General features: G+C 46.7%; 3 protein-coding genes across 4 annotated transcripts; 1 reads left to right on the top strand and 2 right to left on the bottom strand.

The window, feature by feature from the left end:
- Positions 1 to 3057: 3057 nt before the first annotated feature.
- Positions 3058 to 34038, bottom strand: SEC31B (SEC31 homolog B, COPII component). Its single transcript, XM_009490640.2, has 26 exons — positions 33960 to 34038; positions 31130 to 31253; positions 30140 to 30335; positions 29252 to 29347; positions 28023 to 28163; positions 27363 to 27505; positions 27012 to 27111; positions 24828 to 24989; positions 22727 to 22879; positions 21745 to 21975; positions 20186 to 20260; positions 19487 to 19570; positions 18418 to 18526; positions 17840 to 18018; positions 17059 to 17185; positions 15332 to 15477; positions 13888 to 14061; positions 13054 to 13242; positions 12151 to 12364; positions 11441 to 11767; positions 10328 to 10366; positions 7364 to 7419; positions 5983 to 6129; positions 5451 to 5567; positions 4000 to 4071; positions 3058 to 3263 (listed from the first exon to the last, which is right to left on the bottom strand). The coding sequence occupies exons 1-26, from the start codon at positions 34036 to 34038 to the stop codon at positions 3084 to 3086; spliced, it is 3660 nt and encodes a 1219-aa protein (XP_009488915.1). The 3' UTR covers positions 3058 to 3083.
- A 5968-nt stretch (positions 34039 to 40006) lies between these two features.
- Positions 40007 to 44730, bottom strand: NDUFB8 (NADH:ubiquinone oxidoreductase subunit B8). Its single transcript, XM_009480745.2, has 4 exons — positions 44604 to 44730; positions 43851 to 43950; positions 42091 to 42246; positions 40007 to 41396 (listed from the first exon to the last, which is right to left on the bottom strand). The coding sequence occupies exons 1-4, from the start codon at positions 44720 to 44722 to the stop codon at positions 41304 to 41306; spliced, it is 468 nt and encodes a 155-aa protein (XP_009479020.1). The 5' UTR covers positions 44723 to 44730; the 3' UTR covers positions 40007 to 41303.
- Positions 44731 to 47312: 2582 nt separating this feature from the next.
- HIF1AN (hypoxia inducible factor 1 subunit alpha inhibitor) lies at positions 47313 to 59127 on the top strand. 2 transcript variants are annotated; one of them, XR_012831433.1, is made up of 9 exons: positions 47313 to 47483; positions 48683 to 48933; positions 50214 to 50362; positions 52102 to 52247; positions 52757 to 52863; positions 53259 to 53322; positions 53561 to 53671; positions 54874 to 55076; positions 59103 to 59127. XR_012831433.1 is itself a non-coding variant. In XM_075717416.1 (8 exons), exons 1-8 carry the CDS (start codon positions 47313 to 47315, stop codon positions 54916 to 54918), a joined length of 1044 nt encoding a protein of 347 aa, XP_075573531.1. In that variant the 3' UTR covers positions 54919 to 55454. The 2 variants fall into 2 exon arrangements, 1 of the variants encoding a protein (XP_075573531.1); XM_075717416.1 differs by lacking the exon at positions 59103 to 59127 and having other exon boundaries at positions 54874 to 55454.
- Positions 59128 to 70022: the final 10895 nt, after the last annotated feature.

A 70022-nucleotide genomic window follows, 5' to 3' on the forward strand; every position in this document is an offset into this window, starting at 1 on the left:
CAGTGCTTGCTGGGGTAAACCTGAAGAAAAACTGAGCAACAGCGGGACAAAAGGGGCAAGCAGGAAGGACTCGCAGCAAAGGCAGGATAAATAGGCAGTCTCTGCATGCATCCATGGGTAGCGGGAGCTGTGCGTGCTGGAGGGAACTCAAGTTGAATGAATCTGAGAAATACATGGAAAATCCGTGCTTATCTCTCTCAGTGGTACAAGTGGCCTGAGTTAAAGAAAGACAGAGGCTGGACTGCACAGGATACTGTAACTGGATCCAGAAAGGCAGAATCTAAGAAATACCAGGCTTGTTAAATTACCTCAGAAAGCTAGGACTTTCCTTATATACTCATTAAGCAAATATATGCCCCTGGGGCTACCTGCTCACTTGTACAGCATCAGAGGGGGTCATAACACAAGTGATGCCTTTGAAAATCAGCATGCATCTCCCTGATGGGGGACAGCTGGGAGGCCAGACTGGTTGCTAACTGCTCCCAGACCAGGCTGCAAAAGTTCTGCAAGACTCCCTTACACTTGGTGGTTGCCTCTGCCAGCAGCAGAACTAACAAAGGCTGGTTTTCCCTGAATGTGTGTGCTGTGTCCCTAACACCCCAGAACTCTCATAAACCCTGGTCTCTTTCCCAGCAATGGCCCTTCAAGTCTTCCCCATCTAAACAATCTTTCTCAGCCCTTACTTCCTCCCAAGTCCTCCAACCTCATGCCACGTAATACAGTCCTGCACATTTCACAGTTTCATGTGTGCTGACTGGCTGGCCTGTACATACATACTAGCTAGCCAGCTGACAGCAAAAAGAAAACAAAAATTTGAGATTACATCAGTATTTTTGCAGAAGCTAGTTTGATTCCCCCCCAACTTTATCTCAGTACTGATGTTTCACTTCAGCCTTCTTACCTCCTTAAAAGCTTAAATGAAATCAGCCAACAGATTCAGAAGTTATTAACTAATGGTAAGAACTGACAATTCAATAGTATAAATCCAATTTCCACACAGGTCAGATCCTCATCCTAGTTTAAGTGGCACAGCTTCAGTGGTGTAACACTGATTTCCAACAGGAGAGGATCTCATTGAGGGCGCTCTGTTTACTTACTGTCGTACTTCCAACTCCTGATGTCAAGTGTAAAATCCCCAGCACTGCTGTGACTCAGCAAGAGAACCTCAGCCATCCTGGGGACCTTCTTGTGTCTGATGCAGATGAACAGTCACAACTGAGGCGGGTGATCTGGAGAAGATCAGTTCTCTGACCCTGCAGCCTTAGGGATTGGGTAAGGCCTGAGGTCTCACCACACCAGGATGGTTGCTGTCCACACCAGCAACACACCACAGGTGACAAGCCTATGAAAAAAAGCTAGCAGCATCACAAAACACAGCTTTTATTTCACTGTTCTGTAATCTCTCAGTGCATCAAACTGCAGCAATAGAAACAACACAGCAGCAACAAGGAGGCACTTTAACCTGGAAAGGGGAGAATGAGACGTCCTCTCCCTCCCTTCTCTGATTCTCCTCCCTCCTAAGTCTCATGGTAGAGCAGGCTGATTTGTGTAAGTCACTGAACCACAGGCCCATGATGGCACTATCACTCAAGCAGCAAGCAGAGGAAGCAGGGGCTGGCTGCAGCCAAATGTTGGGATGAAGCCTTGCTCCCAGCTAAGGCCCAACTATTACACTACCTGGTTAGCATGAAAGAGTGTGAGAGAGAGGAAGGCAAGGAGGGAGGAAAAGAGGGAAAGACACACACACAGATGTGCCCTAAAATCCCATCTGCCTTCCAAGACTTCTTCCCCAGGACAAATATGCTTCATTCATCTATTTTACCCCAGAGGAAATGCCACAGTGATGAAAAGCCTCAGCACAGCCATATCCTCAAGACCTGACAGCATCATCTCCTGCAGCATATTCCCACCACCATAGTGCCAAAGGGCCGTTGAGAACCACCTTTGCACGTATCTGTTACTGTGGGCAGAACAAATGCACCACACTTGGAGCAATGAGCTGTCTCCTCCTGCTCAAGTCTGGGCTGGTCAGAGTAGCTCAAGGGGATTCTTTATGGGACCTGAACAATCCCTGCTGCTCTTAAAGCCCCTAGACTGTCTGAAAGGCCCTACGCAGGAAGCCTTTAGGTAACGCCAGTGGGCAAAAGGCCAACTGTGCTAACAAAGGAAGTGAAAAAGGCCAGGAGCCAGAGAGGGCGGCTTTTAGCCCAAAACCAGGATGCGACCGGCTGTGGGGAAGAGCACACAGAGCAGTCCAACCTGCGAGCATTCCTGAATGGGAGTCCCAGGAGTTGGAAGGGTGAATCAGTCCTGAGCCTGAAACATAAAAGGGCTCAAGCCTGCAGCTTATGGGGGAAAAGATATAAAGGAGGGAGGATAGATAGTAAACACAAGACTTGACTATGAAAAGAGAGCGCTGGGTGACGAAGAGAGAGAACCAAAGCTAGCCCAGAGCAGGCTGGTAGTTAGCTGTAGTTGTAGGAGGATATGAGTGCAGAGGGCTGAGAGGGTGAGTCAAGGATGAGAATGAAGAGAAAGGAGGAACCAGGAGAGATCCCCACTGCAGCCCAACAGAGCAGGAACACCCCAGCTTAGGTCCCAAGGGAGCCCAGCTATCACTCAGGCAGTTTACACTGCAGCAGGGAATAGAGCCTGAGGCTCTTCTGTCTGGGGGCCCTGCAGGTGCCAGCCCTGTTTGTCTCCTTAAAAGAAAAAAAAAAATAAAGCAACCTCAGAACCTCAGCCTGGGAGGGAAGGAGTTTCCCCTTTGTGCCAGGGATACAGGGAAGAGGGGAGGATCTCTGTGCAACCTGGACAGCCTGAAATTGAGATCCCTGGGCTGGGAAGCGGCCTAAGACTAGTAAGAAATAAGAGAGAGAAAGAACAGTCTCCAGGAGTCCCAGGCACCACCAGTGGGCTGTCTGGAGAGTGGACAGGGCCAGGCATGCTGGCCCAGCACAGTTCCAGGCACTGGCACAGACTTATTTCTCCAGAGTCAGAAGGAGAGTCCACAACCTGCAGCACATCAATAGGTGAGGGAGTCCACCAGCTCTCAGTGTGCGCTGTTCCAGCTGCTCCACACTTTACACATTCAGCTTGCCAGCAACCGTCATGAGGACTTTCAGGATGGGCATAAAACCAGACACCTCGCTGAAACTGCTGCTGCTCACTACTTGGGTGTGAACCAGGAGACCCTGTTGGTAGTTCCTAGCCTCAATGCAGCGGGCAATTTCATGGAGACCCATGAGGATGGTTGGAGAGAGCTGTGGGGAAGGAGCAGAAATGAGTCAGCATGCTCAGCACTGTAACACAGGCCCCGGCTCCCTCCATACCCTTCCCTCCTGTTCTTCACCTCATCCTCACCAAGCAGCACCTACACAGTCAAGCACTGGCAGGAAGGATAGCCCGCTTCCTCCAGTTTCCCAGCCTACAACAAACATTAATCTAATACGCAGGCTGGATGACAGCAAAGGCAGGTCCTAAGTAATGACATTTCAGCATTAACTGAATATCTGGTGTACCTGAGGAGGTCAAAGGTCCATCTAGCACAGAATCCTGTCTCTGTTCAGGCCTGATATGGATGCTCGGGAAAGGGTGTATGTTAAAAGGATTCTTCCCTTGATAGCTATCCCTCCAGCAATTGCCATCAGCAGCTTCAGAGTTTTCTAAGCCAGAGGTTACACTAGGTTCACACTTAAAAATTACCCCCAATTGCCCCTTCCCATCTGGAACCCTTCTATATGCCAGTATACTTCCTGGGGGTAAAAGCACCCTGCAAATACCTCCCCAGCTTTTCCTTACACTTTGTCTGGGCCAGGGTTAAGGAAGAAGAGATAAGGCTGGCTGGATTCAAGGTGCATTTTAAAGTTTGTCACTCTCCTAGCTTTCTCAAGAGGATAAGTGCTGGTAACACTGGGACAGACACCAAGGCCCACAACCCAGTGCAAAGGTGGGATTGCGAACTCAGCTGGACCACAGAGAATGGTGACATCTACTTACCGCCTGCTCGCGGAGCTTCTCATACAAACACTCCAGCCGCTGCAATGCATCTTCCAGCTTCCTTCGGGTTTTCTGAAGTGAAACAGGTATTGCTAGCTCTGCCAGAGCTTCAAAGCCACCCCTCCCAGAACCAAGTTGTTCTTCCTCAGTCCCTCTCCTCCTCTGTTCTTCCCACAGCACCTTACATTTCAGCTGCATCTCAGCCTCTGCCAGCCCGCCATGCCCTCACTGTGCACATATACATGCACACTTTCCCCAAGGCAGGAAGCTGGAGTTGCCCCTTCTCCCATCTCCCAGCCTAGGCATTCCTCCCGTCTGCCAGTGCTTGCAGACCATGAGACAGAGTGTCTACTTCCAAAGCTTGAGAAACATCCACTAGTTGACCCATGGGGCATTCAGACAGCCTCACCCTGGCTGACCCAAGCAGCAGCTTCTTCCTGGCCTCCTTGAGGAAAAGAGGGAATACCCTTCCTACTCCAGGTAACCACCAAGGAAAGGGCCCGAGTACTGAAGCTGTGGTGGGACTGACCCCGTTAACCCCACCTTGCATAATCCATTCATAGGTAAATTATACTGTGGATAGAAATGCCTGGCTCTGGGCAATGCTGGGACAGGCCTGGCAGCCTTAGGAACGCAGGTGCATTGCATTGCTGTACCAACCCAGCTAGTCAACCTCCATGTAAGCTGAGTGCTTAAGCCCAAACCAACAGGCCTTTCTGTCCATAGAGGGAACCTTTAGGTTATCTCCCAGAAATTGCTGCGCTGCACTCTCAGAAAACACAGACCAAACATGCCGAAGATGCTGCTACACACAATTTGTCTGACTCTGGGATAGCAGTTTGGGCTCAGTGCTCATCCCCACACCCACTAAGCGGAGGAATTCTGGATGGCTTCATGGTGCGCCCAAGCCCTGGGAAGACTTAGCAACCTAACACAATGCTGCAAACACTGCTTGTCTGCTCCTAGACAGTCTGGTCTGATATATTCACGCAATGTGACATGCATGCCAACAGCGTTCCAGGAACCAGGGTGGAGAAGTTACAGTGGCCCAGACACAAAGATTGTCTTGCTTTCTGTTCCAGCCATGATATCTCAGCCTCTCCCTCTAAATTCTGAGGATAGCTGGTAATACCAGCTCTGCAGGAACTATCTACAGATCAAGCCAGTGAAAAAGGAGGCTGAATTAGCTGCATCATTTCTTCTACTTTCCTCAGAGAAAAGAGCCAGGAGGACAGAACCATTGCTCCAGAGAGGCAATGAGAAGCAGTGGATAAATGCTAAAGAATGCATCTCAGTTCCCAAGAGATGGACAAGCCTACAGCCTAAATGAAGGAGGCAGATGGAGATTAACTTAGGGGGATGAGTCTTCTCTTTTCCCAACCAAAAGAAGAAGCACCAGTCAAACACCTATGAGGGCAAATAAGCCAAAGTTCAGAGAAGGGAGGACTTACTGGATCAGTGGCGACAGCAGAGCAGCGTTGCACCAACCCTTCAAATGTGGTCTTCAGAGCCTGGTGCTCAGGGGGCACCTCCTTCCTCTCAACTCTCTCCACAGGTAGCTGGTGATACTGACAGAGAGAGAAGCAGCTGAATGAATACAACAGGAGCATGAAAGGCTGGAGCAGGTAGATTCCCCTCCTGCAACCACGAACAGAAAGAATTTCACTCCTTCGCAAACTCAGAGAATACCTGGAAGCACAGAGTTAGATTATTGTCTTCAGACTGTGTTATAGCCTCAGGCCTCTGTGGATTCCCAACACTCAGCAGGCTGACAGCCTGCCTAGCCTCCCTCCCTCTCTCCCAGCCATATCCAGGTGTCATTTTCCACCCTGGCAATTCCTCTAACAGGCAAAGATGTCTTCTAAGGGCTAGGGAGCAACATAAGCCCTGCAGCTGCCAAGTAATAAGAATCTAAAAACCTGAGTTGTTTTTCTAGTTGACAAGGAGCTGGTGGCTGGGAAATGCCCCACTTTCCCTGGGTACCTGCAGGCTGCCTTCCTTGGGTGCTCCTGGGGGTGACTGGCCAGATTCTTGCAACCTGGACAGCTGAGGATGGATCCCTTGGGGCTCAGTGGGCAGGCTCATTACTGGAGCTGTGATGGGGGCTGGAGGAGTAAATTTCTCAGGCAACTGTCAGCAAAAAGAAAGAAAAGGAAAAAAAAAAAAATCAAGAAAACCAAGTCCAAGGAAGGGGGGTTGGTTACACTCTCCACAGTCAAATTCAACTTCCTTTCTAACTTGCAGAGTGCCCCGTTCTCAAGATGATGTGTAACACATCCCTATTCTTTCAGCCCCCTGACTCAGAGCGTGGGGCCCTTCCTTTTGCATCCTAGATGAACAGTCAAAGCAACAGCAAGAAAACTCCTCTGGAATTGTTCAATCAAACAGATCCGTTGCCCCTGAAAGCACCGGTCCTCAGAAAGCCGCCTTGGCTCTGCGACGGCACGAGTCCTGAATGTAGAGATTAGCAGCAGTAAAGTGTCCAACAGAGCAAGTGTTGGGGAAAATCCCACGACATGGGGGGAGAATCCTCTCGCAAACACTTCATCGTGCCCCTGCTAAGCCAGAGAGTCAGGATAGATTCACTCCGACAGGGCTAGATCAAAAGGAGATGGCTTTAACAAGAGGCTAATCCTGTTGTAGTGAGCACAGCCTGAACCAGGTTCCCAGCTATGCTGCCAGAAAAAAGGCGAGAAGTCTGTTCCAAGCTAAAGAAGAGGAGTAGGGGGTGGGAATGGTGCCAAAGAAGCTTCTCATCACACCTGCCAGCAGGCAGCAGTGATAAAAATGGGGTACTGAGAGCGCTTGTAAAAGAGCTCAGCTCACAGGTCCTCCAATGCAATCACTACAAGGCAGAGAGCAGCAGGGCCAACATGGCAGGCAGCTCACAGCTACACCTGTCCCAGCTTCTTTCAGCAGAAGTGCCTTATCAGTTGGTATCAGCATCTGAAGAAAATCACTGTGAGTCTCACTGTGCTGAGGGGAAATGCTGCCCCCAACTGTCAGGTGTGAAGTGAGCATGATCTCCCCAGCCACTATCAAAAAAGGTGTGTGGGCAAGGGGACAAGATTAAATCCCTATTTCTAGCAACAAGTGACTGTAGTCAGCCTGGGAAGTACTGACAGAGGATGCAGCATCACAGATGATAACCATGTTACAAAACAGCCACCATGGAGAATGGCATGCAAGTTTGGAAGGCAAAGGGTCAAGACGACTTAGACTTTGGTCCTAGCTATGCATGTAATGCGGAAGTAGACAGACCAACGTGGAATGAGACCTGCTGAGTGTGACTGGGAGGAATGTATCTGTTGCATGGAGCTCCCTGCTAAAAGACAGCCAACACATACTGCAGCTGAAAGCTTACCTGTTTCTTTTGAAGGCCTCCTCTTACAGCAGAGGGATCAGTCCAAGATTCCTGAGCTGTCAGGAGAGAGAACAAGGCACAAATATCAGACTTTGAGAAGGTGACCACAGCAACAATTCATGGTGGATGTATGGTTTGGAACTTCGCTCAGCAAAAGGGCCTATGGCTCCAATTCCCCCATCACTGCACCTTCAGACCATTTCAACTGAGGAATTTCAGGCATAGCTCATGGGCCCTAGAACTGCTCTTGCTTCTCTTTCTCTTTCTTAACTACATTCTTAGCATCCGAGTACGTACACAGGCTTCATGAGGTGATGTCTGACCACACTGAACTGGCACACACCCATTCCCACACAGAAAGCTTTTTCCAACTACCCGAAGCTTTCCACATTCTGCACAGGCTGCAGAAGTCAGTTTCAGAGTCAGGCCTGAACCTTGGTCAGGGCCTGCATGTGTGCGCAGATCAGGGGCCAGGGGGTTCCTGGGGTTCCCCAAACAGCAAATCTAGCGCTGTGGTACCACAGCGAGTACTATGTTCTAGGTGAAAAGAGGGCTTCTCAACAACACTTGCAGGAGTGCCTCACGGTGGCAGTCCACAGCAATGCAGGTTGCTGTGGTAAAGCAGAGGAAAGTTATGGATGGGTTGAAATTCTTCCCTTCCAAAATCATGTTCAGAACCAAAGTTTAGCAAAATTTGCTGGCTTCCCAACTAGAAGGGAATAGACTTAACCAGTAAATGCCTTGAGAGCAGAGAGGTGTCTCAGCAGATGCTTCTGTGGTACCTAGCCTCTAACCTCACTCCAGGTAATTAAAAATTCATCAGACAACATAACATCAAAAGACTTGCAACCACACTTCATTCTGCAAAGGTCAAATTCCAACTACCTTGTCTGCTGCTGTCCTGTAAGGGTACCTGCATCTCTAGACAGAACCCCAGTGCTTCTTTTGTCACCCCTGTATTAATAACTGCAAGCCCATGAGACAGGAATAATCTGTGAGAAAGTAGCATAATTCTACGGGGCAATATCAGAATTGCTGGAGCTCAGTGCCAGACTTAATAAGCCACTGATCCTGAACTGAGCTTTAAAAATCACAGGGGAAAGATGCAAAAGGTGCTTCGTTACTTTAATTACCTTTATTATTAAAATTCTGGCAGTCTCTTTTTGCCTTCCCTTTTCCCATGATTTCAAGACTCACTCTCTGATGAGTTTGGATCAGTAGTTTAATTAAGTTGGCACTTATTTCTAGCTTGGGGATTCTGTGCCCTAGAACTCTGCTGGCCCCCACCGAGCCTGTGGCCTAGGAGTCCTTGGCACTATTCCAACCCAGTGGCACTTTGAATCCTCACAGGAAACAGCTATTTAAATTATAGTCTTTAAGCTAGGCATTTAATCATGAGACATGAGACAACAGAACCCTGCTGCATTTTGCTGGGATGAAATTCTGACTATCTTGCCTATGCTACTTGTGAAATAGGATTTCTCACCAACCCCGAAAGGATTGCCCCATGGCAGTAGTCTCCAGCAACGCCTGTCCTAGAAAAAACAAGACAGTCACAGGATGGAGTCAGGGATTATCCCAACCAGAAAGGAGATCAGCCAACATGTTGCTGTCCTTCACCTGTCCCTGATGCTCCCCAGGAGCGTGGGATTTCTCTCTTCATTGTGCTAGTGAGAATGTGTTCATGAGCTGTTCAGATCATGTTCAGGAATTTCCAAAGCAAGCAAGTTTGGTGAGTCATATTGAGTGATCTTACAGTCCCTTTCCAGGCTAAAGAAAAGTACCCATCAAAACCAGAACAACAGCAGGCAAGAAAGCACTCTCAAGGAAGCCAGTTTGCTTCTGGTCTGGGCATGCCATATACTGCCATTAAAACTGGGAGTAAATGCTGCCAGGAGAAGGAAACTTCCCAGCAGTGAATTCCTGCAGGGCATCTTCAGCCTAAGGAAGTGCTTGAAATCCTTGCTATAGCATCATCTCTCCTTTAACAGGGAAACATTGGGGTCTTTTGTTTCTCTGCTGAAGGGACAACTCCCTTTCTAGAGCCCTACTCCAGCCAGCAAGGCTTGCTTGGTGATGTAAGTGGCTACCAAGTACCAAGTACTTAGACTTCTTAAATAAAGCTGAGACTCCCTAAATAATCTTTCATGCCTGGCAGATGGTCTTTGGTGCAAGCAGCAGTCACTGTGCAGAGACAGCCCACTAAGACATTGAGCCTTACCCCACTGACAGCGTAGACTGGAAGATACCTACTCTCCATCATCAATGAATCCCAAGGACAGAAATCAGTACAAAGCATCAGTCAGAAAGCCTCCACAGTCCAAATTCTCCCCAGCAGATGGGCTGAGGTTGAAAGCCAAATCTAGCCTTGTAACTAAAGCCAAAAGGGCTTTCCAGTTCCCCTTGGAATAAAGCCCCCAAATTCTGCTTGGGAAGCTCTACTCCACCACTGCTCATGCTGGGAGCCACCTCTTCCAAACCACCTGGGGAAAGCACAAGCAGAAGTAAAGCCATGCATAAGGCTAGGAGTGGAACAGGGGGAAAACAAGAGATGAGTTACAATCACTGGCCTGTTCCTTGCCTAGAGAGCCAAGGAAGCCCTGTTCTGTTGGCCCAGCAACCGCCTGAAGGGACAGAGAGACTAAGAATGCTCTAATTCCTCCAGGACTGGAGGAGAGTCGAGAAGGAAGAAGCTGGAGCCCCTGCTTTCTGTACCCAAACTCATCAGTAAGAGCACAGTGCTTTCATTTGACTTCCAACATCCCCAGCTATCACTTACTAGTCCTCAGGACAAGTACGTCCACTACCACAGCTGCATAGCTTCCCAGGCATGCAAGGAAACAACAAATAGCAATGAGCATGCACACATGCACACACAGCAAAACGTGCATACCCCCCCCCACATGTCACTGGAAGCAGCAACATTGCCTCCCCCACAGGTCTGGAGGCTTCTCTGGGTACTACCTGCATGATCCACGTTGGGATCTAGCCAAGGGAAGAAACCTGAAAATCAAGGCAGGGTGTGAGAGTCATCATCACCAACAGCTTTTACTCAGTGAGTAATGTCCCTGGACTACTACCCCCGATAGCTTTTCAGAAGGAGTTTGTCCAGCCTTAGCTTAGAGCCTTTGTGTGTAGTTCCCACAGGCTCCACACAGTGGGATTTGCTATCCTTGGTTAAACATAGCTCAGCAAAGGATTGCAGGTGGAGGCAAACCTCAAAGCCTCAGTTCCTTCACTCAGAATACACATGGCTTGGAGAAGCATCTGCTCAAAAATCTAAGGATTATCGCCTTGTTGTTAGGGATCTCCACAGCCTGGCTAAACCTGTCCTCTGAGACAGCAAACAAATTAACAAGCACCAGATGTGGTGGTGATGTGGGAAATAGAAGGAGGGAATGCCCATCCACTGGGAAGTGGGTCCAACAACACACTCTCTTTCCTCATCATGCTAGCAAGGACTTCACAGTACTTGCAGGCTGGGCTGGATTCAAACTACAGACCCAGAGGGGAAAGGCTCCAGGTCTAGAGCATTGTACAGAGGAATCCAGAAGGCATTCCCAGGCAAGCACTTTATGGCAACATGAAAAAATGGGGAGAACTAGAGCACAGCAGACAGGAATTTTATCCTGAAGCTAAGCAAGGGGTATCCTATGGACAGAGAAGCAGCACTCTGCTCTTCCAGCATTTCAAATGCGCTTCTTGTGTAAGTTAGATAAGCAGGGGTGAGATCAGCAAGCCTTCCACCAGGCATTCACTGGGAACCACCACTCTTTCAGTCAGAGCAGATGCCTCTGGAGTGGATGACTACTTAGGGTGCACTGGGACCTGAAGAGACAGCATCTTGTAACCACAACCTGGGGGACAAAGCAGCTGAACAGGCTGAATGAAACTGTCAACATTGTTGTGTTTCACCACCACAGCAGGGCTCAGCACAATGTGCCTGTAAGGTTAGCCTCAGCACCACATCCAGCCTTTGTGGTGACAGACCAGACCTCAGACGGTCCATGTCCATTATGTACTGCAAACCTCATTCAGGAGTGTCCTGGATACACAAGTCACACAAGCAGTACTTACCTGTGGGAGGAGGAGGAATGCTGGCTGCTGGCAGGGGTTTAGTAGATGGAGCTCCAGGACCTCCCTGAGGGTAACCCATGTTCATTGGGCAGTTGAAAGGTGCTGAAGAGAAACCTAGAGGAGACTGGCTTGCCACAGGGAGAGGACAAGCTGCAGGAAGCTGAGATGATGGGACTGAGGCTGGAGTGAAGAGGGCAGGTCCAGGTGGTGGAACAGCAGGAGATGTCATGGGCATGGACTGTCCTGGCAGAGGAGGCTGGCTGGGGAAGGGAGCAGGACCAACAGGTCTGACTCCCGCTGGTCCAAATGGCTGAGACTGTGACACAGCTACAAATGAGAGAGAGAGAGTATCAGCATCATTTGTTTCATGTGCAAACTACTCCTGATGCTCTCCTTCATGCTAGTAAGTCTGCCCTTCTTCAAGCCATACCCTAGAATATCCTTGCCAGACATATCCCCCATAATCCAGGCTACATCAGTCAAATGCTGACACAAAGTTAGCTGTGGCTTCTCCACCCCTATATATGCTTAATATCAGTGGATGTGCAGGAACCATTGCTAGAACAAGATGTGTCATAAGCGCTGAGAAGCCTCTCAGACAGCTGACTTTGCAAAAGGCCTGTGAGGAAGAAAGTAGAGCAGCCATCTATGCTGAAGGCTTCAGTCTAAGAAAACCTGAAGAATGGACATGACTATCAGACAATACTTACCTGGCCCTGAAATGGTTGCTGGAACCAAGCCCAAGTTGTACTGTGGGTACGGGGGCCCTCTGGAATAGACACTTGTTTGTGGACCCGTGCTGGCCTGCGGAGATGCAACGTGGTGAGGTGTCATAGACATTGCTGGCACCGGCTGAGGCGTGAAGAGGGAAGGCACTGAAGGCTGAGAAGGTGCTGAAGGGGCAAATGATGACTGATAGTTGGGCTGCAATTAAAAAACAAAGAACTTGCAAATGGCTGACAGTCATGCGTATACACACGCAAGCAGATGCACTTTCTACCCCTATCACTTCTCAGGCAAGAGAAGATGCTGCTGCTGTCAGTGCCCTGGATGGATTGGATCAAAGGCCTTTCCCACCACATAACTTGCTCAACAAGCTGAGCACCACACTCTTCAGAGTATTCTCCAGCTCTCAAAAGGATTAGTCCTCAGGAGCCAGTTCCCATACAGTGACTTCCTGGAAGCACAACCAGAGGGAATAATGAAAGAACAATAACGATAGAGGCTGGAAGCAAAATTTCCTGGACAGTCATCTTGTGCAAGAACTGAGATGAAGCCATACTACACTAATTTTACTGAGATATGAGGGTGAGATGGGCATAGGAGATTGAACCACAGCCCCCTTTTCCCTCAGTATGCGAGATCTCAGTGGATCACTACACTTGTAACAGTCTCCTCCAGTGACTGCATGTGGGACAGGGCTTTGCGAAAAGATGCCAGACAGCCTACTTTGGGATTATCACAGAGCTTGTGTTTGCTGCAGTGAAGGACATCACTGATGAGTTCCTCAATGCCTGCAATCTGCATCATCTCATATTACTTCATACGCCTTCCACAATCGAGTAGCCTTCCTCCCTCTCCCCAAGCCATGAACACCTGAGTTTAAAGCCTACCTTCTCTGGATGTCTGGGACCTGTTTTGTGGGCTGCTCCTTCAGGGGCGGAACCACCCTTAGCTGCTGGAGATGTGTGTTTAACACCACCTACGTTGACACGAGTGTAGGGAAAAGGGGGTGGCTGCTGATCACCCACATTCTCTCCCTGAGCATGGAAGAGCCGGTCTCGGAGCTGTTCGATCAGGAGCTGAAACAAACTGTGCTTTAGGAGAAGTGCCCTGAGAGCCTCAGATGGAAGGGTGCTGGGGAGGCATTCAAAGCAGACCCTGACCCAAAGCACTGAGCATCAACCTGCAAAACTAACCATTTCCCCAACAGCCACCAGGAGGGAAAAGAACCAAACACACACAAAAATCCTGTAAGTGACAATCTGGGACATCACCTGCCATATTCCCAGGCAGATGAAGTCTCACCAATCTTTCCCCCAGTCTTTAGAGTATTCCCTCCCCAACCCCTACCCACATTTGGGCACTAGACAGATTTGTTTCAAACTACAAGGTGACCTCCCCATTCCTTTCCTCTGCCAGCTAGTTTCAGGAATAGGTGCAGCTTCCCTGGAGAGCTGCTTCCCAGCATTGTTTTCCAGGAACCATTTTACAGTTCTGTAGCTCCTTTCCTTTTCCTTGAATCAAAGGCACTACAGAGAAAAAACAAATGAAGACAAAAGCTGTGTCCTAGGAAGAAAAAAACCCCAGACCTCTACTCTCAAGTTACCATAATTAAGGTGAAACCTTAAGTCCTGATGCATGTCAAAGGCCAAGCTCTCCCTCATACAAAGTACCATTTTTCCCTATATACTACTCTTTCCCACAATAACCCATTTCTTACTCACCTCTTTAGAGCTGCTGGGTAGGTAATTCATTGCGGCTGCCAAGCATCCTTGTGATGCCAGGAGACCGGCATATTGGGTGATTCGTTCTGCCAAGACAGGGCCTGGTGCTGGTCCTGCTGTGCCTCGGAGCATCTCAATGGACCTGCTCAGCACCATCACCTTCTCTATGAGATCCTGAATAAGCCAGGGGGAAGGAGAAAATAGACCACTCGGCATCTGACTTGCTTTACTGGTCCATCTCATGCTGAGACAATACCAGATGGCTCTCCCTACTTTCAGCTGACATCAGCTCCAATGTGAACAGAAGTTACTCCACTCTGCACCAGATACTACCAGTGATGACTGTGTCCTCAGGTGCACTTCATGGAAAGAAACAGGAACCAGGAAGCAAACCCTGACACTGCTACTTTTATGGTAAGGGAAAAAAGAAAATCAGAAGCCACAAGGACATTCCAACCAACTGATCTTTTTAGTAGGAAGTTGCTACTGTAACTCTAGGAGTTACAAGCCATCAGCTTGGAAGAGGAAGGATTAAAACCATACCAGGAGAAATTCACTAGGAAAAACTACTACTGCTGACAAACAGACCAGAAGGTTTTTAGTTATTCAAAGCGCCTTCAACTCCCAGAAATCGAAGTAACATTTCTATCTATAGAATGAAACATGCACCACTGGCTGATAAGTGATAACTGGGAGAAGGCCAGTTTCAAACATAACCAGGAATGCTAAAGGTGCCTTTTTGTTGCTGTTACTCACTAGTGGGGTTGCAAAACCAGCGAACTCTGTAGCAGAGGGCATTATCTGCAGATATCTGAGTGGAAGACTTGTCTAGTTCATTCTAGCAACTGGTGGACACAACAGGGGTTAGTGACTTAGCCAGGGCTGGTTTAAGTGTAACAGGTAGGTAACAACACTGACGTAGAAGACCTGATTCATCTGCAAGCTGTGACTTCCCATACGTGATCATTCTACTTGCAGTGGGAAAAATACAGTCTTTATCTTATCTTGCCAAAGGCTGTCCTGAAGGTACAGCCATATAACTGGAGCATTACAGTTAGACATGACAAGCACAGTAGCAAATGCACTCCCAGGCAACTACCAGTAAGAAAACAGGTACAGTCTAAACTTCCCTGACTAAAAGGAAGCTCAGAGATGACATCAGTATACAAAGACAGGTGGGCAGGCCGTAACTCATGTCCATGGCTGGATTTAGGTGCAATGGAGTCAGTACTCTCTAAACACACAAACCCTTAATGTTTAAGAGTGCAAGCCTCCTTCAGATTTAAGCCCATAATCCAGGCTAGAAGAAGATACCTTGGTGACTACAAACAGGTCTCCACTATCTGCTGGAAGCCAGATGCTCTGTTTGATGGGATAATGCAAACAGATCAGGGCTACCAGACTGGCCTAAAGAGGAGTCAAACCAACATTATAGCACCTGTACCTGCAGGGCAAGGGGTGACGAAGTCTCATGGTTTTTTACCCAGCATTCCACCAACCTCTCCACATTGCCTGATGAGATATAGCAGAGGCAGGCATCATTGGACAGCGCTGCACCCCCCTCCGACTCTAGGCGGGCACCCAGCATGTCTAGAGAGGAAGAAATACAGCCAACATTTAACACACTCTCTTTTTGAAGAGCTCATTAACCCCAATGCTCATCTCTTAGCCATCCTGCTCCGGCTTGGCATGAAAAGGTGTTGACAGCTTTGGATCTGCACCTAATTAGAATCAGAGAGTCATTTAGGTTGGAAAAGGCCTTTAAGATCATCAAGTCCAACAGTAAACCTAGCACGGTCAAGTCCCACTAAACCATGTCTCTAAGTGCCACATTTACATGCCTTTTAAATACCTCCAGGGACGGTCACTCGACCACTTCCCTGGGCAGCCTATTCCAATGCTTGACAACCCTTTCAGTGAAGAATTTTATCCATATATCCAATCTAAACCTCCCCTGGTGCAACTTGAGGCCATTTCCTCTTGTGCTATCACTTGCTACTTGGGAAAAGAGACTGACACCCACCTCGCTACAACCTCCTTTCAGGTAGTTTCAGAAAGTGATAATATCTCCCCGAGACTCCTTTTCTCCAGGCTAAACAAACCCAGTTCCCTCAGCCACTCTTCGTAAGACTTGTGCTCTAGACTCTTCACCAGCTTCAGTGTATAATTCTTGGATAACACAGAGACATGGGCATCATTAAGGAACCCCCAAACCAACTTGGTTGAAAAAAGAAGTATTTTTTTATATATCTGCCAATTTTTATATGGCTGCCCAGACATATAAAAGAAAGAAATGACAGCTAAATTCAGTGAAAAAATCCAACACTTTTTTTTTTTTTTCTCCAAAAGAGGTGTGGGAATCTCCAGGCAACAGTAGTGCCCAGTACCAGGGATAGCTAGTAATCCGGTAGTTGTCAATGTTTAGCAAATGCTAGGAGATAAAAGTGAACTGGAGCTATCTCACTGTGACCACCACCACAGCCACTTTCCATCCCTACAGTTTGGTCTCTAAAAGATGTCGTTTTCTTGCATTTCAAGTTGTGTCATCTTACCTGTATAAAGTGCTGGCATTTCTCCAACAGCACTTAGCTGTTCCCAGCAGCCAGGAGCTAGTTCCCAGCTAAGCAACATGAGTAACTTCATCAGATTCAGTCACTAGATTGCCCCTTAACTCCGATTCTCAGAACAACTAGTTGCTGAGCATGCTGGACTATTAAAAGGACTGAGGAAACTACTGAAGCCATCGAACATTCATTAACCCCTGTTTCTGAGATTAAAAGGGAGGGGAATGTGCTGAAAGGGTAAACCTCTTTCAGATGGAGTGCAGCCACCTGACCTTTTGCTGTCAAGGAAATACCTTTCTCCTCAGAATAAAATAATAAATATCACCCTCTTAGTGTCTCAGCCTAGTGCCTATCCTGTTTTTTCCATGCTATTGGTAGAGTGACAGGAAATATCAGCATATATTTACACCATGATACTCAGCTACAGTGTGCATCTATCGTTCTCCTAACTCAACAGTCCATACTTATTATTTAGTAAGTTCCAGCTAGCTGTAATGAGTAAGGAGTGCTTTCCTTCCTAAACTGTATCTACTTCTTTCTGTAAGCAGTCCAGAGGTGCCCCATTTCTCTTAAGGGAAATTGTATAAAAACATAATACGCTGCATACCACAGAGCTGGGTATAGTCCTCATGCTTTGAGTATGTCAACAAGATGGCCAGTGCCTCCTTCCAGCTCTGTAGATCACATGTGCAAATGATATCTTGCCAGTTCTGCTGCACAATGGAGGAAAGCAGCTGTAAGGGAAGCAGAAGGCCTGTCAATCACTGAAGACAAAGATAAGCTGACTGCTTAAGCAAGTGCACCCATAGCAATAGCTCACTTCCAGACACACTTCCCACAATGCAGCAACTACCTCACTGTACATTAAAGTCCACCAAGCCAGCATCCCAATGTTAACAGTAATTAGAACCCGATGCCTCTAAAGAAAGTAAAAAAGCCCAACAAAACACTTAAGAGAATATGGAAACAGCCGCACTAGGCAAGACTAAAGATCTAACACATATCTTGTTTCAGAGCAGCTAGTATCAATGAGTGGGAATATAGTGTTAGGATATCCCAACCCCTGTTACACTTCCCCATTTGTAAATTAATAAGCTAGGACCTTCCTAGCTGAGCTGTAAAGGGGCAGTATGCTCCACAGGTTACAAGCATGGGGAAGCTGAGACAGAAACCACTAGATTTAAAAAAAAGAACAGACATTCTAGGCGGGCAACACGAAGTTGTCATAAAACTACAAAGATATTAAAGTTGTTGAGTCAAGAGGAGATGCACAGATTCTGCTGACATTCAACTTCCTGCCAAAGCATTTCCACATATATTCAGACAAACATCTGCCAAGATATCACACGCCTTCCCCTGCTCAGTGGGTACACAAAACTGTCACTTACTAAGGAGAGTTTTGTCTTCCGCTTGGCAAAGTAGCGCTTCTGGGTCTCCTTTAGGAGGTTCTCCCCACCAGCTATAGCTAAGATGATGGCATCAGCAAAGCGCTCTGCTCGCATGCACAGCTCCACTGCACCCTCAAAATTCCCCAACAAAAGGGCTTGGCTGATAAGTCCATCTGTATCTACAGAGGCAAGAAGCAGAGTCAACCCATAGGGGCATCATCCAGATGCATTGATGATGCTTGTTTTAAAGAGCAGGCAGTAAAAAACAGTAACATGGAAGCCCAGCTAAAAGAAAATTTGGAAACCCAAATCAGGTTTTGCATTTTGAAAAAACCACTGACTTGTCTGTAAGTCTTCCATCATCTAGAAGATTCTCCTATATTTTTAATGGGCCTGTTATCTGGGAAGAATATTTCTCTGCACAGTGCTGAGATATGCATGACACTGGGAGGGGTCATGTGTTTTAAAAGTATCCATCTGCTGGAGTGGACCAGATTCTTGCTGGTCTCTCTAATTTTCTGGTTTTCCCTCCTCTCCCCTTTTCCTAAGGGGGGAGGAACGCACTTCATGCAACATACCTTCTGTGACAGGAATCTCCAATGTGCTCATATTCTGTGGGATGAGGTTGTCAAAAAAGGCTGAAGAGGAGGAAACAGCAGCTACATCATCACTGGAATTTATCAAAAGCTGTGCAAATAGTGCAAGAGGTTAATTAATTCATTGAACACACAGATCCTGCCCAAAACATTTTAGTGGATTACAGAGTGGGATGGGGCTGCTCTCCATTTGTTTGAGCATGCCCATATAAATCTGATTTCAACTTGGAAACCCATCATGCCTCTTGTCACTGCTCTATCAACCTGCACAGTTTCACCAGGGCAGCAACAAGAGCAGTGCTGCTATTGACAAAGCTTAGGAGATTGATGGTGTATGACATGCAATGCCAACAGTATTGCTGGCCAGCATTCATTAACCCAACTGCCAGCCTTTGAGCAAGCTGAACAATTTTGGACAGAATAGGGACAAGCCCAACAAGTGATATCTGTAACTAGCAGGTAGGGTCGCAGCCATGCTTGGTGCTCTATTGAAATGCAGGACACAGTTGCTACCCCTAGAATATCTCAGCCAGTGTTTAAGGTTTGCGAAGGAGATTACTAATTTGAGGATAGCAGTTTTAGATACCTTAGAAGAGCAAAATTTACAGCACATGGTGAACCAGGCCTTGGAAGGCATCTGAAGACGGACATCCCAAAATCATGTGAGAATACATTTCAAAGGACAGAGGTGAAAAGGAAGGAAATGCAAAAGAAATACCACAGCAGAAGCTTCACAGAGGAAATCCAGAACTGTAGCATGAAGTTAAGCTGGGGTGAGGCTAATTCTATCACTGAAGAAATCAGCACTGGTGAAGCAAGCCTTCTTACAGTGTTAACAGCCAGGAGTCCGTCTTCATCATTCACTGATTTGTTTTAAAGCCAGAAGGGACAGCTATGATCATTTAGTCTGACCCTGTGAGGGTCAGACAGGCCTGTGAACTGCCCTCTGCAATGGCTGCATTGAGCCCAAAAACTTGTGGTTGGAACTAGACCTTCCTGTTCATTCTGCCCTCCACCGCTCTCCCAGGCTGGCAAGATGTACAGGACATACCTGATCTGGCTGTGCAGCATTTGTCTCATCTGCCTCAGGAAGGGGCTGTTTATCTGGGATCCCATTGCTCAAACATGAGGCAATCTAAAAAAGTAACAGACATGCACAGATTGAAGCCCCTATCAAAGTTAAACACCTGGACAACAAAGCCACCAAGTGACTGGTGGGGCAAGCCCCAGACACAATTGCTCTGGCTCTGTCACCTGTTTGAAAAGTTCCACCACTCCCTATTCCTGGCTGGCTGCCTATCAGAAGTTAATTATCCTTTTCAGAGCATTGTCCATGCTGTTGTAAGAGTTTCCTCCCCTGCAGCTCCATCAGTGCTATGCCAGACTGTCTTCATCTGTCACCTTCTTCCTGGCTGAGGAATCCCCTGAGATGCAGAGAGCTGGATGCCAGAAGAAGCTCTCACAACTGTGCTATTGTTATACACTTCCCAGAGCACCAACAACTGGAAGCAAGATAACTGGGCTCAAGACCCCTTTGGTTTGATCCAGTACAGCTACAGTTATACCCTTACAACTGGCTGCATTTGCTTTCTATTGAGATATACTTAAGGTGCCTCTCAGCTGAAATTTCATACAGTTTGGTCTTTCATGTTCTGTGAGACCACTCACCCATTTCCAGTAGGGACCCTACAACTCTCCTGCAGCAGGTTTAGTCCCGTAAAGGTTTCTGTCTACTGGAAAGACCCCTTACCTTTTTTTGCAGATCCTCTTTACTGTAGCCCAGCAGCCTGAGGAGTTTAGTCCTGGACTCCTGCTCCAAATTCACCTGAGTCCCAAAGAATATTAAAAAGACAAGAAAACATATAAAATCCTAGACATCTACACACTTCCAACAGTTGGCTGCTTCTGGCAGCAGCAAAGTTTAGAGCTCGGTTTATAGATAAGGAACTCAACTATGACCAGTCCACCTAATGACTACTGTGGGAAAATCTATGGAATTTAAGTTATAATCATGATAAAAGGGTGAAATTCAAGTTTGTCACATAGTTACAACTGAGGTACAACTGCATATCAGGGCTACGACTGTATGCATAAATAGTGTACTTGGTCATTAATTCCCTGGATGGTCTAGGAATTGCCAAGCTAATCTCTGCATAGCGATAATGGACTGATTTGAGTCCAGACGAAACTGAGACAAGGTGGTTGCCTGAACTCCTAGCTGGCTTCACAAAAATTAACTAACTAATTGTTACAGAAGCTCCCTGGGTGGGGATTTCAGACTGTCCCTGGGAGTCCCACAGGCTGCACACAGCCTAATTGACAGGTGTTATTTGTATGCTTTAATGCGTGATTAACATCCTGCAAGGAGAATCTGCCTCAGCAAGTCCCAGGCTGTTCCTACTACAGAACTGATCAAACTGTACATGGGTAAGATACTTGTGAACAGTCAGGAGAAACTGTTCTTTCAGATGCAGAAATGGTCATGCAGGACAGGACAGTCTTTTGTACAGAAGCTTGGTTTGTAGTTTAAGAAAAATCAATAGTAATAGATCTTGTATGAGCTGGAGCGGTCTCACAGGACCATGGGCCAGCTGGATTATAACAACTCACTAGAACAACAGTTTGACATATCTCATCCAATGCAGCTGAAGACATTGTTGCAATGATCCTTGCAATGGAGACTAATGCCACTACCTAGACAACACCTGGTCATCCTATTCAAGAGATGTGATTCCCTATGCAAACATAATACTATGGAAAAAATCCCAATATTTCACCCCACACACAGTCTGCCTATGAGTGTCTGTAAACCACTACCAAGGCTAAGCCTTGCCTCTCCAGAAGGGTGGCCACTCCTCATTACCAAGCTCTTTCACATTACCAAATTGTCAACGAAACCATAGTCCTATGTAGGGCTACAGTCAGTTCTCATGCCACCACAGCTCTCTCCCTTATTACTGGGGAGTCTCATTGCCCATTTGGACTTTGCCTTGAGAAATAATAACAGTAGAGCTCCACAGGTAGCAGGTAGATATAGCTTGGCAGTGGGTCGAGATGAGAAAATCCTAGCACCTTGACAGGAAGCCCAAACGAGTCCACAGAAAAGACCATTCCTACTGAAAAATAAGACAACCTCCAAGACCTCAACTGCAAAACCTTTTCTTTAGACAAGTAACTAACTAGCCTATTCAGTTCCATTTTATATCTTAAAGAACAGGAATATAAAGGGCTAGAGAGAACCATAATGAACACATTCCATCTCAGGACTGTAAAAGAACTGACCTCTGTGTTTCACCACAGCCATCCTACCTTCAAGAAGTTCCAAAGGTTCTCATCAAATGGCAGCTTGGCTGTCTGGATCTTGCCCTGGCAGTAATCAAGGAGGTTTCCTGACTGCAAGGCCATCTGCAGTTCTCTGGATCGGAGCAAGAATTCAGTTTCAGTAGTGACTTGACTGATGAATACCTGGTGTGGGTAAGTCTGCTGCATTTGCTGTCCAGGAGCTTTGGCAAGACCAAAGGTAATCAGTTTTCCTCCAAACTGAGAAAGACAGAGGGAGACACAGTAAGCATTCTTATAAATAAAGGTAAAAGCAACTCACTTAGCTCTTCATTTAGCAAGGCAGACTCAAGCTCCAGCTGTGATCACAAGGAACCCAAACAGTTTAATGTGTATGGATGGTAAAGACATTGAGAGAGTTCACATCACAAGCCCTTCAGCTGAAGGCTGATAACCATGACATTTGTGTATGGGCTATCAGGCCTAGCCAATTGCAAATGCCAGAGAGGCACAGAGGAAAAAGTACCATTTGGAACTGTTTGTTCTTTTCTGACATGGAGAGGCAGGCTGCAATGATAAAAAACTATCATGCGGCTGGCAGGCACTACACAGACAGAGAACAAGTCAAGCCACAGGCTAAAAGAACAATTCAGCCTTTCGATTTAGGAGCAAAGAGGCGAAGAAAATTAAATACCTGGATAGGAAGGAGAAAGACAGAGGAGAATGGGAATGCATGTTGCAGCCTACAAGGACAGCTTTTATGAGTCTTCCTTAGCTTTGTTAACTCCTACTTATAACCTCCCATTATCTGCTACAGGACTCTTTCTTGTTGGAAATATATCTCAATGTTGAGCAAAATACCTTCACTCCATGGGACACCACACTGCACCTTAAACAGGCATTAAAACAACTAGCAACAGGAAGATAAAGGTTTCTCTAGCGAAATAAAAAGATTGTGTCACAAGACGACGCATGTATTGCGTTTTAAGCTAAGGACGCCCCATTCACTTACTGCAAATGAAACGCCCACAGGTCTGCGAATCCACTTGGGTGGCTTTTTTAATGGTGGAATCAAGGTAGTCTGAGCTACTTGCTCTGGCACCTGCAGAGGAGGAAGGACCTGTCCTGTACCAAAGGGATCCAGGTTGTTGAACGAGGAAGAGATCTAGAATCAGATGGGGAAAGGAGTAAGATATAATTCAATTCCTCTCTGTACGGAGTAAGCACAAAACACTATTGCTTAGTAATTAGTTACTTTCCTCACTGATGAAGAGAGAGGCTATTACGCACCTCTTCCTGGAATACCACCAAGCCCCTATGTGAGAGAAATGGTATTTCCAAACAGTTTCAGACATTATTTCTCAAGAAAGCTTCATCTTGAGAGATTTTCAAGTAATTTTTCCTTAGCAAGATACAAATTCCCTAACAAACACTGCTTGGCCTAGCACCCAGCTCATAAACAAAGCAGTTACAAAATTACTTGTTTTATGCAAGACAGTGACAACATACGGTCAAAAGTTGTCCAGCTTATTTTTTGTTTTGCTCACAAAGGAATGCCAATTCCCTTTCTGTTGCTGGGGTCTTTCAAATGGGTTAGTTTTAAGGACTGTCTCAAGCTTTTATAGCTTAGATGAGGCTGGTGAAATAGTCTCTCCAGGCTTTCTTGCCTAGACAAGAGAGTGTCAGAAGGGGCCCCTGATCCAGATTTCTGACATTTAGGAAGTCAGTGAGCATACATACAATGCTGTTCACAAGCATTCTTAATTTTTAACATTGTTGGCATAAATTTGTTGTTTGCTAAAGATAACCCTGTTCAAGTTTGACTGGACCATAGGGCATAGCTCCAAAATACAGCTGACCAGCATACCTGAAAGGAAGCCACATAAGGCTGATCAAGCTAAGGTTGCCAAACAAAGAATCACAGGCAAGACCTACATGTTTCGCCTTTCAAGTCTTTCTTCAGGGGAAACCAGTTCCAAAGAAAGACCGTTGCCTGGAGGAACAGCTTATACCCAACAGACCAATCACCCTAAACCTTCAGGAAATAAATACACACTAACAGGGTACCAGTAACATCAACCACTAGGTCTTCAACAGGGTTTCTGTCCTGATACCTTGGAATCCAGAGGAAAGAGACCTCTTGGTCACAAACTCCCCACCTCCATAACTGTCATTATCTCCTCCTATTTGTGTTCTCACTTGTTATTCTATTTATCTAAGAGTTATTCTACCCTACTGTTCTCCAATTTTGAACAGTGGAAGTGTGGCACATGCACATGAAGAATGCACAGAAAGAAAATTCTCCATGGGTTAAATAAATCCTTAATCTGCTACAGCTGTTGCTTGATAAAGTATTTTCTGTCTCTTGCAAATCCTATGAAACTGAACTCAGTCAGCTGTAAATGACTATATAAGTAACACTTAAGCCAGCTCATATGTATTCTCTTAAAACCTGTCTTGTAAGGCATTTGTTGGCTGGGAGAGAGGGAGGGAATTAAAAGACTAGACACCACATTAAAACTAAAATTTCAGACAGTGCTGACATTTAATCTGTTCAGAGTTTGCCCACCTATTCATTGGCTAAGTAATGGGTTTCAGTACCAAAATATTAACATGCTCCAGTTATAGTCAATTGACTTGAGCAAAAATGCTAGCAGTGGCTTATAAGCTACTTTTTAAAATTCTCTTCTGAACTAATAAAGTATTGTATTAGTTATTATCAATGTATTTAATTTTAACCTAATGACAAGACAAGCTTGTTGCTCTAACAGGTGTGCTGCTTTATTTTTAGTCTAGTAGTAATAACCATGAAATATATATAACATCAAAACTACACTTGATCTTGGTTCTCTTTACACACTTTAATGAATTTTACAAGAAACACTGAGACACCTTTGTCAAGAGGCAATATAGTCCCTTTGGGACTTGGTGGATATTAAGTCCCCACACAGGTAGTTTCTGGTTCCCACACCACACAGGTATACGTCCTGGTGGGTGTGACAGACTGCATTACTTAAAAACCATACTGTTATACCTGTGTGCTTCTAACGCTCTCAGAAGTCAGGTGAGTAACTGCCAATCTGTCAAGCCGTAACATGTTCACAGGACTTTACCTTGTCAGCCTGTGTCTTCTGCTGAGCTTCTAAGTTCCCACCCATAACAGAATAAACGTTGATCCACCCATCAAAAGTGGCAGCAGAGAAGACTGAAGGATTCCTAGGACACCACTGGACATCAAAGCACCACTGGCTCCGAATGGGCAACTCATAAACCACCTATCACAGAAAGGGAGAAGGCAGAAGCATAACACAAATAGTCTCCTGCTTTCCCCAAATTACTTGCCCACAGCAAGTGCGTCACACTTTATTTACATATCACCATTGTATATAAGTCTCTTATTTTTGCTTCTTGAAGGATGCATTTGCAACTGAGTTACAGCACATTGAGCCCAAACAGCAGAAAGCCACAGAAAGCCGCTATACAATAGGATTCTAATTGTAGAACAAAATCCAAAAGCAACAAGTCAGTTTTGCTCTGCTTTCTAAGTACTACTGTATCAGAGGACTATAGTATTGTTACACCTGCTGTTAACCAAGGGAGACACACCAGAAAACAACACAAGAAACACAGAAGCCCAAAGGAAAGAAGGTGTCATGAGCAAGAATATGTAAACAGAAAGAATAGTCTGGAATAACAAATTTGACAAGGAAAATAAAAGCCTACAGAAAAAAGTAGAACAACAAAAGTGGACTGTAATAGCTGCAGATGAACTATGAAGGATATTGCAGCCAACAAGTTTCTGGTCTAGCACCCAAAAATCCAAAGTTCAATTCATGGCCCAGTCACAGACTTCCGGCCTGATGATGGGCAAGTCACTAACATAACCTTGACTTTGAACCTCCAGTTTGTAAAATGAGGAGATTTCTTTTATGTCTCACAGGCACAAAGCACAGAGAATCACAGCTTCCTTCTCTGTGGAAATATGATCTGCGTTTTCTGTTCCCAGGTATAAAACCTTGCATTTGCTTATATTAAAATCTAGATTGCTAAATTAAAAAAAAAAACAAAAACCCACAACCAAAAAAACACAGAACCACAAAAAAACCCCCCAAATACCTCCAAAAACCAAAGAAATCAACCCTTCCCCCAAACTTACCAGATCAGACATTCTGTATAACTGTACTCTCCTTACTACTGAAAACCTTTGCAATTTTTGTATCACCTGAAAATTTTCTGTTCATTGGTACCAAGTCAGGAAGAGAGCCCTAACAACAGTTTAGGCATAAATGCCTAACTTGAATTTGGACTCTGCAAATCTACAGCAGCATGTACAAAGATGAGCCAGCGGCACTAAAATTAGGTTTTAATTTTTCCATTAAAACACAGTGAAAAAACTTTTGTAAAAGTTAGACATCATGAACGTTTCAGAGTCTGATTCTCTTCTAACCACTAGACATCTGTACAGAGTGAGCATCAAATCCCATGAAACCACAACAGCAGCATTTCATGCATTTTATGCAAACGGATTATTTTTTTCCATGCCTCCAAGGCAAAGGTGGTCAGCTAAGTGAAATTGTCTCATGAAATGAATCCAGCCTGGGGCTCCCAGCTGGACTTTGTTCAGTGTTTTTAGAGTACTTTCCCCATGCCATCATCACGATCAACTGTGTGAATTTTGTTCAAAGTTAAAAATTCAGTTTTATCCAGAAATTCAGCATTGAATGAGGTGTGCAGAATTTTTTTTTTTTTTTAACAGTCCTATTTTAATTCAGGTGACACCTAAATATTTCAAAGATGGTAATTTTGAGATACATGACTAGATAAGTGCATACATGTGAAACCACCGTACTATGAATAAATTTTACACACATATTTAATTACATTGTTCCCCTCTCAATGACCCTAACAAATGCTGTTCATTCTCCTTCAAGTTCCCCCCACTAAAAAAACCTACTACCGTAGGAGAAGGAAGAAGAAACAAATGGACACAGAGAACACTACATGAGTGAACATAGCAAGAGTAATCATAATTAGCTGAAACTAAGTTTTAGTTAAAGCTTTCTTCCCTCTATGATCTCTGGACACAGACATATCAAGAGAAAATCTCTGCCTGTCTCTGTTGTTTTCAGTCTGGATATGGACAACACTGTCATTCACTCCAGACAAGAAGAGTGCAGAAAACATACTGGAGGAAATTACATTGGCACTTCACAGGGATACAGAGAAGGGACACACACATAGCACAGCACACAGCTCTACAAAGCAGATCATGTGTACTTATAGCTGTGGTTATGTACCTCCCCCGTACTTGGGTTCCAGCACAAGATCCGGTTGTCTTTGGCGCTACTCAACAGCAGTTCAGGGTCAGCCTGGCACCAAGAGACAGAGAGAACTCCCCTGAAATAGATCAGAAAGAAATCAGTCATATTTCATACCCAGTCCACTCTCCCATCCTGTCACCAAGAAAGCAGCATGCACCAGCACTTAAGCTCAGAAATGCTGGTTCTCATCTCTACCCTCAACCAGATTCATCTGTGAAACGAAGCAGGCCTAGCAAAAAACCATAGTTCTCCAAAGTCCAGTCTCCCAGATGTCCGCCTTCTAAAGATGAGATCCTTGAAAAGTCAACACAGCAAGCAGGCCCTCACCTCGTGTGCCCTTCCAGCTGGCTCAAAGGAGAGGTAGCAAAACGTAAGTCCCATATTTGGATCACTGGCAAGCGGTCATCCTCAGAGGAAAGGACTAGCTGGGTTGCAACTTCTGGATGCCAGGCCATTCCCGAGCAATGCATCTAGGGATAAAAATAGCATAGGCTGAAAATTCAGCAAAGCAAGCTAGCAATAGCACAAGTGGCCCAGAGCCACACCATTCTGCACTTAACTCACCCAGAATGCTTGACGTAAAGCAAGTCTAGCAATGTCTTGCCGTGGGAAGCAAGTATTTCTACCTTCTCTACACAGCAAAAAAATCACTAACCATACAGAAGTTGAAGGACTAGTTCAAAGTTTACCTAGGAAGACAGCTAGGATTAAAGCACAGGAGGCTTCTCATAAATAAGCTGTGAACACAGAAACTGAACGCAAGGGTGCCCTAATTTTAGGAACAGCTAGAGGTCTTGTTTCTCCATTTCATGGGGGGCGGGGAGGACAGGGGAAAGAGAGAGGTGCTTTGATGCTACAGCTCCAAGAGAACCAGTCCCAACAGCTCCCACAATAAAAACACTTGATCCCAAGAGCCTGTGCCGCTGCTCTGCAGTCATATGTGGCACGTTGCAAGCTCGTTAGAATCACAGCCTTTCCTCCACTCACTCTGTTGCTGTGGTCACTGACTTTGATGATAGGTTCATTCTTCCTGAGGTCCCAAACCACAGCCTTGCCACTGGGGTGAGCAGAGGACAGGATATGCTGCACCTGCCGATTCCAGGACACCACACTTATGTCTTCATGAGGCTGCCAAGACAGGAAAGGACACATATCCATTATTGCCATGTTGAGGGAACACTAATCACGGGATTCTGTCACTAGCTTAACTAAGGGATTTGATGATACATAGATTTCTCTCTTCAATCACTGATCAACTAACTAGAAATAGCAGCAGCACTGACCAGAAAGACTAGGGAGCATGGAAAGTCCTTTACTCAGACAGTACAGTGGACAGTCAAATTCTATGGGGACATGTCACCTGGAAAAAGACCTTTGCATTTTGGGAGCAGGTACTGGATTCTGCACTGGCCGAATGTGTTATAAATCAGTCCAGAGAGAACTGCAGCTGCAAGAACATAGATGCTTCTACCCTGACTCCTGGGATGAACTCAAATGGAAACATGACCTTGTGCAACATTTCAGGAATGCAGTGAGATAGAAAATGATGAAGCATTCAATGCTAATTGTCATCACTGTATCTACCACAATGCAGGAGATAGGCAAGGAAACAAACTGGAGGCTTATTGGAGGAAAAACTTGGCCTGCTTTTAGGCAAGTTTACTATGATTTTTCCACTTTCAGGAGTTGATTGCTCTGAATAACATAATCAGCATCACATGATCAGAAGCTTCTTCCTCTTCAAACTCAGGCAACATTATCTGGGAGTAATAGCCAAGATGCATTAAATGGCTCACTGGCTCTGCTAGGGATATTACTTTCATGAGATATGAAAAGCTTCAGCTGAAGCCTAAAATAAAATCATTCCTCAGAGAAAGTCCAGTAAACCTCCTTAATCCATCACACATGCCCCAGCTGGATCACAAGATAAACAGGTCAGTTACTTGATTCAAATCCACAATGAGCTTACCCATCCATGCAAAGTGCATCCTTCCAGAGCTTGTCAGCTACCTTTCCTCCCTTTACAACACTCTTTCCACCTCCCCAGAATGAAGCCGATCAGTCACTTCTGATTCATCTTTATCCTGACAGACATCAAGGTCATTCCCCCTTCACAGACTGGCTAGACCAGGATGACTCCACACACTCACATCTTTTTGCCTTGCCTACTGAGATATAAAACTGCAGGGGTATTGCCCAGAGGAAAACTCATTTACCTGTGATTTAGCCCCTGGAGTCATAGGCACACTGAAGTTATTCAAGTCCCAGATGAAAATTTCAGAATCATTGGCTCCAGAAGCCAAGAGGTTACTCTGTAGAAAAAAGCTCAGCTGAGTTTCCTGCTCACAGGGAAAGAGGACGGATTTCTTAAAAATAAATGTAAGCAAAAAAACCCCAAATCTTCCCAAGTCAGATGAGAGCTGCATTTCACAGCCACTGGTAAGCAGAAAGATACTAACCCAATTATAAACCAAGCACATCTCTGGCCTCCACACCTTCAGCTGTGCCATGGTACAGACTTGTTTAAAATTTGTCTAGCAAGCTACATGTGCAGGTGGCTGCTGTTACTCATCATGAAACTCTGCCACAGGCCTGGAAGCCACTGTCTCTGGCCAGCTGAGCCTTTGCCCTGCATCCCAGCACCAAGGACATTTCTTCTGAGAAGATGCAGGCTTCCCACAAGGGTCTGCAGACAGCTTTCAATTTGCCTTTGTGCTACCACAAGAACTCGTGTTCTGTTCACTACTTGCTTATGTTGCAGTCCCTTCAAGTGTGATCAGAGCCCCACTGAATTAGGCACCAACTGAATAAATAAAGAAGTTCTGATTTCAGATGGGTAATGGTCTAACATGTAACAGTATTACAAGACATGTTTTCACAGAGAGCTAAGAGACTTGATCAAGGTCACTGGGGAATTCCGTGGCAAAGCTTTGAAAAGAACCCAAATCTGAGACCCAAACCAGCCTTGTGTCACAACTACCATGCCTCTTTCAAGTTAAAAAACTGTTCCTTCAGTTTATAAATCTCTATACACAAGGGAAAACCACATTTTTTAACATGGAGGTTAACTTTCCTTTGGTTGTAAGTATCTTAATGTTGCATACCTGGAAAGGGTTGAAGTCAAGAGCTCGAACAGGACCTGAATGCTTCTCTGTCTGCCCAATTACAGGCTCGCTCTTTGAAGCCAAGATGCGGTGCACACTGTACATTGTCAGTACACCATTATCGCCTCCACCAATGACCACTCCAGAGGACTCTGGAGACCCATTTCCGAAGTTACCCCAGATCAGCTTATGAAACCTAAAAAAGAATAAAGCTGGTGTAGGCCACAATATTTGGTGGAAGTCAAGACACCCTCTGCATTACCAAAAACCACATCCATGTTCACCTTAAATAACAATTTCCCTTTTAAGAGGACCGTGGCTCTTGCATGCAAAAGAAGAAATGAGCTTCCTTATAAAGACTTTTAAGGGAAACTTAAAACAAAGAGATTGTCTCTCTCTTCTGGTTTTTTTTTTTGGTGTGTGGTTTTTTTTTTGGTTTGGTTTGGTTGTTTAAAACATTTAGGACCTCATATGGGATTTGGTGGGTGAAATCCTCTAACGTACACTATAGAGAAAATTAGATTAGTGGACTATGTGCCTTCCTTTCCAGAGCTGTATCTGAAAAATATGTTTACCCCCTTTAAAATCTGCTAGTTAGAAATCAAAGCTGTGTTTTACACTGGGTGCAAATGTCACCCACACCAGTAAGCCTAAGAAATCACCTTGTCTTAAAGAGCTGGAAGGTAAGTTTCACTCTGCCTCTTGTTTCTTTATTGCAAGTCATTAGCCCCAGCAAATTCACATGATACAGAATGACTCTGCTGACTGACTACCATATAAGTCCTTTTGGATTTCTCCAATAGTCCAACAGCTCTACTTCTATACCCAACATGATTTGTGTCGACAAAAATGTTCAATTCTTGAACAAAGGTCAACTGATCCAAAAGATCACTTTATACCCCAAAACCATGATCTCCACCTCTCCTTTCTTGTACCAGAAAAGCCCTTTTCAGTTCCACTGATTGATACATCAGTATGAGCCTCTGGTACCTGTTTGAGGCTGGAAGTGTTCCTTTCTGCTTCATGTCCAGGGAGGGATCCCTGAAGTCAACCTCAAATATTTCCAAGGTGGCATTTGTACTGAAGGATGCATCCAGTTGCTGGGCAGATGTTCCTAGCAAAAGTACAAGGGCAACACAAGTGGGCACTTTTTTTATAGAAGCACAAGATAGAAAAAGAGCAAGGCACTGGAAACCTATTCTTCATAGTCAACACAACCTTGGTGTTGTGCCTGTTCAAAGAGAGGACATGTCTGAACACCTCAGAAAGAGGAACCAACAATTATGATTATGACAAAGACTTTGAAAGAAATTAGAACTTCTTCAAGAAATTCTGGGCACCAGGGTCACTGTTGTGCAAATAACTTTCTCTCTTGGGATAGATACAATTCATAGACCCTCTCCCAAGCATCCACAGCTTCTGATATTAAGTCCTCATCTAAATTACAAATGCAGTCACATCATGAAACCCAGCTACAATTATGATCCCAAATACTTCTGTATACTGCTCCCCAACCATGACCAGATGTCTTATTCAGACCTTCTAAACCTAGTCTACAGATGAAGTTCTTCAACCTTAGCCAGCTAAACATGCCCCAATGACCCACAGACAGCTAGCAGTCACACAGTGGTGGCTCCCTTCCTTCTCCCTAGCTTACAGAACAAAAGCTAAAAATTGATTTAACATTGCCTAATGGGACACTGCCAGGCAAATAGTCACCCAGTTACCACAGGGATGCTTTGTAACTGCCTATGGCATGGAAAGTGCCCAAGAGACTATTAAAAAGCAGTACAAATTATGAAACTATGCAGTTTCTGATCTAAAGCAGACTGAAGCCAAGACCTTTGGGCCAACCAAAACTCTGGCCTTATTAGAGAAACACAAAATAGACTATCTACCCCAAAAACAGTCATGTTGCTTTTAAGGCAACAGTTGAACTTTTGTCACTTTCTTTTGACAATCTTCCCTGAAAAGAAACCAAAACAATATGGCAGCGCTGCACAGGCCAGGCAGGAGACAGAGCTCACTAGTTCTCATGTTGAGTAGACAACTGCAGTGGGTTAACCCTGGCTGGACACCAGGTGTCCACCAAAGCTGTTCTATCACTCCCCTCCTCAGCTGGACAGGGGAGAGGAAAATATAAGGACAGGCTCGTGTGTTGAGATAAAGACAGGGAGATCACTCAGCAATTACCATCACAGGCCAGACTCAGCTTGGGGAAATTAGTTTAATTTATTACCAATCAAAACCAGAGCAGAATAATGAGAAAATAAAAACTAAATCTTAAAACATCTTCACCCCACTCCTCCCATCTTCCTAGGCTTAACTTTACTCCCGAAATCCCTACCTCCTCCCCGTCCAGTCGTGCCGGGGGACGGGGAATGGGGGTTGTGGTCAGTTCATTGCACGCTGTCTCTGCCGTTCCTTCCTCCTCAGGGGGAGGATTCCTCACACTCTTCCCCTGCTCCAGCGTGGGGTCACTCCCATGGGAGACAGTCCTCCATGAACTTCTCCAACATGAGTCCTTCCCATGGGCTGCAGTCCTTCACTATCTGCTCCAGTGTGTGTCCCTTTCACGGGGTGCAGTCCTTCAGGAACAGACTGCTCCAGCGTGGGTCCCCCACAGGGTCACAAGTCCTGCCAGCAAACCTGCTCCAGTGTGGGCTCCTCTCTCTCTAGGGGTCTACAGGTCCTGCTCCAGCCTGCTCCAGCGTGGGCTTCCCACAGGGTCACAGCCTCCTTCAGGCATCCACCTGCTCTGGCATGGGGTCCTCCACAGGCTGCAGGTGGATATCTGCTCCACCATTTAACCCCCATGAGCTGCAGGGGGACAGCCTGCCTCACCATGGTCTTCACCACAGGCTGCAGGAGAATCTCTGCTCTGGCACCTGGAACACCTCCTCCTGCCCCTCATTCTTCACTGACCTTGGTGTCTGCAGAGTTGTTTCTCTCACATATTCTCAATCCTCTCTCCAACTGCAGTTGCACAGGTTTTCTTTCCTTCCCCTTTCTTAAATATGTTATCCCAGAGGCGCTACCACTGTCACTGATGGGCTCAGCCTTGCCCAGCAGCAGGTCCTTCTTGGAGCCGGCTGGCATTGGCTCTGTTGGACACAGGGGAAGCTTCTAGCAGCTTCTCACAGAAGTCAACCCTGTAGCCCCCCTGCTACCAAAACCGTGTCATGCAAACCCAACACAACAACCCAAGCTGTCAGTTCCACACAGAGACTAAACTCACCTACTGCCAACTCAGTGAACAGGCTGACTTTGTACTTCAGGAAGTAAAATTACTATAACAATAGCGAATAATAAATAATATCAACAAAGTGCAAATTTAAGGTTTTGCAGAAGCATTGAAAATGGAATGTTAACCAAAACAGGCAACTTTAGGAAGAAGAAGTTTCTATTATTTGATTGTCAAGCCACGTGATAATAGCCAAAGACCAACAAAAATAAAAGTGAGCTTAAATAAACATGACTAGAATTAACTTATTTTTTCCCCCCAGACACAGCAAGTATGTAACCTTATTTTGTTTTATTTTTCATAGCAAGCAGGTGCTGGAATTCATACAGACTTAATCAGAAGTTAGATCAAAAAAGCCATGTATTCACCCTTTGAAAAAGTCAAAGTTGGGCACAAAAAAAATCCTCTACTAGTCACTTTAAAAAAAAAAATAAATGTAATGTTTTTGGTATATTGCTTGTAAGTTTTTCAGACATTATTAAGGTGGGTATTGTTCGAAGTTAAAACCAATACAACTCTACATAAAACCTCTCTGTGACTCATACTTTAATATCCACGAATTGTGAAGAACGTTACCTGTTGCTAGATAAATGGGGTGGTTGTTTGCTGGACTCCATGCCTGGACAGCTGTTCGCTCAATTTCCTTTAGCTTCATTTTCTAGGCTCTAGAAGAAATTTCACACAGTGGTTAGAATAGCCAGATAAAGTCAACATGAAAATAATCACATCAGTAGCCAAATATCCCCCTTACCAAGATACCATGAAAACAAATTGCTCTCAATAGAGAGAAGTTACTTGCTACTTCCTGAGGTAGCGAATACAGTTTTACTGGAATTAATTAGGGTATTTCAGAATTCATAAAAAAACCCCACAATCCCAGCTGTCTGACCCCAGATTTTCTTTCATATATAGCTCTCTTTTTCATATACCCCAATTACAGGAGAGTTTCAGAAAAAGGAAGGGGATATAAATTAAACAACATACTCAAGTCTTCAGTCCAGGCTGGTTTAAATCAGCTGCAGAAATTAATTTAAAAAAATGTATTTGCAAAGCACTAGTTGCTCTCTCTGAACAAGCTGATGTCAGTATATACATAGGGAAAAAGGGAGCAGAAGGAATCTCAGGGCAGACTAAATTCCAAGCAGAAAAGTGACGTGGCAACAGAAAACAAAGTGCAATGCTATCATGTGCCAATTCAGTTAATGTACTTTGTTCTTGCTCCTCTGAGAAGTGAAAGGAAAAAATCCTTTGAGTTTCTGCTTGAGTTTGTAAATGGTAGGAGAAGGTGAGAAGAAGCGATCCAGAAGTAACTGCCGGGTTTCAATCTCAATTTCTCTGACAACAATTCTTTTTACTTATTCTGGATAGATCAACTGACACCTGTAAAATGGGAACACAACTTCCCCATGTCACTGGGGAGAGATTAGTTGGGCAATAATGTAGCAGGATAATTGAAAGTCAAACATCAACAGCAGGCAGCCAGGAGGCTGAAAAACAGAATATAAATACAAATTATTGTTCCACATTGGATCCCATTCTGGCTGAGGAGAAAGCACCCAGCACCTCTCCATCCCAGACTATGCCCAGGCCTTCTAGGCATGTCAGCCACATAAATGATGTGTGACATATTATTCACAGGCTAGCGGGGTCACTCTCACAAGCAGTTCCTAAACCTTTCAAGCTTGGCTGCAGTGCAGTCTTTTAACTCTAGCCGAACAGAGTTGCTAACTATGCACTCAGATGATATCACGCTGAATAAAGTAAAACTGTCAGCAGGCAGCACAGCAAAACACTCTGCATCTTGCCAGCTTGCTGTGATTAACCTCTCCTGGTTACTTGACACTCTGTGTTAGTCGGGCCGCTGGTTAAACTACAGCCTGCATCACGTGGCCCTCTGTTCAGACACAAGGCTACAAGTGTCAGTGCTTTGGAGTCTGGCCTTACTCGGGCCAGCGTATGGGTGTTTATTCGCAACCAAGTTCATAAAGGTAGCTTGCTGTGGCCAGCCCACTGTCTGAACAAACCATCAAAAAGAAAACCCCACCCAGTGTTGAAGAAGCCTTCTGTCATCTGTGGCTTATATGAAGCTATGGCCTCCTGAGGCCCACACAAGGGAAAATCTGGTCAGCATTACTTCCTCAGCTTGGACCTCCTGGCTAATAATTCCACACCCTTTTTAGGGTTTCTTCTCCACCACCAATCAGAAGATAAGGACATCCTCTCTCCCCCCCATACACTATCAGGATATGCTGTTTGATTAGGATTTATTTAATGCTTTTTAGCATTAGTCTGCAGCAGTATCTCCCAAAGCTCAAACTGCCTATTGCTATTCTCACATTAACCTTATCCCAACTTAGCTGAGGCCCAGAGAAATCTGAACAGAACTCTTGTACAACAAAAGAAGTGCAACTATTTCCTCATGCAGCCTAGGAACAGAGGTGGAAAGATCATCTCCTCATCAGCATAACAGACCTCTAAAGCTTACTTTTCAATCTTCCAGCACATACATTGCGGGGTACTCGTTAGGGCTCCACCACATTCTCTCTGCCAAGAAGTTCCAGCACCTACTCATCTGTCTCCCTCTGTCTCTTCTTCTGACAGGAACACTGTCCAGGTCTCCTCCCTTCCTTGGCAGCAGGGAATGAAAATACCCCCCAGGAGTCGTCAGGTGAACCCACTAGCAACAGCCCACTGCACAAAGCACCACCTGACTCCACTGATGTGGGGGAGCAGGACAGCTGGTATGTTCCTTACCAGACCCCTTCTTGCCTCTTCCTCCTCCAGTTATAATCCATGAGTTGCAGGAGCTGGCTGTACATACAGGTCTTACTGCTTCTTGGCTTTAAGAGGACAACTCCCCTGTGAACATTATTAGACAATGGCCAAGAGACCTTTTCCCTCTAGTAAATTAACTGGTAAGAAAAAAATGAAGAGCACAACCATCACAAACTTAGCCAGGTGAATGGTACAAGCTCCCAATCCTTACCCTCTGTGCTGGACTGACTGCATGGTTGGCACAATTTGCATTTAACATGCAAACCAAGATAAGCCACAAAAACTGTACAGAACGGTATTGATCAATTGTCCAGCTCTCTGTGTCAACAGAGCATTTTGCCTAAGAAAGTCAACATTACTGTTCTCTTTTCACAAACTTAAGTCAGGACACAACGTGAAGGTAAAGCATCTTGCCCGTGCTAACTCACCTAGACATAGGAAAGCAAACAAGGCACCATTTAGAGTGGCTCAGCATCAATAGAACAACTGTCGAAGTGCTGGATCATAGGTATTGAACAGGTACACAGTACCCCTGGTCCTCAAGGCAAAGCAGCAGTAGTGCCAACAGACTTCAGAAGGCCCACAGGAGGTGCATTAGAAGCCAAAAGATCACAGTATCACACCATCTCTTAAGCACTTCCTATCAGTTCAGCTCCATTGCAGCCGAGGTTCTGCAGGGATGCAGCAGCACCTCCTCCTTAAGCCAGTGTGCTCTGAGTTTGGAAGGGGGAAAAAAAAAAAAAAAAAAAAAGCCTGATTTGAGCCTTACTCTTAGAGAAGTGGTTCTTCTATACACTGTCCATGTCTATATCCAGGACAGGACTAACGATCCTTAAAGCAGGAAAAAAGCCCTTCTTTAGCAACCTCTTGTGGCTGCCTGAGAAACAGTCACAAGTATTGAACTCTTCCACAGGAGAATTTTCAGGGAGAGGTTGCCACCTGCTGCCTTTTCCCAAAATAGCACCTAAGACTTCTGAGAAACCTCATGCTTTTCTCAGGACCTTTAATTAATTAATCATGGCAATTCCTCCTCCTCCTCCTCCTTCTACAGACAGCCAATTACAGATCTAATGTAGTAACGAATCTCAGCCCCAAAGGGAGTCACAGGACAGAAGCAGCATTTCCCCGCAGCCATAGTTTCCTGCACAGTGTCCTTAAAAGGTAACAGTGTCTGCAAAGCAAACCCAACACGTCAGAGCACTCCCCGCCACTGGGAAATGGAGACCAGACAGCTAAACAGTGAAAAGTAAAAGCACATGTTCTCAAATCACAACAGACTATGCAAACAATGCTGACAGAAGCAAAAATTCCTCACCTCTCTTAATTTGAAATGGTTGTGGCTTTAGAGTACATTGTAAAAGACCATGGTTGTTGTATCAGCTAATTAATCCTCAAAGCTGCCATGATAATCATCCCTGGTATCACTCTAGCGAGGCCTTCTCTCTCTTGGAACACCGAAATACTGTCAATCAGAAATCCCCTCCTACTGACTTTCCCAACCCTCCTCCTGCCACTGGGCACCCAACCATTCCTCTTTGAACGGTTCCTGCTGATACTGGACTTCCAGCACAGCACAAAAGGGAGCTGACAGCCTGACACCCCCCTTAGCTAGAGGTGAAACTTGGGCAGAACAGAAAAGACTTGTCCAAGGTCACCCAGGTGACAAGCAGCCACGCTAAGAATTGAAAAAGGCTTCTCAGCCATGACGCAATGGTTAAGACCATAAACCATCCTACAGCTTCCACATGCCAGCACCAATCTAAAAATCTTTGTACTGCCCCTTCCCTTTGCACTGCTCTGACACTCTCCTTCCGCAGCTCCCCAATACCCTATAGCCAGGCTGTTCTCCTCTAAGTGCTTATTATAAACCCTGATTACAGAAGGCACAGAGACACTAATCTCAGCTAATCGTTGATGTTTGCACGGTAGGGTTGTTGCAGGGCAGGGCTCAGCACATTCCTCCATGACAGCCCCCACAGTACGTGAAGAAACTTCTTGTGCTCTGAGCACTTTCAAGAGCTATTGCCAAGTGCCACAGCACTGTAGAGATGGGAGCGCATATGCGCACATCTAGTCAGCTTGCTCCACACAACAGCATTGCACTGTACGACAGTGAAAAAGAGGGAAGGTCTAGGAAGAAAGCGTTGACCTCGGACACCGGGTGTCACAACCAGGCTCTCGGCTACGCCAGAGGCCGCTCCGCAGCCCAGGTCAAACAGCTGAGCTCCCCCCAGGCGCTCCCCGCCTGCCGCTGCCCAGAAGCCGGCCCGCCAGCGGAGGGGAAACAAGCTCCGGGGCTCCCGGGGCAGAGATGTAGGGACAGAGCCACGGCGCCCGGGGACGGAGCCGGCACGGCGACACCGGGGCGGGCAGGGTAGCAAAGCAGGCCTGGGCTGGGGGTGGGGGCGAGGGGCCCGGCCCCGGTGAGCGGCAGGGCAGGGGCGGCTGCCGGGCCCCTGCCCCCGGTGGCGGGGCTGAGGGGCGCGAGGGCCGGGGCAGGAGCAGCCGCTCGCATCAGGCCGAGCGGAGCGGAGGCGGCAGGGAAGAGGAGAGGAGGGGAGGGGAGGAGGGGAGGCGGGCGGCGGCCCTTACCGGCTCGCTGGCCGTCCCCGCCGCGCCGCCGACCCAAGCCCGAACGGCTCCCGCAGCTGAGCCCTCGCGACGGTGGCCGCCGGGAGCCGAAAAGCCCCCGCCCGCGAAGCGCCGCCCGCGCCCGCGACCCCGCCCCCGCGCCGCCCGGGGAGCGCGCGCCGCCCGCCCCACCGCGCCTGCGCCGGCCTCAGGCGGGGCCGGGAGCCCTCAGCGCCGCGCAGGGCGCGAGGCCGACCCCGCGCGGCGTTTGGCCCCCACCGCCCTGCCGGTGTGCCCCGAAAGTGGGGCGGGGGGGGGGGGCTGCTTTGAGTCTCTCCTGACCGGGTTCGGGGTGCCTCTTCCTCGGCCGCGGCACCGCGACCGGCGGCCTCAGCAGAACCGGGGCTCAGCACGGGGCTCCCAAGCCAAGAGGCTCTCGGGCACTTTTTCTGGTTTTAAGGAACTTGAATTTGCTCCACCCACTAGTCCGAAAAGGTTCATGCTGTAGGCCAGGGAACACCATGGCTGGAGCCGGGGTCTGCTGCCTCTGAAGTCACCCTCCTCAGAGCTTTGCCTCAGCTACAGATTTAAGCCTTCCGGAGGGAGCACTCGGAAGGGAACAATGCATGGCTCAGGAAAATATATTCCTAAAAACATTTTAGTTGCCAGAGGAAAAAAAGCGCAGAAGGGCCCAGACCTTCTTCCCTCACCTCTCTCCTGTTTTGAGAAAATTTGCCTACACTGCAAACCACATTTTTAAGGATTTCTGAGCCATATTCTCCACCCAATCCATTATGCCTTCCCCATGAAGAAAAAGATGAAGTTACTGGCTAGCTACAGACTGGGTGCGAAACTCCCCAAAGGAGGATGCAGCAAACAATGCTGGGGCAGGGCCGGCGCGCGGTGTGCTGTACCATCAGCTGTACGGGCCCCAACCTGCCTCCGCGCAACTGCTGCATTATCACTTTACATACACCAAGATAAGGCTCCTATCGCTGCTCTGATCATTTGCATGTTACTTGAAGACTCTTACAACTCTCACAACACTGTATATAGTGCTGTCACATAACTGCCGTGGAATGGCAATTCTTACTCAAGTATCTCTAAGGAGTGTTTTCCCCTGCATAACACTTTGTAACAGAATTCAGTTTCAAGATCCCCACAGCTCAAAAAATACTTTAAAATCCCTTCTGGGGTAAAACGTCATTGTAATTTGAAAGTAAGCATTTCTGTAACTAGAAGAGAAGGTGACAGCTTACAAAAGCCAGGAGGAATGGTGATTGTTCAGCACCTCCAAAGAGGTTAGTTTTATTTATACATACAATTTGTGTGCCCTAGCATTCAATCATGTAATTCCCTTAAACACACACCCTTATAGAAACCCCTACACAGAGATCAAGCTAACTGTCCTTCAGAATCCGGGGTTAAAACTCTTTATAGATTGAAAAATCATGAGTCACTGTCTTCAAATGCCCACTTCTCTTAAAGCACAAAACTATGAGTCATGACAGGGTGTTGAGAGCACAGCATCCAGTTTATAGGAAGCACCCAGAAGAGCCCAAGCCCTTAGCCTTCTGTGATCACCCACTCCTGCAGCCAAACAGCAGGGTCTAAGACATAGCACAGGGCAGCTGAAAGAACTTTCACTGCAAATCAGTACTGAAGGTACTGTCTCCTCCAGTAACAAGGGGAAAAACTTATGGGAAGGGAAGAGTGGAGCTGGAAAAAATCTAGGAGCTTAATAAAATTGTATGTATAGCTTCTCCAAGCAAACTGCTGGTGAAGCCACAGGAGGCCATAGGCCAGTGGTTCGCAGCAAGACAGGCAGACTTCATGGGCCAGACATAACTCCAATCCTGGTGGATGAGCTCAGGCCATACAGGAGCAACTTGGGCACCTGTGCTCTTGGACCAAAGCCCAGGTGCAGCAGAACAGGTCTGGCCAGAGTTGGCCTTGCTCATTAGCCTTTTCGAACAACTGCTGCCCACAGCTCTGCCATCAGCTTCAAGCGATACGCTGCAAGGCTCTGTGCCTCGCTAGTGCTCCCTACTGGTTGTGCAAGCTTCACTTAAGAGGGCAGCTAGACCAGGAAGAGATCAAAGCCAAACCCCGGTAAGGACGGACAGTTACTCACACAGTAGGAGACTCCCAAGCACTGACACTTGCCAGTCTGGTTCTGCCTGTCATTTCACATTAAATGACAACTCATCAACTCCAAGCAGCACCTGCGGTAAGCCACTTGGTGACAGGCAATATCTCCTACATAAACACGCTTAGCTAAGGAATGTTTGTGCACAAGGTACATAAACTAGCAGCAGTCCTAGGACTGCGCTCAGAACTTTGCCCCGCTTCGCCCATTTAGAAAAATGGCAAGGTCATTCAATTTCATTGGCCATTGTTCAGCCTTCTCAAACCAACAGAAGACAATTTAGCACAGTAGGTATCATCGATATATTTCACTGCAGTTAGTGGTTGAATGTTGAAGAACAAGAGTTAACACATGCCACAGTGAACGTTAGAGAAGATGCCATCCCCAGCAGAGCTGACAGGAGAAACACAGCACTTCGACAACCTTCAGATTTCATAGTGCGTCACCACTGGTGGCTCTTTATTGGGGTCTCCTCCTCTCTCCAGATACAGGTCATTGAAGGGATATTGCTTCGGTCCCTACAAGGAGAGATAAAGAGTGGCAAATTCACCACATTCACCAAGCAAATTAAGGGGCAAGGGGAAAATGTCTCATCCCATCCCACCCCCGCCCAAATTAAGGCTTGTCATTTATGACTTAAATTTCTATTTCTTAAGTGCTTCAGCAGGAATATTAGAGTACAAGGAAAGTAAATTCAGAGTTCTTTGTATAAACCCATGCCCTTTCACAGAAACATCAAGGTGGTCTTGCATTTAATCTTAACCAACAGCTCATCTCACAGCATGAGGATAATATATTGCAAAAGCTGTTTGTGTATTCAGATGTATTTTTCAGAATTACATTCCAAATCATCCAGATCACAAGTCATAACTAAAAACACAGGACAAGAGAAGAGATAAAGTATCTCCCTTAGGCAGATGCACACAGGGAAGAATACCTAGACCAAAGAAGGTACACTGTAAGAAGCATAACTTAAAATTAGTTCCCTGCGAACAGGAACTGCTCGCTACGAAACAGAACCTGTGAGCTGAGCCAAGCCAGTCAACAGAACAACTCAGGCTGGATGAGGCCACAGGACATCCCTTGGCCCATCCCCTGCCAGCAGTAGGGTTTTGCATTCACACTCAGCTCCAGCAAAAGCACTCTTCTGGGCATCGGCAGTGATAAGAAACACAGCTACTTTTCCTCCCTTTACCCAAGGGTGTCACTCACCACAGGCCTGTAAGATGGATAGATCTCTCCAAGACCAAACATGATCAGCATGGTGCTCAAAAAGACAAGGAAGTGTTTGCGCATGGTGTGCCAGGGAACTGGAGTAGGGGATGTATCAACACGGTTCCGAATATACATGTCAAAGTCCCAGTGCATCTAAAGAACAAAGGAAAATAGCTGCACATTTACCAGCAGTGGTCCAGCTGCTTTTATCAAGGGACAAGTGCTTTATAGCATTCACAAAACTGCCAGCAGCTGTTTCATCTCCACCACACAAGTGGAGATAAAGCCACAGAGGAGATAAGCAATTCACCTACAGTCACAGCAAGTTGTCACTTACAGTGAAACTCAGGACTCCAAATTCCACCCTATGCTTATACCAGGCAACATGCTAAATTATAGGATAGCAGCAGCTTTTTATTTATATACATAATCGCTCCACCTTAGATTTGTTCCCCAGCACTGTTGAAAAGGCATGGGATAAATTGGTACCCTCATTTATGGAAGTTCAGTCACATACCCAGACAGAAGTAGCGGTGTTATTTCAAAGAAAGAAGCAGCTACCTGCCACTTGGAAGCTGGTTGCTCAAAACAGGTAGAGCACCTGCCGCTGTTACTCCACGACAAGAGCAGGGCTGGTAGCAAGCTAATGCCCTTCCTGATTGAAGCAGAAGGGCATTTAAGCTTCTGCCTTGAAGTATACATAGGGAAGTCCCAGGCATGTTCTGCCTACAGTCTCTGCTTTCATTAATGTGAAAAGAGAACTCATTCATTTGCAGCTCAAGTACTGCCTCTAGCTCCCCAGCTTTCCCCTTTGCACAGTGCCGTTTGCTATCAAGCCCAGAGAGCCAGACTGAGCAAAATTCAGCTGCCTAAACAGAGGCATCTGCTAATACCTGGAATGCACCAGTATATTCCACTTGGACCCCCACTGCCAATCCCATGTGCAAAGGTACCTATACAAGCCTTCCTGTACCAAGCACCACCACAACACAGAACCACCACAGGTTTTTTCATGTGCTTCTACAGTCATTACAACATGCACTTTACTGTGGCACACACATTATGATGCTCTGGCATATTTATACTACAATGTATTACATACACATGCTTATATAATTTCTCCTTTTAGTAAGGAGAGCTCAAGCCAATTACCAAGTTCAGTAATCACGGTTAGATTGCAGTCATTCACAGAAAGACCATGCAGTAACTGAAAAGTTACAAGGAGTTTGAAGAACTTAGATTTCAAAAGTTAACGTAGGTGCTCTATTCATCCATTTCTCTTAAGGATATCTTGAAAATTTTCTTCAGAGGAAACCTCCTTGTTTGTATTCTATCCCAAAACAACCCTGCAGTAATAAAGCTGCAATAGCTACTTCCATTGTACTAAAAGGGCTTTACTCAAATGATGGCTTCTTTGCTAAATGATTCTGAACTAAACTCTCATACTGAGTCAGATCCGGCAAAGAAAATGGACGAGACCTTCCTGTTCCTACAGAGAAGCTTAAGTTTGTAAAGTCTCCCTCCTCATATGTAATAAGACATTAACATTCCTCAGCACTTTCAAAATATTTACCCTAATGGCCGTAGCCTAAGTTTCCCTCCAACTGACTGTCCCTGCTTGCACAGGCAACACATGCCTGCACTCGGGGATGCCATCACACAAAGAATTAAACAGAAAGCACTAACAAGATATGCGTGTTAGTATTTAGTAACAGTAGCATTGTAGTCGTAATGAAAAATGCTACTAGCATTCCTACCGGCTCTCCCCAGTTATGTCTCATGTCCGGCTGGTCCCACTGGTACCAGGGGTCTCTCTCATGAAGAGACTTATCAGGGAGCTTGGGATAGTCACCATACCTGTGAGAAACAGACAAAAACATACAAAAAAACCTGTATTAATTTAGATACATTTTTAAGGAGACACTAGAGGATAGGCCTACGGAAATGGAAGACTTGAACATTACTTTTCTTTTATAGCTCCTATGTATATACACTTTTTAAATGCATACATGCAACTAGCACAACAATCATCACCTTGACACCAGTCACTGTAGTGCAACAAATAGCATTCCTCGAAGTGGTCTTTTTGGGCTACACTAGCTGGAAGAAAATGCAAGCTTATTGAAATACAGAACCTAGTTCTATATTTACATACATACAACAAATGCTAGTTGTCTAGCATTTTGCACATGTCAAAGTATTCCCCAACAATTAAACATCTCCCGAAATCTTTATTCCAGGGATGGCTTTCAGTTCATCCCTCTCAGCCTTGCATTACAACAGCATATGGAATCTCTCGCACAGTATTTTATTCACACAGGCCTCCGACTCATTCCGTTTGTTCCCGTTTTAAAACACCGCTGTGTGCCTTCAAAGCTCCGAGCCGACAGCGCAGCATCTCCAGGCATTCAACAGAGGCTACCAGGCTGCAGCACCTCCCCACAAAGCCGGGAGGAGCTGGCCCCGGCCTGCTCCCCAGCTGCAGGGGCACGGCTCCCCCCCTCGCTCACCCAAAGCCGTCGTCGGGGTAGGGCTCGTAGTCTTCCACCCGCATATTGTACTTCTTTGCGGCAGCTGCCCGCTCCTCCGGTGTCCGGGGGTACGGCCCGGGCATCAGGTCCTGGGACATCTCCGAGGCTGGCGGGAGACCAAGGAGGCAGGGTGGGCGCGGGCCCCGCCGGCAGCCGCAGCCAGGCCGGGGAGGTCGCGCCGCCCTCGCACCCCGGCCCCGGAGGCCCCGGCCCGCCGCCCCAAGGACACCCACCCCGCCGCCGGCCGACGCCCCCCGCTTCCGTCTCCCCGCTCACCCGCCCGCGCCCCCGGGGGCGCCGCCGCGGCGGCCCGCGCCGCCCACAGCCGGGCGGCCGCCCGCTGCCAGAGGACACGGCGCAGCCCGGCCGCCGCCATGGCCGCCATCGCCGCCACCGCGCAGGCGCGGCCGACGGTGGCCGGTAGGGACAGAAGAGCGGGGGGCGAGGCTAGATGGGGCGGGGCTAGCGCGGGGGGCGGGGTTAGCGGGGGGGCGTGGTTAGCGGGGGGCGTGGTTAGCGGGGGGCGGGGCTAGCGGGGGGGGCGGGGCTAGCGCAGCCACCGCCTGAGCTGCAGGGCATTGCTGCAGTGCCCCGTCCGGGGCATTAATTAACCAGCCGCTGTTGCTATAATATTGACATAAGAGCTAATGGACGGAAAGGGCACCGGTGCAATATTTCGCCCTGGCTGCCACCATCTGAAGCGGGGTAATGGGAATTTATGGCGGGTATTACCTTCCAGACACGGGGCAGCCTCCTGCGGAGCAGCCAGGTCGATGCTCGATCCGATCGATGCCGTGGCTGGCGGCGTTATGCAAATTGCCTTCCTTGTATCAGTATCAATATTATTAAAGTTAATACCCGAATGTAATCGTCTTATTTCTGTGGAGCCAGGGAAACGTGAACAGCTGAAACGGCATGTTAACTTAGTGACGCTATCCTTCAAACGTAAGCGATATATTATTGTAGATAAAATCGATATGAGCATTAAAGGATTTTGCAGTTTACTTCATTATGTAAACTCTGTGGTAGTTGAACTCATTTTCCTTCAGTTATTCACATCAGCCGTAATGGGTAATGTCTCTATAACGATCTACATTATAAACCTTTGCAGATCAAAAACCATCATGGACAATTTGTCATTAAAGTCATTCCTTCTAATAACAACATTAATTGTAAACCTACTAATTGAACAAAGATAGCGATGAACTACAAAAATATATCTGAGATACAGCGTGCCTGAGGTGGGGGCATTGTCGCAGGCTAGAACAGGATCCTTTCACTTATCCCAAAGAAAGACCTCATCGTGTCATTTTAGGGACGATGTCTTAATCCAGCCAACTCCCTTACAACCGAGTGTGCAGTGAAGTTAGCATGTCAATCAGTTATTTAATAAAGTTACTAACGCAAAGCCCAACCCTCCAGTGCAGAGGCTGCTGGCGTTTTCTGTGAAGCAGCGTTGGGTACCTGTCCCACCTCTGCAGCATGCGGCACTTTGGGGACAGCAGCATCACGCTGGAAGTGGGGACCTTCGGTCCCCGGCTGCGCCGTTGGTCTGGGCTCGCACCTCGCTGCAGGCTCGGATCCTGGTCGGCTGCTCCTTACATCATCTCTTCACCACTGCGTATTTCTTTTCTGGCTCAATGCTTGAGTCTTCCACAGATGCGGCTCAAGCTTCCTAAGCACCCAAATATGTTTGTCAATATGTTGTAAAAATGTTTCTTAACCTGTACAGGAGTAGTGCTTTAGATTTAAGGGGCGAGGGGGCGCTCATTTTCTTAGAAACTAAGCACATTAATATGTTTTGGAAGGACAAAGAAAAATAGATTGCATTATTCTCATGAAGGCAAAGCTCTATGCAGCTAGAACAGCAAATTCGTCTACTCTTTAGGTGAAAACCACTGAATGCTAGAGACTAACATTTTCTCAAGGGCTTTTTCAAAATTTTTCTCACGTGGCGCTCATTCTTGGGAAAGAGCAATCACCGTGCTTGCTGCTTCCAGATTAAAAGCAAAATGTAGACTTTGTCTCACGTGATGCACATACACCAGGAAAAAAAATCCAACAGCTCTGGCCCTAGGCACGCGGCTCATGAAATCTTGCTAAAACGGTGCCGTCACAGCACGCCCGTTCACGACCGAAAGGCAGAGGTCAGTTCCGCGGGGCCGCGCCGCCGGTTTTCTTGCGGCAAGCGTCAATCAGGCTCCTAGCTCTCGGGCACGGAACGCGGCCGTGCATTTCCCGCCGAGGGCGCGCGGGCAGCCGGCGGCCCGCCCGTTTCGCCGGGGGCGCGGCGGCGGAGCCGCCCCAGCAGCGCAGCGCCCGGCCCCGCCGGCCACCGGCGGCCGGGAGGGGAAGGGCCCGCAGCTGACAGCAGGCAGGGGGGCGCGGGGCCACGGCCCGAGGGCCACGCCGGCCCGCGCCAGGCCCCACCGCCCGCCCTGCTCTGCAGGGGCTTTTCCACGCGTGCGCCCCCAGCTCCCGCCCGCGGCCAAAACGCGGAGGGGAGCGGAGGCCGCCCCAACCCCTCCCCCCCGCGAGGGGGCGCTGCTGGCCGCCGCCGCCGCTCCCTCCTGCCCTCTCCATGGTGCCCCGCTGCCTCCCGCCTTCTCCATTCGCTTCCGGCGTTGTCATGGGCGGGCAACTTCCGCTTCCGACTTTCTAGTTCCGGGTTCTCCGGTGGAGGCGGCGATGGCGGCGGCCTCCTCCTCGGCGGCGGCCGCGGGCTGCCGGGAGGGCCCAGCGGCAGCGGCAGGGCCCGGCTGGAGTGACTCCCAGTTCCGTCGTTACTCGTTCGAGACGCGGCCCATCCCGCGGCTCAGCCACAGCGACCCCCGCGCCGAGGAGCTCATCGAGAACGAGGTGCGGTGGGCAGCGGCGGCCCGCCCCGGCTCGGCCCGCCCCGGGGGCTGCGGCGGGGCCGGGGGGCTTGTGCTTCATGGTGTGGGGGCCGCCAGCCCTGCCCGTCAGGCCGGGCAGAAGGGCCCGCAGAGCGGCTCGCAGGGTGCGGGGCTCTCCCGGGTCCTGGTGCCGCCCCGGGTGCACTCACCTCCCCATCCCGGCTCTGTCCCTCAGGGCTATCGCGCTGTCTGCCACGGAGGGCCCGCCGTGCCCCCTCCCCGCGCGGGCTTGGTTGTTGCCGCCGTTGCTTTCCTCTTAGTTGTAGTGGACACTTCATTCCGGTGCTGCAGTGTTGAGTTGTGAAATTTGCAGGAAACGTCTGTTTCAAGTGCTTTGTTCTTCGGATGGAAATTGTGGAAATGTTGTGTAAAACTATGGGCACCTGTTCGTTATTTTTTAAGTGACAGTGGCCACAGATGTGAAGGTTGCCTTGCAATAGCGGCTCTTGTATTGGTTCTGGACAAGCTCAATCTAGTTTTGGTAAGATTATTAGTTTGGGGGTTTTTGGATTTTTTTTTTTTTTTTTAAAAATCCTGCAAGAAGGGAAGTTGTGCATGCACAGGTTGGAAACACAGCAGCTGTCATTCTTGTTTAGGTTGTTTACTGTTTGTAGGTGAGGAGATGAGTGATGGCCTTTGTCTTGCTTTTGTAGTGGTTCTTTTTTTGGTGTACAAGAGGTGGGGTAATACCAGTTTTTCGATGGGTGAAGGTTATCTGCAGTCCTCTGAGAAAAGAGATGAGTGTTGTCTCTGTTTCTGGATTCAGAGGTATCTTTCTGCCGGCGTTTACTGCTTCATAGCTGAGGCTGGAAGTGACCAGACAGACTCTACTGTGGCTCCTTGCTATGTGGCAGGACCAAATAGGCCTAAAACTGTTCCCAGCTGGTGTTTGTCTAACCTCATGTGTTAGAGATTAGCTTAGTAGATAGTGGAATATGTCACATTGCTACCAGGAGCTTGCTGTAGGAGCAGGCCACTGCTTTCTTAAAACTTCCTATCATGTTTTGTTTGTTTTTCTCCCCAGACCAAGGTATCTGATTAGTCTAAACCCCTTTTCCAATTCCCTGTTTTCAAAGAGAGTTTGTGTGGTTGCAATAATGAACGTGATCGTTCTCAAGTTCAAGAGGTCCTTGAATCAGTAAACTTCCTGTTTCTCTCCAGGAGCCAGTGGTGCTGACAGATACAAATCTGGTTTATCCTGCTCTGAAATGGGACCTGGACTACCTCCAGGAAAACATTGGCAATGGGGACTTCTCAGTGTATAGTGCCAGCACACACAAGTTTCTGTACTATGATGAGAAGAAGATGGCCAATTTTAAGAACTTCAAACCCAAGTCGAGCAGGGAAGAGATGAAGTTTGCTGAGTTTGTGGACAGACTCAAAGAAATACAACAAAAAGGGAGTGCTGAGAGGTAAGTGATATGTGGAGGTTTCTCCATTTCTGCAGGTCTAAGTAGGGGGTAAGTTTCTCTTCAGTGAGTGTTGGCAATTAAAACCACTTAAACTTTTCACTTTTTTTATAGCCCTGCTTTTCCTGTGGGGCTGCTACTTGACAGCAACCTTGTTACCTAATTAAAAAAAGTCATACTATTAGTTAATCAAGCTGTTCACATTGTCTGCAGAGCCCTTTTTTTTTTTTTTTTTAACTTCTCTGTCTGAGGAAGGGTTTGGATAGGGAAAGCCTTAATCTTCACTTTCTTTTGGCAGACTATGATATTGGTAGAGGAGCTTAGTTATCTGATTAAAAGGTACAGGCTAATGCACTCAGACTTTTTTACAGAATACCAAGGCAGCTGGCGCTAACTTTCTTTCAGAAAGATGAGAAAAGATTGCGTTTGTGCAGTGTGTTTGTTGGTGGTGATGGTCTACACCACTAACAGAGCAGTAAGTTACTGAGAGGAGCTTCATGTTTATATGGAGTATAACTGTTAGCAACTGTACTTAAATTGTCAGTTAATTTTATTGGTCACCAGCCCTCTAAAAGGACTTACGGATGTTTAATTGTGTCTTAATTGGAAGCCACTCTGTGTCCATGTCCACTTGATGTCTGTGCCTTTCTCTTCTTTCTCAGTTTTGGGTGTGCTTTTTCCAAGAGAGAAGGCAGTCCTTGAGCTTAAAAATGCATTTTTCTTCCAGCATTGCAGACAGTAGTCTGTAATACTGCGATTGTTAATATAGATGTTTAATTCCTCTGATCCTCTATGTCTAAATGTAAGCGTGGCTTTAAAGTAACTTGATACTGAAACATGGCTGGGTTTCATGAGCCCTTTTTTGCCCTCGTGCACTTCTAGTAGAAGAGGTAACTCTTATTGCAGGTGAGTTAGAATGGTGGCATTTATCTAGGGATTAATTATGAGTGTGTTTGATATTTGATAGTGGCCAGTCTGTTTACAGTTTCCTTCTCCAGCCCTGTGAGGGGGTTGTTCTTGCTCTAAAATTCTCTTTTTCCCTTGTGATTGTTCAAGCAGAACTGCGTTTTGTTCCCTTCTGTACCAGGAAAGCTTTCAGCAAAGTTTGGGGACTTCTTGAAGCTGTTTCCTTCCATCGATGTTTATGGTGTGTGGTGATAGAAAGAATCTCTAGGAGTTATGTCTCTTGGTTTTGAAATCTTTCTGAAGAGATACAGAGATACGTCTTCATGTTCATGACAAATCTTAATACTTGATTTCTGCTCATCTCTGGGAAAATACAGGCTATATCTGCAGCAAACCCTGAATGACACAGTTGGAAGGAAGATTGTGGTGGATTTCCTTGGCTTCAACTGGAACTGGATTAACAAGCAGCAAGGAAAGCGTGGCTGGGGTCAACTGACTTCTAACTTGCTTCTTATTGGCATGGAAGGTAAGCAGTCTCCTCTGACTGGAAGAGATGAGGAGAAGATTTGGTCAGCAGTTCTGTATTTCAGTTCCAGAAGGTCTTTCAAATGGATTTTCCACTAGTTTCTAAGTGTTCCTTCAGAGCAGGCAGTTTAAAGCTTTGTGTTAGGAGGGGACTCTCGTCACAGCCTAACTTGGGTTATAGAGAGGAAGCAGGCAAAGGAGTAGCCTGTGTTTCCCCAGGGATGTACTGTGAATGCCTGGATGTAATCTGCTCATGGAAAGGCTCTGTGTGATGCTGGTAGGGTGGTGTTTTCAGTAATTGCTAATCATATTCTGAGATCTGTTTATTGTTTGAATGCTTCAGGTGCTGTAGACTTAAAATGCTTAGTCTGCAGTTTTAAAATGCAAAAGGGTTTGCAAGTTGAGCAAAGTTAGTCTTCTTAGCATGTCCAATGTCTACCCAGGAGGAAATGTTGATTATTCTGTGAAGCATTTGTTCTTATTTGAGCTGGTACACTGTGGGGAGGAATTCTTTTTCAATTAAGAGCTGAATTTCTTCTTGGAAGGTTAGAGGGCACTGGAGAACTTGAAGACAGATAAATCCTAAAAATATCTGGATAGAGTGGAATTCCAAATTCATGTGGACACTGATTCATAGGCAGGTGCCTTAGAAGATAGAGGTACTACTATGCTGTTGAAAAGGAGAGCATTCTAGTAGAAAGTAATCTCAATAACTGGGCAAGGAATGTACACAGTTTTGTGGATTGGGATGGCCTGTAGTCAATGTGGCTGTCACATCCAGTTATTGTCTAATTATAATTACTTGGCAATTCATGGCTGTTCAGTTATGACAGCAGATGTTTTTTCCCCCTTGCAACAAGCCATACTCAACTTAGTCATTTGCCACTTGTTTTTCTAGCTGACAGAAGAGAACTTCATATAAAAGCACTGCACCGACACTTCCCTACAGGAAGTGAATATGATCACTAAAATCCTATTGTCAACAGGTTATACACAAGAACCAAGGAATTGTCTTGAACCAGTGTGTGCTAGAAAAGGAGTGTCTTTACAGGAACATGTGATTGTATGATCTGTTTAATGAAGTTGTGGGGTTAACTGTTATCTTAATTCTCTTTAGTGAAAATACATATAAAAAGCAAGCTCAAAGAGTAATGTCGGAATTGGCAAACAGCCTGAAAAACATAGTTGTGAGGGGTACAAAATGACCCACTGTATTAAACATTTGATTAAATTTAAGATCTAGTGGTGACAGTCAAGCTTCATAACTGTTAATCAGACTGAAGAGGTGCTATTGGGAGGCCCAATGAGAAAGAGATTTGTTTACTTGTTTTCTTGCAAAGCTACTAGGACTTTTTTCAAAATCAAACTGTTAGACTCCTTTTTCTAGACTAATAATTTTTGAAAGTCCATTCCACAACTTGTCATCTGAACAAAGTTTTATGAAAAAGCTTCCCATCAACATTCACCATCTGCTGTTCATGGAAACAAGCTGGAAATCCTAATCCTGTAGAGCATAAGTTGCTGAATAAGGATTTAGAATGGAAATTAAGTGAGATAGCAACTGCTCAATAAAGGCGGGCTGATAGAGTGATCAGTTTGTAATGTTCCTACGGTCATTTTCCTTGTTTAGTTTTCTGAATATATGGGAGTGTATTTACTGTCTTTAGCAAGGAATATAACTTGCTTCCATCTTTCGTACCTGTATATGAGTTTTGTTTATTGTCTTTTCTTTCCATGTAGGGAATGTGACACCAGCTCATTATGATGAGCAGCAGAACTTCTTTGCTCAGATTAAGGGTTACAAGAGGTGTATCCTGTTCCCTCCTGATCAGTTTGAATGCCTCTACCCTTATCCTGTGCACCATCCATGTGACAGACAGAGCCAGGTGAGCATAGCAGATCTGTTCGCTGCTCCATGCCAAAAAAGGTCATTTGTGAAGATGCTAGGTGGGAAGAAGCTGCACTGGAATTAAAGCTGCATACCACTTGCTGAGCTTTTGCAAAACCTGTGTTCAGATCTGTTAACTGATGAATACATTGAGAATAGGTGGAAGGACTGGTGGTGTTTCTGTTTGTGTCTGGTCCTGACTTGCAAGTGCTAGGGCTATAAACATCTCCTTACCGATAGCACAACTGGGCTGCAGTTGCTGCCTTCTCTGTTCAGTTTCATTGATCACTTGGTCAAGCACGGATTTGCTCAGAGACAAGTTGCAGGACTCCTGTCTAAGTTGGTGGTACTTTCATGGTACTGCGGGACCTCACAATAGAGTGAAGACATGAATGGGAATGTAAAAGCCATATGGGGGAGATCAGGAGTATTTGATGCTGAGAGCCAATAATGAGAACTGTCATTGCAGGAAGTTCTTTTGAGTTTCTTAATGTTTTCTTCCATTAGGTGGACTTTGACAATCCTGACTATGAGAAGTTTCCGAACTTCCGGAGTGTGGTTGGCTATGAGACGGTGGTGGGTCCAGGGGATGTGCTGTACATACCTATGTACTGGTAAGAAGGGTGGTGAGACTGCATAGTGACCAGCGAACAGAGACTTAAAAGCTCTTCTGTTTAAAGTGTTGGGTTGGCTCTTAAGAGAATTTTGTTTTGACTTTTCCAGCAAGTATGATATTTTCTGTGATATCTTGGGCCAATCTGCTTCCACTTCCTATCTGTTGGATGGGAGTGGTAATTCTCCCTGACACTACGTTACTGTGCGAGTACTCCACTAATGTGTGTGTGAGAGAGATCTGTATTTAAATACAGAGAGCTTTCCAGAAGTTCTGAGGTCTTGATGGAGGTATAGGGCAAGGCTTGTCTAGTGCAGTCTGAACTCATCTATCCAAGGTATTTCACTATAAGCTACAGCAATAGTTTCTTTTCTTTTTTGTGTGGTTTCTATGCAGGTGGCACCACATTGAGTCTCTCCTGAATGGGGGGATTACCATCACTGTGAACTTCTGGTACAAGGTGAGTACAAGCATCTTCCCATGCAGCTTGGATAGGTCTATCCCAGAGGATTTTTTCAGGTAGATGTGTATTAGCCTGTGTTGTCGATATGAGAACTTCATTGCAGCACACCTTTTGCTTTAAAGCTGAAAGCTACTTTCTCCCTTTCGAATGTTGCATGAAGAACTGGGTGGCTGGGAGAAGGTGGAATAATCTGCCAATTCAGGAAGCATGCAATGAGCTATTTTTGATATTTCAGGGTGCCCCAACCCCAAAGAGAATTGAATATCCGTTAAAGGCTCATCAGAAAGTGGCGATAATGAGGAACATTGAGAAGATGTTGGGAGAAGCCTTAGGAAATCCACAGGAGGTACAAAAAAAGAGCCATATAGTCACTGCTGTTGAAATTGTTATGGCTTAATGCAAAACTCGAGATGCCAACTATTTGGCTCTGCAGGTGTCACAGTGAGGGTATGAGAAAGCAGGGTTGCTCTGTTGCTGTGAATGGTTCTTCCTGCTGTCTTCAGAAGGTCCTTTGGCTACAAAAAGGCAAGCTCTTTAAATTATAATTCTGGAGAGGACCACTACAAACAGTGGAGTAATTGTTATTGTATGTGGGGGAAGGTGTACTTTGGCTTCGGGCACTACCAGAAAAGTGTTGCTCCCAAACTCTCCTTAGCCTTCTGTGCAGCGACAATATGCCGTATTTTCCAAAAAAATGAAGGTGTTTTACCTGTTGAATCCTAATCTCTTTAAGAGAAATCTTTTCTATTAAGTCATGCTCTTCCCCCTTAATGCATGTCTCGGTCACCTCTGAATTCTTTGCAATTTTAACCAACTGGTATTTAAAAAAGAAACCCACAGATTGAAGTACTAAGAGTATGCTTTTGAAGATCTCCTGCTGATCTGAAAGTGAAAATACTGGATGTGAATAGAAATGTTTTCATGGTCTGTAACCCTTACCACTGTGCAGGAACTCCTCTTTAACACACTTATGTGAGATCATGCCTCTCACCTGAGATTATCTTACTGCCATAGCATGCTGAATTTCCCTCAGTGATCAGGCAGTGCTGAGAAATGGGAGTGGTCTTGACTGAAAACAAAACCTTAGCAAAATCATCAGTCCTAGCCTTCCTTCCAAGTGACCCCAAGGACCAGAAAGGATTCAGTGAGTGAGAATGTTCCTTCTCTGCCCTGCAAAAAGCAATCCCTGATGACTATTGGCTCCTTTTAATAGCATCTACTGAGAAATCACAAATCTAGGGTGGGAAGTGAAAAAGTTTCAAACAAATACCATGGATGCAATGTTTTGGTGACAACTGAAGTTGGGTGTTGGCCGAGAACCCTGTAACTTTGGTAGGGTATTTGAGGGTCTGCTCAAGGGTGCCCCAGTGTTTTATCTAGAAAATACTTTGAAACTGATTCAGTGTACCTTAGGCTCAGTTTCTGCACCGAGATCCTCTGCCCTGGGCCGCTCAGCTCATGAGGTGGTGTGATGCAGAGGGAGCAGGCTCTGCAGCTGCCGTTTCTGTGTAACTGTCCCAGCTAACAATCTGTTTTTGCTTTGAACAGGTGGGTCCCTTGTTGAATATGATGATTAAGGGACGGTATGACTAATGCGTGGCTGTCCGGCTGACTGATGTTGGAGCTGCTTTATTCACAAGCAATGGAAGATACTGAGCGCTAGTATTGCACGCAGCACTTAACAGACTGATGGGTTTCCTGGCCCATCCATGCCCCACTACAATAAAGGGGGCTACTGGAACTGAAAAACCGTTAGTACCCCATTCATCCTCCACTCTCATCTAACCGAACCTCCCAAGAAAGAGTCTGCACTTATTGGAAGCTGGATTCATGCTCACTAACTTGTTTTTTCTCCCTCTGCCCTGTTTGCCACAACAAGGAGCATGGCTTCTGGCATTTGGATATGTTGCTTCAGGATTTTCAGGCATTTGAAGAAGAGCTTGGAGGAGAACCAGGAGTGATCTTGTTTCCTCAGCCTCACCGGGTTTGGGCCCCCTGGCTGGGTTTATGTGTTGGTGCCTGCAGTGGATGTAAGATGGGAAGTGATAGGTTTCATAGTCCTCTGTTGTTAGAGGAGCTGTCCATGCTCAACTCTGGCACCTTTCTGTATAGCGGAAACGAACATGTGAGATGGCCTGTGTGTGATGAGCAACTGGACAAATGATTCAATTTCTTCAGCTTAAGACATCTGTGCTTTGGACTTAGTACAGGGTAGAGATCAGAGTGAATTCATCTAGTGAGTGAGCGCCAAATCCTATGCTCTCCAAATAACATCTGTGTTGTAGGAGTCTAGATAAACCTCCTTTCCAACAGCTTTCTCTGGGGAGCGCAGGCTTCTCTCCCACTCTTCTGAAGCTGCAGTGTGGTTAAAAGGGGATGTAGCATTATGAAGGGAGATGCATAAATGCCAGGGCACTCTCCAAATCCTGAATGATTAAGCCACGTTTTTAAATGAAATTCCCCAGGGGTGCAGAGCTAGACTGTCAGAACGCAGTGTCAGATAGGTACAGAGCCTCCCTTCTTCCCACCAGGGGTGCTGGCTCCTCAGACTAACATGGGAAAGTGCCCTTTTTTACTGAACCTGCAAGAACTCAAGTGTGTGTGGCTGCGCACGGGTGCGCATGTTTGTGTGATGTTGTGTGGCTCCTGTCCATCAGCTAGATCCATGCCAGCGTGTGGTTTCCTTCCTTGTACAGTCACATGAAAGAGGTCAGGGCTTTCTGTTTAAACGTGGTTAAGTTTATCTTGGTCCTTTTTGTGTTCTGGGACTTGACATGGCAAGCTAGGGAGTGCAAGACCAGGGCGTAGGAACCAGACAAGCCTCTCTTAAAGAGTCATTGGCAATCACTCTGAAAAATCATTTTGCTTTACTCCTCCTCCTCTTCCATGCAAAAGCCTTAGGCTCATATGGAGGCTGGCTTTTTATTCCCTGAGGTGTGCTGCACTGCTGTCCCTGGTTTCGGGGGTGGTGCAAAGGTCTTGTATATTTGATATGATTGTAATGGGTCCCAAGAGCTAGAGGTGGGAGAAGCTGTTCCATAGCCCATGTATCTCATCCCAGAGAATAGTGGGGAATTTGTTCTGTTGAGACTTCCCATTGTTTTCCCCCTTGTTCTTCAGGGCTTCTTCTGACATGGGATTCTGATAAGTGTTGAGAACATGCTGCTCAAGAAGCGCTCTGTCTTTGGCCTCGGGCCCCATCTTTTGCTGGGACAGCTCATGCACCACTTGCTGTGAGGTTGTCGTGCACAAAGGTGAAAGGCTGCTCGAACAGGAGGTCCCAGGGGCTAGTTTTCTAGCTGCTTTACAGGTCAGAACAAATGAAGTGTAATTGGCAGCTGCAGGGTCCTTGTTTAAGAAATATGTCTGCGTCACCGAGTAGTCTGACTGCCATGTTACTTGTTGCAGACTCTCTAGACCTGTGGTTAGATCCACATGAAGGTCACTTGGCCGGATACTTACCAATGCTCTGCCTTTGGGCAGGTGGGGAAGAAGGCTAAGCTGCTGACTCTGGCCAAAAGCAAGGCCTTCCCAGGAATGCTGGGCACATGCTCTTGCTTGAAAGATACTCAAATGAAATCCCATCTCTGTGCAAGCTATTCAGCATGTGGTAGTCTCCCGTACTACTTGTTAGGCACCATCAACTCTTGAAGCTCAGGGTGGGAGTTCGTATCCCATGTGGAGAGAGAATGGTACTTACAGAACTTTAGAATCCTTTTTTTTTTCTTTATTTGCCAAAGGTCTAACTTTTAAGTGTCTGAACAGGTTTTGCTGCACTTGACTTCGTGAAAGCTCATTTACAATGCACTGATGGACTGACTCCCCCCGTTCCCTTTTCACCTTGTGCTTTCAATGCCCCTTGCCATGGTATTGGGAAGCTGTGTGTGTTCTCTGCTAGGGGTGTGTGTGCAGGGGGTGGGGTGTGACAAACACACGGTACCTTCTGAAGTGTAGTTCTTAAATACAACAATTGTTGAACAACAGAACTGTGTGGCTTTTATTTTGTGAGTGGCTGTATAGGAGAGCTGCATAAGGAGATGTGTGTATAAAGCTACTTTTCAGTCTTTCTGATAATTCTGCTTGTGTTCTTCACTGGTGAAAGCTGCTGGTCTCCAGAACTGCCTTCCAAACAGCAATGCCAACTGCATTATTGTGTGCCTTCACGACTTTCCCCATACTACTTCGTAAACCTGAAAGGAAAGCTGGGAATAAAATGGTATCCTTGAACCCTCTCAACAACAAGTGTTGGTGGAAACAAATTCCCCTCCCTGCTGACCTGAATGGTGTTACCATGCTCTGGTTCACTGATGGGATGACGGAGCAAACTACACTATCAGGTCTAATGAGTTCTATCACTTGCTTATCCTTTGGGATATCTTGTCCTCCATTTGGTCCTTCATCTGATTCATACTTTGGTCATGAGATTTTTGGGGGAGACTTTCTCTGTGTACCTCTGCTGTATGTTAGCAGCCTTGGGTGGTGGAGTCCTCTCTACCTAATAAAGACACAGGTTATTTTATGGTAATATTAACTCTACAGCAATCTTGTCATCTAACCATCAGTGAAATGTTTGTTAAATCCAAACACATTTCTAATGTGTAGTAAAATGGGGAAGAGTTAATAGAGATTAGGGATGTTAGGGGTGGTGGGGGGAGAGAGAGACAGACAGCTGTCTGGGCCTGGGGTACCACAATTGGCATTCTTTCCTCACGCCCTTGGGGGACAGGGTGAATGTGGAGGGAGTAGGAAAGACAAGTGGATAAAGTCTTCTGTGACCATGGGCGTTCATCCTTCCCTGCTGTGCCTGCTGGGATCATAATTTCTGAACACACACTTGCTTCTGTTCCACTGAACTAGTGGTCTGTTATATCTGATCCTGTAGTCTTTCTGTTGTGCACATGCCTCTTGGGTAACATGCACAGCTGGCACCACAAAGCTCAGAAATGTCTCAGGTTGTGCAGAGAAGCAGAGGAAACTGAGGTATGAGAACTGTGTCATCTGAAAACCAGATCAGACTCCAAGATCTTTCACTTGTACTTTTAGTCTTTTTCTTGTTTGCTTTTGTTACCTTAGGTTCTATAATACCTTTCTTCTGTTTCCCCCATTTCCCCGTTCCTTGAAAAGTGAGATTTTTCTAAGGAGAAGTGACCTTTCTTAATCCTTGTAGATTATGGCCACAAGATTTTTCCAGTAGAAAGAGAAGAGCATGGGTTTTTAGACTGCACTGTTTTACCTTCTTGGTGATCAGGGTCAGGCTCAGCTCAGTGATCACCCAGGAAATTTGGAGTGATAAAGCAGGCCCAAGGTGAAGCCAGTGGATCAGGATCAGGGCCAGGGTTGAGGAGGTTTGAGTTGTAGCTGCGATGCAGGGGCAGTCTAACATGGGGGTGAAGGGGGAGACCCTCGGCATCAAAGCAGCTCTTGAGGGAAAGAGGGGTAGGGCTGGGCCGAAACTGCTGCTTCTTTTCTTTGCAGTAGTTCTTATCAATGAGCAAGCTGACCTTGAACACAGCCAACTGCTCTTTAAAGTCCTAGAATGGTGATGGTACACTCAGGGTCTTGACAATCTCTTGGCAGGCCTCTGTGTTGATGCATGGTCAACCCATGCTGCCGTCCCAGCCCTGAAAGCAGAGCAGCAACTGCAACAGGGAGTACTGCCTTTGCACATGTTTTTTTCAAAGCGCTTTTCTCTAAGCCTCCATTCTGCCACACGTGTGCTGGGAGGTTCCTTGCACTCTTGTTTGGTTTATGCTCTTCACCTTCCCTTCATGTTTCAGAGACAGCACCTCTCCTGTCAATGTCCTGGGAAGTCCTGAAGCCACCGTCTTCCCTGGGCGCTTTTCTGCATTGGTGCTGCCTAGAAGGAAAGAGAAAGAGATGCTGTTACTGTGACAAACACATGCAAAGTAAGTTCTAATTACTGCCTCACAAAGTCAAATATTTGTTGCAAGCAGAGGACTAATTGTGGGGGGAGGGAGCGGAAGTCGAGGCTCTCGGAGTGTAAGTGGAACAGATGCCCGGACGCCTTGGGGAAACGCAGCTTTCCTCTGCAAATCAGAGCTTTAAATTACAAGGCTTTTACCAACGAGAACAGTTGTGGGAAGTCGTCTGCTCTCATTTGCGTAATGGCTTCTGTCACTGGTGATTAGACACAGGATGAAGGAAAAGAAATTTGACAATTAGGAATGAGCGATCATTAATCAGAATCTTTGTTAGAAGGAGGGAAGGGGGGAGAATATCCCGCAAACAATGGAGGCAGCCACTAGAGCCGCAGTGAAGTCCATGAGATGCATAACTCTGCTACTATTGCTCTACAGAGCCCCCTCTGCCTAGGTACAGAGCAGCAGCAAGGGTCTTGGCTTGGTTGGAAGGCTTGCGGAGGAAGGCAGCTAGGCAAAATCCTCCCCGTGCTGTTCAGTGATTCTCAGCTATCTGCTTAGTAAGGGAGAGAGCACATCTTGGAGCCTTCTTGCCCCGTCAACATCTTGCGCTTCCTTCTCAGTGCCTGGCCACAAACTGCCAGCAAAAAACACAGAAACCAGCTTTTTATATTTTTGCGGTCTCCTTTCCCTGCATGCAGCCTTGCAGTTTCTGCTGCAGAGGAGAGCAAGCACGGGCCTTGACTGGCATGCAGAAAGATTAGGACGAGCAACACGAAAGCAGTTCCAGGCTCTTTTCCTGATAATGTCATTTCCTACAAGAGCACGGAGGAACGTGATGGGCTGCATGACAGGTAAATAAAAGAAGGCAGTTGTGACTTCTCTGTGTCTGTCATTTGCTGGCTTAGCTCATCATCCAGCTATGCACAATGCACAATCCAGTATAGGCATTTGTTTGGGTTTTGTGGGTTTTGATTAAATTATCGGTTCACATGAAATCTGTGTTACCTATTTTTCCTACAGCTGTCATTCAAAGTCTTGTCAGGTTAAACATTTTGGTGTAGTTTATACTGCCTCTGATTAGATCAACAGTTACAACTTGTGAGGAGGGATGACAGACCATTTGTGGGGCATATAAGGTTGGTTGGTGCATCTCAAGGCTTAAGCTTACTGGATTCATTGATTTCAGTGACAACTTTGTCTTTGCAAGGCTGGGTCATTCACTTGAGGCGGAGGTCTCCGTCAGGGTGATTATTCTTTCTGTGACTGGAAATCAAAGCAGTTATCTTCAAAGGGAAGAGCTGAAGCCATGTTGCTTCATTCCCAGCTGGCTCCCAGCTCAGACAAATGACAGCAGCTTGGATTTTCAGCCTCTTCCTGTGGCTAGTGGTGTTTACCACAGGAACTCAAAATGAAAGAGAGAACAGTGGATCTCAGGACAGGATCTAACAGGGCTTTTCATCCAGTGCTCATCAGGAGAGAAGTTATGAGAATTATTGGTCACATCGCTTAGGGTGGGGACATGTCAGGTAGTGACTTTTATCCCCTCTTAAACATGTGAGGGGAGGGCTGCTTCTCATTCACAGCAACATTTTAAATGCATGTTTAAATTTGGAGGAATGCACCTCATGCCTTTTGTGGATGGCAAGGCAGCTTGTGGTGATGTAGGGTTGCTGTCAGAATTCACCTCACAAAATTGCTGTGAACCCTGAGAAAGCCCAGAATTTGACACGGCAGGGCATTGCCCTTGCTGTAGGAAAAGTCACTGTGCTGGATGGCAGGAGCCACAGGTATGACTTTCATCTCCGATTTTCAGTTGCATTTTTTCCTGGATAGTCAACATTCACCACTGAATGCCTTGACAGGGAGGACCTTTGGATGTGACTTGAAACCTCTCAGAAAGCCAGGAAGGGAGGAGAGCGTGTGTAGTCCTGTACGTAGGTAATTTGTGTTACGAGAACTGCTGCACACTCTGTGCTCCCTGAGCTGCTGAAGCACTGCGGGCCTCATGCAGCGAGCTGTGTGAGGACTCTAGCTGAGCTGAAAGCAGCTCAAGGAGTGAGGTCGAATCATTTGCTTATATAAAAGGACAGTTCCCCCTGCCCACAGAGAGGGCACGGGGGTTATAACAGCATCCAAAGGGGTAGTTTCTGTGGGAGATCTTAGTACCACAGGTGAGGGACTGATTCTGCCCAAGCTTGGCTGCTCCAAGTTCCTCTACCAGGACCTTTGAGTTTCTCAGAAGCTGCTCCTATCCATCTGTGTTTCACTGGGGTAAAATGCTTCTAGCAGCAAAGAATTACTGGTGCTGGTGGGCATTTAGGTCAAACGCCAGCCGCTATAGGCTATGGAGCTGGAGGGCGTGGGGCGGTAAGGCCTTGCTTGGCATTTGAGGTAATAAGCTTCTGGTCTGTCAGCTCACGCGAACTGCAGAGGTCTGTAGAGCTGGGGAGTCGCAGGGCTGTGTTACTTGGGCTGTCAGGTCTGACACGGCTCTGGCAGGGCAGACCTTAGTGCTCTCTGAGCCTGTGTTCGGGGCTGGTGCAAACCTGGGGAGTGGGCAGGGGTGGGAATCTCCGAGTGGAGTTTGGGGCTCTGAAGGACCCATTCATCTGCCATCAGTTCACTCCAAGCACAGCCTAGGGCCCCTTGCTTCCACCTCCTCCCCAGCACAGAGGCAATCCTGTGTCTCCTGCTTTTGCTGTTTGTTTATAGCTCTCCCCATCCCATCTGTCTTTCTCTCCTCCTTCCTCCCCTTCCTTTTCCCTCCCTCTCCCTCCTCCCCCTCATTCCCTGTAAGCGATTAATCATTTTGACAAGCTCGGCGATGGCCTTTATTTCCTTGAGGCGGCCAAGAAATGTCTGTGAGCACCTTCTCTGACACCCCTCGTGTTCTCTCGCCAATCAGATCAGCCACTTCGCTTGGAGTGACACCACCAGAAACACGGGGAGGGGAGCAGGGGGGGAAACTCCAGCAGAGCCAGCTGGGAAATGGGCAGTGGGGCAGCATCCAGTTGGGGTGCCATGTGGGCCCCCATTAGCTGTGATGAATATGTCATTTCACTATAGCTTGAATGTGTCATACTTCGCTCCCTCCCTCTCCCCAGGCTCCCCTTCAAATCTTGGTTTCAGTGCAAAGGCAGTCAGGAAGAAATCAGGCTGCTCAGAAAAATATCAGCCTCCAACAGAGTGGCTGGAGGGAAAAGCTGTCGGAGAAGAAAGAAGAGCAGGCTGGGATCATCAAGGGAAAAAGAATGGGGATGATTTTGCAGATGGATGTGAAAACCTTCCTGGGAAACTCCTCTTTGTCTTGTGCAGGAAGGAAGTTGCCTCTGAGTCTCTGTCATGGTTCACCTGGACTTGTCATGTTGTCATGAGGGTGCCTTCCATTCACCTGCAGCCGGGGGAGCTCTCAGGCCATGGTACATGGTATTGCAAATGCTCTGCCACCTAACTAGAATGAAAATGGGGTGGATCAGGGTGCATCATGTTCCCAAAAGGATATCTTTATCTGCTCTAATCAAGTTTTACAGCATTCTCTGTCCTCTTGGCATGGAACCAAGGAATGCCAATACTTCTAGAGTTATTATTTTTCCTCTTAGCATGAAAGCAGATATCCTCGACAGTGGGAAGGAGAGGCCCAGGAATAACCATTCTGCCCAGGACCTCTGGGGATGTCTAGAGATCCTCTGTACAGAGCAATGAATTGTAACTAACATTTAAAGAGGAGGAGGAGATATTGAAGGAGAAAAAGAAGTTGAAGATGATGCCCTAGAAGTCAGACGGAATGTGATGTGAAGATCTTGCATAAGGTGGTCAGGAATTGTAAGGCAGGAGATTGGATATAGTGACCCAAGGGATCCTCTCTAGTCTCATGTTCCCATTAAACAAGTAAATAAGCCCTGAGTTGAGCCTAGAAGACAATGAATAGGCTCATCCTGGGTGAAAGGCCCTAGAGTAAGACTGCCCCAACTCTTCAAGAAGGCCAAAGAGCAGGGCAGATGGAATGAGGTGTCTATGCTTTGCAGTCACCACCTCTTGAGATGAGACAAGGCAGCAACACAAAGCCAAATCCCCTAGCTCAATGCAGCTACACCTCTGGGAGGAGTAGCCAGGCAGGTGATAGCTCCCATTTGACTCTGGGAAGCTCACACCCTTTTATGAAACATCACTGTTCTCTGTTCACCACATGAGCTTGAGTTCTTGCCCTACATGAATGGCATGAGAGTCAGTTTTAGCAGCAGGCTGGATGGGTTCAGTACGGATGCTAAGGAAAAACAGCCACCTCATTCCTACACCTCGCTGTTGTTTAAGTTCTCCTTGTGAAAAGGTTGCCCTTCAGGTACAGACCTAAAAGCTGATACAGCCTAAGTCCAAAGGGAGGCCAATGAACTCATCTGGAATAAACCTCTTTGCCCCTTGTGGGCTGAACGCATCAGATCTCTTGAAGGTAGGAAGATTTGAACTGAAGAGGAGTTAACAGGCCCTTCCCAGCAGATGAAAAGGCAGTGTGTGTTCCCTCTGACAGACATGCTGTCCCCATGTCTTGGGAGTGATCTCTGCCAAGGTCACTGCTGAGTTTCTCTAAACTAGCATTTCTCTCAAGGAAATATTGATTTTTGTGCTGGTGGTGCTAAGCACTGTTGTTGAACAAGAGGCTATAAATGCTTAGCAGAACAGTGGTGGTCCTTCTTGGCAGCTAGACTCACTGATCTGGCTTGCTTTCTGCAGGCTCCTGTTTATGTGCCCAGGGTGAGGAACACTGGCTTTGTGCTTCCAGGCTAGTGACCGCTAATGGCTTCAGTGCCTCTTCTCCAATGTGAGATAGTTACCTTTGTTCCCTTGTGTTTGGTCAAGGATGGGAGATGTTCATTAGCAGCAGAAAATGGCCTGTCCCTGGACAGTTTACATCCAGTTATAGGTTTCTTTCTTGAATATAACATAAGAAGGGAACATGGCAGAGGTCTTAAAGTTTATCTCAGTGCTGGGAGTTTTCACAGAGAATGTATGAGATCTTCAGAAATTAAGTCCGACCAATGCAGTTAATGCTGGCTATCCTAGAAAGCCTGTTTTAAATCATGAACCACCCTAGTGAGATCTAGGTCTTTAAGGGTTCCTGCCTGGTTTGTGCACTCAAGGCTTTGAATCACATAGCACTGCAGTGGCAAAATTTGTGTCTTTGCCCTTCCAAGCCATGAGCAGCAAGCAGAACACAATGCTGTCTGTCTTTCCTTCTCTCTTTACAAGGCCAAACCATGGAAAGGGAAGCCTGAGAGTTTGCAGCAGTGGGTTCTCACTGTTGCTTTCATCTGTTAAATTCAACTTTGCTTGCCCAGAGAGGTTGTTGTGTCTTCATCCTTAGAAATATTAACTTGACTGGCAAAGGCTCTGAGCAGCCTTATCTAATTGTACCTGCTTTAAGCAAGAGGTTCAACTAGATGATCTCCTGAGGCCTCTTTCAACCCAGATTATTCTGTGATCCTGTGGGTTTTCCCAGGAGAACTCATCACCTGATGTGCTGTATTTCATCTCACCCCTTAAAATGATTATAGAGCCCAGATAACTCAGAATGTAAGGGAAGTATCAGATTATTTGTCTATATAGAAGCCTTTGTGGCAGGATGTTGTAGCCTACTTTCTTTGGTCTCCAGGGTTATGAAGAGTTTCCTCACTGAACTTGCACCTGTCTGTCAGCAGAGCTGGTCACTAGGGCAAGCTCAGGTAGATGGTAATGGATTGAGAGCTCTTGATCATCATGTGGCAGATGCTTGTCTCTTCCCCAGAGTGAGTGTCCATACCATGCAGCAGAGAGGGTGGTATGTTGCAGGGTGAGGGCAGAGGTGTTTGACTGCAAAACTGAAGCAGCTTTGCCACATCAGCACAGTGTTGAGGTTTGGCTCAGTACTGCAGAGGTCTTACTGCTGCAGCTGAGCTGGTGTCCTCTGCTCGGTGCTGTGCTGAACTGGTGAAATAAATGAGTTTGCATGGGGATGTCAATGTAGCTGTGTCGATGCATCTGTTGCCCATCCTCTCCTAGAAGGCTGTGCCCTGGTTGCATGAGCACCGCTGTGGCCCCAAGCCAGCTGGAGTTAAGGGGAGCCCCGTCCTCAGGCAGGGGCTGACCTTCCTGCCAGGGTGCAACATGCTGTGATGAGGTGGTGAGGTGACTTGCCTAGTTGCGAATGGGAAGGTGTTGCAATCAGGAGCTGTGATCCCCCCCCATGGACAACTATGGGCTAACTACTGGGCTAACTATGCCCAGTTAGCTGGAGGCTGAACAAGAACTCATCTCCATTTTCAGGGATGCAGGATCCAATTTTGGAACAGGTCTGTGCTGCACGCTGTGCTGTTGCTGTCCCTATGGATTTCTGCAGCTTCAGGTTCAGGTGCTAAGCATCCTTGTAGTGGCCTGGGCCATCCCCTGTCTCCTGGAAAATCTGAGAGATCCTTGGTAATTGGCAAGCATCTCCATGTTCTGCAGCTGTTCCAGACTTCCGAGCAGCACCCTTAATGGGAAAGCTGGAGTATCAGGCTAACTTTGCATGTTCCTTTAGGTGACAGAGGTGCTTGTGCCCTTGGGGACTTCAGAATTGGAGGTTGGGTCAGCTGGGTTTAGGAATCTCACATTTTGAGGTGCCCTGGCCAGTGGAGACATTTGTGTCTGGGCTCTGTCTGTCTGGGCTGCTCTGAACGTTATGGATGTGTTGCTGCTGTCTTTGCGGAGTGGATGAAAGTGTTTGTGGTAAAATGTAATCAAGTGGAAAATTGCAGTGCATATAAACACATATGGCACTCAATGACTGGGCATTAGGCACAGTGACTGCAGGCAAAAAAAAATTATCTGTAAACGTTTCGCAGCAAGTTTCGAAATCTTAAAGAACAATAAGATATTAGCAATTTAATGGGGTGATTCAGCGAGGCAGCGATCCTTGGGTTGGGAGAACGAGGATGCATGCAGCTGCAGTGACGGGAGCGGCTGGGATTACTCAGCCAAGCTCAACAAGCCCTGTCTCCCGGCACAAGACAGCTGCCAAAGGTTTCCTTCACATGGCAAGGTGGCTGTGCTTGGACAGGAGAGAGCCAGGAGGTGGCCTGTGAACCTTACCAGTGCCACCTTCCAGCCTCCTCCAAGAGCCTGCCGTTTACAGCAGCATTTGGAAGAGGTTGCGTGTGGTCGATGAGGCAGAACTGATGGGCTAGGTGGATCAGGCCTGGCTCAGGTTGGGAGCCGCAGAGGCACTGCAGGTTAACGGCTGGCTTGGCCTCCCAGAAAGGGAGCGCTGGGTCCTGTTCACCTCCTGTGCCTCCAGGCTCCATCTGCTTATGCTGCCCAGGATAGCACCTTCCCAGCTATTGCATTGCCTGCAGCAGTCCAAATCCTTCCTGGGGGCAACTATTTTGTGCCCTGCTGAGGATCTGTGTCTACTGGAGCTGCACTTGGATCTTTCACAGCTAACACCATGGGACTTCACTGCCTGAGCTGGTTGTCCATCTCCAAACCTCTTGCTTTGATCCCGCTGCTTGCAGGGGACAAAAGTAGTCAGGCCAGTATATGAAAATAATTTTTTGCTCAGTAACAGAATTACTAGAAAGGTGTTTTTCTCCACTTGTCATGTGCTGACTTCTCTTTTTCTGACATGAAGGTTACTCATGAGTGGGAGGAGAAATGCACCCTGCCAGTGTCACCTGGCTATACCTTTCCCAAGAGACACAGGAAAGCAGCTGGAATACTAGGAGGAATGTAGGCTTGGTGGCTCTACTGACTGCCCTGAGGTCCTGGATCTGGTGGCCAAACTTGCTCAGCAGTTGATTAGGGAACAGCTTGTGAAGAAGGAGTGAAGAGGGTACCAAATGGGAAATCCCAAGGGTAGTGGCAGCTTGGTCCAGCAAAGCCTGGCTGATTCCACTCCTGTCTGGGGAGAAATGTTCCCAAACTAACCAGGGACAGTAAGAACTGCCCAAATGAAACAAAAATAGACAAAATCAGTGTTTATGGGCGGTAAGTGACTGCTTCCCAGGAATGTAAGGAACAAAGCGGGGCCCTAAGCTGATGTGAGCAGAACAGTAGGTTCTCTTCATCTTTCCGCATAGGACCTTTCATTTTCATGCTAGTTCATACACAACTATGAGAACATGCCTTTTCTTGGATCTGATCCTGGAAACTGAGACCAAAGTGCCTGGATCATTAGCAAAGTGTAACTTCAGTGAGGTTACAGGCAAGCCTGTATTGATGTCTTTGGCTTCACCTAGCAAACTGCCTAAGGCTGGACTTCGGTAAGACAACATACCTGCCACACTTGTGCATTCAGCTCTGGATAGAATTGGCGAGAATAACAGTGAGAGAAGCTTTTAATGAATTGCTTTTACATAATGTTTATTTTCATTAACGTTTTTATCCATTTAAGAAATTCCTGCTTTTAATCTTATCTCCTTACACATGGTGTATTAGGAAGAAAGATATTTCTTGTCTTGTGTCACCTGCTGGTTTAGGCACTCACGGTGTTTACATCTATAAGCATGCTTGCTCTTGCTGATACATAAGTACCATAGGGAAGTCATTGTCCTACTAGCAAATTGAGCTGAGACATGCCTACCTCTATTAAGTAGAGATACATTTGCCTACAGAATTCCTCTTTCTTTATAACCTTCAGATGAAGCCAGCGCTCAGAGGACTGCCCAGAAAACCCACAAAATATTCTGCTATGGTCAAATTCAAATGAGAAGTTCTCCTCAAGACCTGTCCCTTTTAAAGTGCTCTGCATTTGCTTGAACTAGCTCCCTGCCTATTCCATTCCCTGCTACCTATGGACTGTGGCTTGTTGCCAGCTTGATCTTTTCTCTGCGTACTTCCATGCTGCTGCATCTCTAAATCCAGGAGGTTTGAGCCTCCCTTCTGCACATGAAAAAAGGGGTTAATAATGCCTACCCTTTGCCTGCTTGATCTCACCAGTCTGCACATAGATCTGCAGACAGGGGTCTCCTAGACCATGTATATAGGGTGCCCAGAGCAACAGAGTCTTTATCTACCTACCTCAGCTCTCTGCTGAGAACACCAGATCTTACCTCCTGCCAGCTGAGAGAGAGGATCCTGACTGCTGAGATTTGGGTGGAGATATAATGCCCAATTTCCACAGGGAAATGTGGGACTGTAGAACAATAAGACTTTCTATTTCTGGGTACATTGGTATCATCAGTCCCAGCTAATATCTGCCCTCTTTTCTGTCCATCACATAAGTCCTCTTGTGAGCCTTGCATGCGTGGTGCTACACAAAAATTCATCTTCAGGACCTATGGACCACTCGAGGCTCTCAACTGTGATCTATGTTTACTTCAAGTTCCCTGGATTTCAAATATGTCAGAGGTGAGTAACTTCATCCATCCTGCCCTAGAGCTGGAGTCAGATCACTGGTAGGCAGGAAGCCTCCAGGTGAAGGGAGCAGAGCTGTGGTCTGGGGTTGAGAGGATTCAAGTGCAAATGGAAGTAAATGTGTGAGGGCTGGATTTTCTTGGAGGTGTTTATTACGGCGTGTTTGCCTGAGGTATGAATTGGCCTCACTAGAGGTCTGGAGTGTCTGGCGTCATAGGGGGCTTCTACATGAGCTCTCAGTCATGGCATTGCTCTTCAGCATGACTGAATGAACAGGCTGGAGCAGGGCCCTGCACTCATGAACCTGTGTGTACCAGTTTCCTCGGGGAGTTGTTGGGAAAATGTGGGTTTAGTTGGGAGAGCGTTTGCTGTGCTGCTCACAAGGTTGAGGTACTTCTGAGGAGGACTAATGGAGAGGGACTTTATGGCTGGTATCTGCCCCTGGGCCTGAAGTGCAAATAGGTCCTACTTGCATTGACAGCTGCTTCTGTGCTCAGGGGTTACAGGGCAGTTGCTGTGACTCTGGTGAAGGTCCTCTGGAGGATGACACAAGGGTCTTCCTTCTGGCTTATGATCAGAGGAGGGTAGAAAGTCCATGAGCAACTGTGTGAGAGACTTTGTAGATGTGAACATAGACATGAACCAGAAGACTGCTCCCTTTGAGTAGGCACAGTCACCTCTGCTGCTCCCGTGGCTCAACTGCTCTTCTGAGACAGGCAACTGGTGGTGCTCTTTGCACAGGTTGAGAAGAGGAACACACTCCTCTTGCTGTAGCAGGTAGTTTGATGCTCAGATAGGCAAACTAGAAATGGTAGGGTTGATAAGAGTGCACATGCTGGCTGTTCCTGTGACAGATTATGAAGCCACTTGAGTCACCATCCCATTGTCCCCACCCACATGGAGGCTACAGTACTGGAGGCAGGTCTGCCTGTCACACCTGAAAGAGCTGTACAGCTCAAGCACAGCCAGGGAGAGATTTTAAGTCAAGAAGCAGCTGTTCAGTCACTCAGTGTAAGCTTATGGGTAACTGAGGAAAATCTCCTGGTTTCTTTTGTCTAAACCCCTCCTTCCCAAAGGGCCTCCTGTCAGAGTTTGAAGGCACTGGGACAGAAAATCCACTGCTGCTCTGAGGAATTTTCTCCAGAGGTGAAAGGCCTCCATCACTTCATGTAAAACCCACCACTGGATCTTGTTTTCGACTGGAATTTGTCTGGTTTTACTGCAGGTTATTCTCTTTCTCTGTCAGCATCAGCAACTTGGGTAGAAATGGGCATGCTTCCCTGGATCCCAATACTCAAGTTGCCTTTGACCTCTGGGTGCTGTTCCACCTGTTTGGCTGATTTCTGGTTTATTTGGCCTGCAGCTGCCCTTGAGCAACAGCCAGACCTTGCAGGTCAGCCTGGCCCGGTGTGAGGGAGGTTTTGCCATCAGGCCTCTGCCTCTATCCCTGCC

The sequence above is a fragment of the Pelecanus crispus genome, chromosome 10 (assembly GCF_030463565.1).
Source record: "Pelecanus crispus isolate bPelCri1 chromosome 10, bPelCri1.pri, whole genome shotgun sequence".
NCBI lineage: Eukaryota > Metazoa > Chordata > Aves > Pelecaniformes > Pelecanidae > Pelecanus > Pelecanus crispus.

Coding starts and splice junctions, on each gene's coding strand:
- SEC31B (XM_009490640.2), bottom strand. CDS start 34,038: ATGAAGCTAAAGGAAATTGAGCGAACAGCTGTCCAGGCATGGAGTCCA. Junction 18,527..19,486: donor ATGCTGCACAGCCAGATCAG/GTATGTCCTGTA, acceptor CTATTTGCACAG/CTTTTGATAAATTCCAGTGA. Junction 3,264..3,999: donor AGAAGCTCCGCGAGCAGGCG/GTAAGTAGATGT, acceptor CCTTCCCCACAG/CTCTCTCCAACCATCCTCAT.
- NDUFB8 (XM_009480745.2), bottom strand. CDS start 44,722: ATGTCCCAGGACCTGATGCCCGGGCCGTACCCCCGGACACCGGAGGAG. Junction 43,951..44,603: donor TACCCCGACGACGGCTTTGG/GTGAGCGAGGGG, acceptor TGTTTCTCACAG/GTATGGTGACTATCCCAAGC. Junction 41,397..42,090: donor ATCCATCTTACAGGCCTGTG/GTGAGTGACACC, acceptor CTCTCCTTGTAG/GGACCGAAGCAATATCCCTT.
- HIF1AN (XM_075717416.1), top strand. CDS start 47,313: ATGGCGGCGGCCTCCTCCTCGGCGGCGGCCGCGGGCTGCCGGGAGGGC. Junction 47,484..48,682: donor AGGAGCTCATCGAGAACGAG/GTGCGGTGGGCA, acceptor GTTTCTCTCCAG/GAGCCAGTGGTGCTGACAGA. Junction 52,864..53,258: donor CTGTACATACCTATGTACTG/GTAAGAAGGGTG, acceptor GTTTCTATGCAG/GTGGCACCACATTGAGTCTC.